This window comes from Cervus elaphus, chromosome 27 (genome assembly GCF_910594005.1).
Source record: "Cervus elaphus chromosome 27, mCerEla1.1, whole genome shotgun sequence".
Taxonomy (NCBI): Eukaryota; Metazoa; Chordata; class Mammalia; order Artiodactyla; family Cervidae; genus Cervus; species Cervus elaphus.
This window is the reverse complement of record NC_057841.1, coordinates 14,946,623-15,018,711: the sequence shown is the minus strand read 5'-3', so window position 1 is coordinate 15,018,711 and position 72,089 is coordinate 14,946,623. Positions and strand designations below refer to the sequence as shown.

The 72,089-nt window shown below is 36.9% G+C and overlaps 1 pseudogene; it reads left to right on the top strand.

Moving 5' to 3' along the window:
* The first annotated feature begins 34,704 nt into the window (after positions 1-34,704).
* Positions 34,705-58,494, top strand: LOC122684623 (annotated as a pseudogene).
* Positions 58,495-72,089: the final 13,595 nt, after the last annotated feature.

The window sequence follows — 72,089 nt, the reverse complement described above, 5'->3', positions numbered from 1 at the left end:
ATACATGATTTTTGCAAAAACGTGCATGCTCAATTGTGTTCAACTTTTTGTGAGCCATGGATGGTAGCCCACCAGGTTCCTCTGTCTATGGCAGTCTCCAGGGAAGAATACTGGAGGAGGTTGCCATTTACCCCTCCAGGGGCTCTTCCCAACCCAGGATTGAACCCACATCTCCTATGCTCCTGCATTGGCATGCAGATTCTTTACAATTGAGCCACAGGGAAGCCCTTTGGCGAAGAAGTCATAAGCATAAATGAATTCTACTACATTAAGTTCAGAAATTTCTGTTCATCACAAGACTCCAAAAGGAAAGTAAAAGAGCAAATCAGAGAAAATAATGTATTTCTGTAACAGATATAACAGACCAGGGACTTTTATCCAGAATACATAAATAATACTTCTAAGTCAATAGGAAAACTACAAGTAACCTCACTCTTAGAATAGGCATCCTCTTGAACACCACTTCACTAAAGGAAATATGAGATATTCATTAAATATATTTTAAAAAATGCTCAATTTAATTAAAATTCAGGGGAAGTATAAATGTAAGTGTAAACTGTGCTTAGATACCACCAGGATGGCTACAAACGAAAAGTCTGAGAATACCAAAGTGTTGTAAAGAAAGTAGAGGACCTGGAACTCTTACTTACTTGTTGGAATGGAAACTGTTTCCATCAATTTGGAAATAACTGGAAGTACCTACGAACACAGATCCCATATCTAACCCATACACGGAAGTTCCTGCATGTGTTCTCAGGAGAATTGTGCACATCTGTATGCCAATACGATGTTGATAACAGCACTATTTAGAACAATGACAACAAAATAATTGAAGTCAACCTAAATGGTTATTAATAGCATAGTGCACAAATAAACTGTGATATAGTCACAGGTTAGAATACTATAGAGCAAGGAAAATAAAAACTGTTGCTACACTCCACGCTAGTGATAAGCCTTCCAAACACAATGGTAAGAGAAAGAAGCCAGATATAAACAAATGCATGCTACTAGAATTCAGAGATCCAAATGGAAAATACAGTCTCAGCAAGGTACCAATTACTCCCAGGCTCTCAGACCTTTTCTACCAAATAAATGGGAGAAACTCAACATCAGTGGGCACCCAAGAAAAGTCAGAAACTTAGAAGAGAGAAACTTAGGTGGAAACTTAGAAGAATTAAAATTTATAACCAGAAATATATGAGCAAAGTTACTTCATAGAACTTTTAAAATGCATTTTATATACTTCATAAATGAATAAATGATATTTAGGAAAAAATAATGCCATCTGTTGTGTCATTGTCTACTAATCATTTTGAAAATTGCATTAATCACATGAAAGATCTTTCTTCTCCACTTAAAATTTATATTCCTATGTGTTTAAGAATGTTTAGTTATCGCTTAGCTCCTTATGTCCTTTGGTTCTTCTTCACTTTCTGTCATAAGGGTGGTGTAATCTGCATATCTGAGGTTATTGATATTTCTCACGGCATTCTTGATTCCAGCTTGTGCTTCCTCCAGCCCAGCGTTTCTCATGATGTACTCTGCATAGAATTTAAATAAGCAGGGTGACAATATACAGCCTTGACATACTCCTTTTCCTATTTGGAACCAGTCTGTTGTTCCATGTCCAGTTCTAACTGTTGCTTCCTGACCTGCATACAGGTTTCTCAAGAGGCAGGTCAGGCGGTCTGGTATTGTCATCTTTTTCAGAATTTTCCTCAGTTTATTGTGAAGGACCTCTCGATGAAAGTGAAAGAGGAGAGTTAAAAAGTTGGCTTAAAGCTCAACATTCAGAAAACTAAGATCATGGCATCTGGTTCCATCACTTCATGGGAAATAGATGGGGAAACAGTGGAAACAGTGGCTGACTTTATTTTTCTGGGCTCCAAAATCACTGCAGATGGTGATTGCAGCCATGAAATTAAAAGACACTTACTCCTTGGAAGGAAAGTTATGACCAACCTAGACAGCATATTAAAAAGCAGAAACATCACTTTATTAACAAAGGTCCCATCTAGTCAAGGCTATGGTTTTTCCAGTGGTCACATATGGATGTGAGAAGTGGACTGTGAGGAAAGCTGAGTGCTGAAGAATTGATGCTTTTGAAATGTGGTGTTGGAGAAGACTCTTGAGAGTCCCTTGGACTGCAAGGAGATCCAACCAGTCCATCCTAAAGGAGATCGGTCCTGGGTGTTCATTAGAAGGACTGATGTTGAAGCTGAAACTCCAATACTTTGGCAACCTGATGCGAACAGCTGACTCATTTGAAAAGACCCTGATGCTGGGAAAGATTGAAGGCAGGAGGAGAAGGGGACGACAGAGGATGAGATGGTTGGATGGCATCACCGACTCAATGGACATGGGTTTGGGTGGACTCTGGGAGTTGGTGATGAACAGGGAGGCCTGGCGTGCTGCGGTCCATGGGGTCGCAAAGAGTCAGACACCACTGAGTGACTATGCAATATCGCTCCCTTTTTGCATGATACACTTGTCAAATTTAAATGGTGGTTGAAATTTAAATGTTACATTTAAGAATATTCACAATTATTCAAGTTTATTATGCCATTTAAAACTAAGCTAGAGTATACTCTCTTCTAAGAAGCATTTTCAGTAAATTACAGGTCAAAGTAATTTATTTTTTTACTCAACTAATAACTATTACTGTCTCTGATACTTAATCAACAATTAATCTCCTAATTGCTAAACAAAGCCATCACGTTACCTGTAGTTCTTTTATTTTATTGTTAAGTCGTTCATGTGCTTTCACTGGTTTATATGCGAATGCAATATGCTTTTAGAAATATTATGTTTACATTTATAAATAAGTCTTAAAGTATACACTGAATTTAACAAATATAACATTGAAACTACATAATGATTTTTCCCTCTGTAAATATACCATAAAGTTCAGTCAAATGAAATGTAAAATTTTGCAATTTTTCCAAAAAAATTTCTGTGAACATTAGGTGTTATTTATTACTATTCAGTATTTAATGGTTTGCAAGTGTTTCTAAATGTTGTTGCCAAAGAGCTAATGATTTTCTCTTCTACAAAAGCTTATATATTATGATAAAAGTGGAGTTCATTCTGTAAAGTCATAGACAATTTAATATTTTAGTAATGAAGAATGGATATGAATATATCCATACAGCAATATTATGTAGTTCATCAATATTTATAATGTGTCTTAAAATGTGAAGCATGTGTTGAGTAATTTCATAGTGTAAGTAGTAGGATTATCATGGAAATGTCCTTTCCACATCCACCAAATCTCTAGTTGTCTAGTCCAAATTTAGTCAATTTAGCTATTAAACACAAATACATCCTAAACTGCTAAAAAAAAAAAAAAAAAAAAAAAGCACTCTTATTTTAAAAATTCTTAAGCCTTTACTAAAATGAATTTTGAGGAAAAAGAAGCCATAAGAAATAGACAAATGATATTAAAGCCTTGTGATGGCTCATTTTCCCAGAAGTTTTAGAAGCAAAGGCTATAATTTCCACCATTACAGTAAGCCATTTATTCTAAAAACAGGAAGGGGAATATCTATCATTTGGATATTTTAAAGCAGTCTCCTATAATACTTTCCTGATAAATGAACTGTTGCACTGCTGGACTATCATGGAGTAACTGAAAATACAGATGCCTCTAATGAAAGCCATCTCTGCTAGGGAGTGCCTCTGCCATATCGTGAAAAGATTTTCTGTTTTTGGACCCAGTTCCCCTTAATTATAATATCAGAGATTGTTTAGGGATTCTTTTATCCCTGAAGTTATTGGTAAAATTTATCAGAACACTTGCCCATATATTTATATTTTTTGAGTGTTTATCTTCCATAGTGAATTAGCTCCAAGCATTCAAGATGATGCTTTTTGTCCGATTCTTAACTGTTCTTAATACAATGTCATGAAAGTGATGAGCAGCTCTGAAAAATCTATCCTCAGACAGCGTGTTACTCAGCAACTCTAACCTCATCTCTTGACTGATGTGATAATTTAGTAAATGAAATAAAACATCTAATTTTAGAAAAGGAGCACTACAGGGCTAATGTACCCTTTTCAACAAGATGGATGTAGCATTTTAGGAGATTACAAGTGACCCCATGAAACGCTGCTTCACTTCTGGGTTTTCTGTGACGAATTACTAGGTGCTTTCTGATGTGCTTGGGCATGATTTTTCCAATCGAAAAGATCAGAAAAGACAACAGTGGGAGGGATAAATTGGGAGACTGGGATGGACGTACACACACTCTACTATATATAAAATAGATCACTAGTGAAGTCTTCCTGTATAGCACAGGGAACTCTGCCCCGTACTCGGTAATGCACTCAGTCGCTCAGGGGTGTCTGACTCTTTGCCGCCCCGTGGACTGTATTCTACCAGGTTTCTCTGCCCATGGAATTTCCCAGGCAAGAATGCTAGGGTAGGTGTCATTTCCTTCTCCAGGGGATCTTCCCTACCCAGGGACCAAACCCTCATCTTTTGCATCTCTTGCCTTTGCAGGCAGATTCTTTACCCCTAGCGCCACCTAGGAAGCCCACCCTGTAATGACCTATATGGAAAAAAACCATAAATAAAGAATGAATATATGTATATGTATAACCGATTTACTTTGGTGTACAGTAGAAGCTACTACAACAAACAGCATGTCTAACTGGCACAAATATAGCCATAGATCATTTACAGGCCTTTTGCTTATATGATACAATGACAAACAATATACTTTTGTGTTACTATGTTTAAACGGAATGCCTCGCCCTAAAAGAAGTCCTTGGTCTACCTTCTATCTGAAATTATGCTTTCAGAAATTCAAGGATTTAGACAACTGCTCTGTTTAATTAAAATTTTTCTTTTCAAGATAAATAGTACATTGCATTTAGCAATTTACATAAAAATTTAAAGGTGGCTTTACTTGCATATGTGAAGTAGAGGTGTCATTTTTTTTGAGAGTGGCTGAAAATATTTTAGATAAGTATATATTATATGTATATATATTTTTGCCAAAGATAAGTAAGACCAGACAAATATTTTTCATACATTAAAGAAGTCCAGCCCAACATTATTCTTTTCTGTTTTTTTGAATCATGGAAACTCCTTCTGGCAGCCTGGAAATAAAAGTGATAAATCATTATTTTGTTGTGGTTGTTTATCAGTCATTAAGTTATGTCCAACCTTTTACGACTCCATGGACACCAGGCTCCTCTGTCCTCCACTATCCCCTGGAGTTTTCTCAGATTCATGTGCTTTGGGTCAGTGATGCTATCTAACCATCTCATCCTCTGTTGCCCGCTTCTCCTTTTGCCTTCAATCTTTCCAAGCATCAGGTCTATAACACCTACTAAATATGAGACTAGATAAGTGGATGAAATCTGAAGCTTATAAATAAAGCACAGATTCAAGCTCTAGAAATATTTTAAAAATAGGTAGCTTTTGTTTCCTACATCATCTGATAATGTAAAACATAAATTAATATGAGATCACTAAATACACACTGATCTCAGAATGATAAATCAGAGGGAAATTGCCATTAAAGTATATGTCAGCAGGGAATTCATCAATGAAAGCCTGTTCTTACTTTAATCCACATTTTTCTGTCAATGACAACCAATCTTACTAAACTGGGGCACCAGGAAGGGTATTAGGAGACTGGACAGATGGGGCAGGAAGAAAAAGAGATGGAGAGTATAGAATACTGAAGATAAGTTTTTTTTTCCTTCAGTATTTAACTAAAAATGGCATGTAACCAATCCCCAATTTTTCTTTCACTGAAGGAAGTTAATATTGAAATATAGAAGATGACAGTTCAATTGTTAGAGAGTCCGATGAGAGTCCACATATTTATTTGCTAAATACATCTATATTAACAACATCATACTAATTCTAAAAGTAGTTCCTTATTTAACTACACTTAGTCACTAATTTTATTGTAGCTTAGTCACTAAGTTTATTAATAGCTCCAAGACTATCTGAATTTATTTCAATGGAACCCTATTTTCTTAAATATAGTTAACTAGTTACGTTTCAGTGCTAAAGAAATCGAGTTTCTTAGCTCTAAACTTTTTCAGGCCTAAGTTTTTGATTGAATTTAGTAGATAGCTAAGTGCTGTTGATTCAACTAGTGTGAAATCATAGGAAAAAGACAGGAAGAAAGGTCTTGGTTAATGATGTGCTAAAACTTAACGTTCATTTTCAGTTAAAGAAAAAGACACATAATCAAAATTCAAGTTTTTGTATAAAGTGCATATATGCTGAGTCTGGAGAAGGAAATGGCAACCCACTCCAGTACTCTTGCCTGGAAAATCCCATGGATGGAGGAGCCTGGTAGGCTGCAGTCCATGGGGTCACCAAGAGTCTGATACGACTGAACAACTTCACTTTCACTTCTCACTTTCATGCCTTGAAGAAATGGCAACCCACTCCAGTGTTCTTGCCTGGAGAATCCCAGGTACAGAGGAGCCTGGTGGGCTGCCGTCTATGGGGTCGCACAGAGTCTGACACGACTGAAGTGACTTAGCAGCGGCAGCAGCATGCTAAGTCGCTTCAGACATGTTCAACTCTTTGCACCCTCAAGGACTGTAGCCCACTAGGCTCCTCTGTCCATGGGATTTCCCAGGCAAGAATACTGGAGTGGGTTGCGATTTCCTTCTAAATAAAGACAAAATACTAAATATCTCTGTTTTATTTAATATGCTGTTTTGCAAGGTGATCATTATAAGCATGGGAATTGCCTATTTATGGTAATTATAATCAGTACTGAATTTTTTTATTATTGATAAAAATTAGAGCTAATAAATTTCAATAAATTTGGATTATTATTATTACTGATTTTTAAAATAATTATGTGAGTCTTCAAATAAATAAGTCTGTCAAAGTGTGAGACTGAAAAATATTTAAGTTTTTAAAAATGCACCCATTTAACATTCAAAATGAAAAGGCTAAAAACAGTAAAATTTAGCAGCTAGTTTCTCCAACCTTTCATTTGCTTTCAGGATCACAAAGTTGGTGGGAAAACATATTTGCACTCTGTGTTTCTAACACACATCCACCCTCAGGCAATTGTTATCGTGATCATTTTCAAGATGGGTGAAAGACAGATCGAGGTTTAAGTCAGGATATAAAAGTCAGTGAATGTTTTTGTTCAAAAAACAAATAAAAGTAGTATAATATTTTGATGACTATTGTTAAAAGATAATTTTAAAATGACTATCACAAAGTTATAAAAGTGAACACCTGCTGATGATTTTAACTGAAGTGTACCAGCACGATGCTATAACCAGTTCAAAGGAGAATCCAAAGAAAAGTCTTTTTATAGATTAAGAACATTGGAAAGAATGTGCTAATGGAAGCAAAATTACCTTCTTCAGTTTGAGGTTGAGGGAGGAGGAAGTCACTTAAACCTCTACTTGGGAGGACAGAATTTGTCTGTCTATAGACTATTTACCTTGCATTTCTAAAAGTTTCTATAATTTCTAAAATTGCAGAATAACTCCCATTTAGTCCAAATCAGACAGACTTCAGGAGTGTTCTCTAGACAATGCATAGTTTTCCACCAAAGCACAATTTTTTTTCCTACACTCCTATGAACAAATTTTGGATATTTTAATATATATTTTAAGGAAAATTGTGATGTTTCAGAAATAGAAACAATTATGCTGCTTCTGCTACTTAATGTCTTTATAATTAAATAAAATTTTTACTGAAGCATAGTTGATGTAAAATATTATGTAAGTTACAGCTGTACAATATAGTGATTTCAAATTTTTAAAAGTTACTTTCCATTTATACTTATAAAATATTGGCTATATTCTCTGTGTTGTACAATATATCATTATAACTTATTTTATGCATAATAGTCTAAACCTCTTACTCTCCTACCCTTATATTTCCCCTCCTTCTTTGCCTCTCCCCACTGGTAACCACTAACTTGTTTTCTGTATCTGTGAATCTGCTCCTTTTTTGTTATGCTCACTACTTTGTTGTATTTTTTAGACTCCACGTGTAAGTGATATCATACAGCATTTGTCTTTCTTGGTCTGAGTTATCTCACTTAGCATTATACCCTCCAAGACCCTCCATGTTCCTGCAAATGGCACTATTATCTTCTTTTTTATGGTTGAGTAGTATTCCATTGTATATATGTACCACTTTTTCTTTATCCATTCATCTGTGGACCTAGACAACACTTGTGGTTGTCAGGGGGGTAGGTGGGGTGGGGGAGGGATGGATTGTGAGTTGGTAGAGGAACCAGAGGTCAAATTGCCAACATCTGTTGGATCATAGATAAAGAAAGAGAGTTCCAGAAAAATATCTACTTCTGCTTTACTGACTATGCCAAAGCCTTTTACTATGTGGTTCACAACAAACTGTGGAAAATTCTTAAAGAGATGGAAACACCAGACCACCTTACCTGCTTCCTGAGAAATCTACATGCAGGTGAAGAAACAACAGTTGGAACCAGACATGGAACAACAGACTGGTTCCAAATTGGGAAAAGAGTACATCAAGGCTGTATATTGTCACCCTGCTTATTTAACTTATATGCAGAGTACATCATGAGAAATGCCAGGCTGGTTGAAGCACAAGCTGGAATCAAGATTTCTGGGAGAAATATCAATAACCTTGGATATGCAGATGACACCACCCTTATGGCAGAAAGCGAAGAAGAACTAAAGAGCCTCTTGATGAAAGTGAAAGAGGAGGGTGAAAAAGTTGGCTTAAAACTCAACATTCAGAAAACTAAGATCTCGTGGCATCCAGTCCCATCACTTCATGGCAAATAGATGGGGAAACAATGCAAACAGTGACAGACTTTATCTTCTTGGGCTCCAAAATCACTGTAGATGGTGACTGCAGCCATGAAATTAAAAGACGCTTGCTCCTTGGAAGATAAGCTATGACAAACCTAGACAGCCTATTAAAAAGCAGAGACATTCATTTGTCCACAAAAGTCCGTCTAGTCAAAGCTATGGTTTTTCCAGTAGTTATGTATGGATGTGAGAGTTAGACTATAAAGAAAGCTGAGTGCCAAAGAATTGATGCTTATGAACTGTGTTATTGGAGAAGACTCTTGAGAGTCCCCTGGACAGCAAGGAGATCCAACCAGTCCATCCTAAAGGAGATCAGTCCTGGGTGTTCATTGGAAGGACTGATGCTGAAGCTGAAGCTCTAATACTTTGGCCACCTGATAGGAAGAACTGACTCACTGGAAAAGACCCTGATGCTGGGAAAGGTTGAAGGTAGGAGGAGAAAGGGACATCAGAAGATGAGATGGTTGGATGACATCAATGGACTTGAGTTTGAGCTAGTTCTGGGAGTCGGTGATGGACAGGGAAGCTTGGAGTGCTTCAGTCCATGGGGTCACAAGGAGTCAGACTGAACTGAGTGACTGAATTGAACTGAACTGGTTACGAATAGAATGGATGGATAACAAGGTACTCCAGTATAGCACAAGGAACTAAATTCAATGTCCTGAGATAAATCATAATGGAAAAGTCTTCTCCAACAACACAGTTCAGAAATGAAATTTAAAAAACTGAGTCACTTTGTTGTACATCAGAAATTAACAATATATGTTAACTATATTTCGATATAAAAAAGAAAAAAAAATTGAATCTACTGAGCAAAACTAGAGTTGGAGACAGATTTCTTTTAAAAAATATGAGAAATTGATTTTATGTATTAAAAATATAATTGTCCATGTATACATAAAAGAAAATACATTCAATTATTTGAATTCTTTAAATATGTATATTTTGTGTGATTTGTAAGCACAGTGTTGGAGACAGCAGTTTAGTAAGAAATGTAGTTAAAATGGTTTATTTGCAGCTGGAAAAATATGTAGAGTGAATAAACAGCCCAGTTCTACAGCATAGCACAGGGAACTATATTCAGTATCATCTGATAAATCATAATGGAAAATAGTATTAAAAAGTATATATAAACAAGTATAACTGAATCTTTTTTCTGTACACCAGAAATGAACACAACATTGTAAATCAACTACACTTCAGTAAAACATTTTTTTTTTTTTGCTAAAAAAAAGAAAAAAAAAGATTTGTTTGTTTAGTTTGGTGGATTTATCAGTGTATTTTTAGACTGCTGTGTTGTGTTTTATGTGGTTAAATGGAGGGTTTTGCCAGCAATGTCCTTGATTAGATAAAAGGGAAGAAACAGATGAAAGATTTAATAAATATATGTTGCATTATTGGTTATATCCAGTCCCAGGACTTTTGTATAAAGAACGCCATAATCTAAAAACTCTGCAGATAGACAGAAGTATTCTAGTACCTTCACATATTAATTTTGACTTCCCGCCTTCATAATTTATTTCTGATGATTCATTTTTACTTTTTAGAATAAAACTTTTAATGTGTACCTTCCTATTTTCAGTTTGTTGTTGTTCCCTTCAGAAATAAGACAGTATGATGAAAAGAGTTCGGGATGATCTAAGATAAGAACATTAATAATGATGTATCACAGAATATGGGCTAAAAGATTAATTTAAAGGGAATTTTCTTAGTATGTATCACAAAACACAAATGTGTGTTTTATTCATCTTATTCTAGTCATTCTAGCTTCATAAAGCAGCATAGCAAAACAGGATATCCCATCTTCTGCTGAGAATTAGATGGTACAGTGACCACTAAATAATAGAATTTCTATGCAAAGTAGCTTAATTCACACATAAAAGATCTTCCTTTTAAATTAAAACAAAGATACAAATTCACATAAAATAAGGCAAATATTTTAAATCCTACAAAGCAATTCATCTAGTTAGATTATTAGAAACTTTCAGTAGGGATTGTCATTAAGTTTCTTATTTTAATGGTTTTCTGTTCAAAGTATACAAACTATGCATACACTAATAGACACACTTGCACATTTTCACGGTCACTGCCAACATCAGTAGCTTATACCATGAATTTTATGGGCCTTTCTGCTTATGGTTCACTTGTTGTGATTCAAACTGATTTTCAACATTTACTATGACTGAAGGAGAAAGAACATACAGAGATAAATTTTCCCAAAATTTTTCAATTAAACAAACTTCCTTTAGAGGGAGCACACTTATTAATTATCACAGGACAGAGATCTTTAAAAATAATGACTTTGCAAAGTAACTTGGTTTTCAGAAGTTCCTGTCAGATTGCTTTTCTGGAACTTTGCCCTCCTGTTATTTCTTTTTTGGGACAATACTTTGATCCATCAGAAAACCTAAGCCCACTCATAAAAAATATTTGTCATAATTTTACAGTCTGATTTCAAGGAAATGAAAGCAAGCAACATAGAAGCAGCTGGACTTTTAAAAATGTAGTGTATAGTAGTGTGTGCTCAGTCCTGTCTGACTCTTTTGTGACCCCAAGGACCATAGCCCGCCAGGCTCCTCTGTCCATAGGATTTCCCAGGCAAGAATCCTGGAGTGGGTTGCCATGACCTCTATCAGGGAATCTTCCCAACCAAGGGATGGAACTCGAATCTCTCAACATCTACCTCCATCGGTGGACAGATTCTCTATCACTAGCACCACTTGGGAAGCCCTATCCTATGTATGAAGTGTTAGTTGCTCAGTCGTGTCCGACTCTTTGCGATGCCATGGACGGTAGCCCACTAGGCTCCTTTGTCCATGGGATTCTCTAGGCAAGAATACAGGAGTGGGTTGCCATTTCCTTCTCCATTTCTCCAGGGGATCTTCCCAACCCAGAGATCGAACCCTGGTCTCTTGCACTGCAGGCAGATTCTTTACCAATGGAACTACAAGGGAAGCCCCTATTCTACGTATATTCAATCCCACATTTAAATGTCCCAATTTAAGACCATTCTAAAATATTAGCTATATGTAATAATATATTTATCACCTCTAATTAGCTTTTTCACAGTAATTTCATAATTCATCAATTATGCCTAGGACATCTCATCATCGGTTCAACAGAACAGCTCTATTGTCAGATGTGGAACAAATCTGCACTTAGGTAGTAGCGGCTTTATTGCAATTGCCATAGTGAACACACTTTGACCATAAGACTGTAAGAACCTGCAGAACTCTTTGGATGAGTGTGTAGTGTGACCAGACAACTGAGCAGGAAATGCTTCTCTCTGCAGTCAGCTGATTTTGACAGGACCAGTAGGCTTATCTCACTGCAGGGGCTTGTGGGGAGGATAGAATCCTAATCAAAGTTTGATCAGTCATATTAGCAGGCATCAGTTTAGGTTGGAGGAAGACCAAAAAAGTTCAAGTCATTCATGAAACAAAGACTGGGAATTTGTAGGGTCTGTCTACTGACTTGTCGTAGGAAACAAGGAGGCCATCGGAAAATCTTAATTATGTCCTGCGGGTAGGGGTGGTTCTTTGCAGTGTTTCCAGGAAATTAGAACGATGGGTGATTTTTCTCACCCCTTCCTGTTTTTTTTATAAGATCGTAGGGTACAGATAAAGTTCACCATTGTGCTTATTAAGTATATTATATTACAGTTGGTCCTTCATATCTGTGGGCTCCCCATCTATATTTTCCAGAAAGTGTCAAAAAGCAGAACTTGAATTTGTTGCACACCAGCAACTATTCACATAGAATTTAGATTGTAAGTAGGTATTACAAGTAATTTAGAGATGATTTAAAGTAAAGCAGAGGATTGTGTTGTTTCTATGCAATTACTAGGCCATTTTATATAAGAGACTTGAACATCTGTGGATTTTGGTATCCACGGGGTTCTCAACCAATCCCCAAAGGATGCTGAGGGGCGACTATACAAATATTTGCCTTTGTTTATTTAAAGATTTAAAGAAGTCCCTGGTGGCTCAGATGGTCAAAGCATTTGCCTACAATGAGGGAGACCCGGGTTTGATCTCTGGGTCAGGAAGATTCCCTGGAGAAGGAAATGGAAACCCACTCCAGTACTGTCGTCTGGAAAATTCCATGGATGGAGGCGCCTGGTAGGCTAGGTAGGCTACAGTTCGTGGTTCGTGGGGTCGCAAAGAGTTGGACACAACTGAGCGACTTCATTTTCACTTTTCATTTAAAGATTATTTTCTTATGAAAGAACAGTGGAATATATTTTCTCACAAATTAAACACTGCAGGGTTTTTAGATTTCTCCCTCTCCCACGCCCACCAGTCTTTCTCTCACTCTCATTTTTTATTTACTTTTCTCTTATGTTTGATATCCTTGTTGCCAATGCTACATTTTCTATTCTTGGTTTTCCAATGAGACCCAGCAGAGAAAGTCTTAATTTTTGTGAAGTGTTACTCTTATATCTCAAAACTTTATGTCCACAACTTTCTCTAATGCTAGACATAATAAAGTGGCCCAGAGGTCAAGAAACATCTGCCAGTGCAGGAGACTCGGGTTTGATCCCTGGGTCACAGAGACCCCCTGAGGAGGGAAATGGCAACCCATTCCAGTATTCTTGCCTGAGAAATCCCATGGACAGAGGAGCCTGGTGGGCTACAGCCCATTGAGCCGCAAAAGAATCAGACATGACTTAGTGACTAAACAGCAACCACAAAAATAATTTTTTTATCTAACCCGTGGAAAGTCTAGTAATATCTACTTTGTACTGGGACTTGTATTTTCCAGCGTGAGACCTGAAAGCCAAGTAAAGAGGCAGTCATTCTGAAATAGAGAATCCTAAAATGATATTTTATTCCAGTATTTGGTAAATGTTCCTGCACTTGCTAGGTATGTAATAGACACTATTTTTGGGGGAGTGACAGTATTGATAGCAACACTGTGAGGATAATGTGATAAACACAGGACATATTATAGTTTAATTGAGTCAGGTTTTGGTTGCTGAAGGATGATGTAGAAAAAATGTGGAGTTATACTTAATGCAATTTTATGGATATTGGATTCATTTCTTGCCAAGAAAATGCCCTCCTTTCCTTCTAAATTCCTTAAATGATAGTCACATTTGGAGGAAACTACAAATACCTCAGGGAAATGTAACACCCTGAGTTAACAATAAGCAAATATAACATTATAGACACACGTACAAACACATAGAGACATCTTGAGTTGCAATATACATTTGACTACAACAACATTAAATAGGAAAAAATGGTTTGATTTTTGGATTCAGAATTTGTTCCATCATTTACTAGCTGTGTGTGTGTGTGTGTACTAACTTGTATGCAACTCTTCGCCCTCCATGGACTTGAGCCTGCCAGTCTCCTCTGTCCATGGAATTTTCCAGACAAGAATAGTGGAGTAGGTTGCCATTTGCTCCTCCAGGGGATCTTCCTGACCCACTGACCAAACCTGCATCTCCAGCATCTCCTGCATTGGCAGGTGGATTCTTTACCACTGAGTCACCTAGAAAGCTTGAGTAGCTCTGTAAGTCTGGATAATTTACATAACATTTACTACACATTTTCCTTATTTTAAAATGAATATATCACACTTTTCACAAGGTTATTTGAGTTTATAAAAGGGTGACAATATATGTTAATATATGCCTTTCCATATTTTTCTCATTTTCAACTTTACAGGCTGGCATTTGTTCACTAATAATCATCAGAATAGATGGGAAGCATGTTAGATAGATGCTTCCAGGCTTCTGATAACTAAGTCGAGATTTACATTTTCTTTATTGGGAGAAATGGAAACCATAATAATTTCTCTGAGTAGTCCAACCTTACACCACTCTTTTAGTATGGTTTGAAATTCCCTAATAGAGAGTCTTTGGAAAAATTAACTTCAATAATTTTAGATTACAAGATAAGAGAATGAATCCTAGAAAATCTTGCATGAACTAAACATCCTCTGAAATTGGATATTGTTTACATTTTTTCTGTAGGCAAGTGAAAGTTGCTTAGTCGTGCCCGACTCTTTGCATCCCCATGGACTATACAGTCCATGGAAATCTCCAGACCAGAATACTGGAGTGGGTTGCCATGCCGTTCTCCAGGGGATCTTCCCAACCCAGGGATTGAACCCAGGTCTCCTGCATTGCAGGTGGATTCTTTACCAGCTGAGCCACAAGGGAAGTCTGTAGGCAAGAGTCACTGAGAAATAGGCTGAGGATTAGAGATATGATGACTTGAGGTTTTTGAGTCATTAGGATATCATTTGTCTGCTCCCAAACAATTTTCTCTAAATAATATTATTTGTAAATTCCCTTTGCCCCATGCTTTCTACTTTTGCTTCCTTACATGTGCATTTTGCAACTGTGACTAAACACATTTATCCTACTTGCAAATTAATTCATTCCTAATGAATATGCTGCCATCAGCTCCTTCATCTTATCAATATATTGAGAAAGCCTACTATTAGTAATAAATAAAGATTGAACCCTGCCAGAACCTTGATCATGGACTTTCTAGCCTCCAGAACAGTGAGAAAATAAATTTCTGTTGTCAAAATCACCCAGGCTATGGTATTTGTATTTTTAATGGCAGACCAAACTGATTAAGAGAATTCCTAACAAGTTAGCTCAAAACTTAGTGGTTTAAAAAAAAAAAAAGTCACATTATTTGCTTTGGAATTTGGAGGTCAAGAGTTTGGGCAGGAGTACCAATGACAAGTCCTCTGTACTCTCATTGCTCTGAAGGCATGACTGGCCTAGCCTCTAATCAGGCTCACTCCTGAGGCTGGTGATGGATGTGGTTACAGGCTGAGACTTCAACTATGCTTCCTACTAGATAAGGGTGACTACAGGGGGTCTCTGAAGCTCTGCATTTAAGGATAATTGCAATTTATATCCTGGCTATCTTTTCCCAGACCCTGATGCTGTGAAAGATTGAGGGCAGGAGAAGAAAGCAACAGAGGATGAAATGGTCGGATGGCATCACGACTCAATGGACTTGAATTTGAGCAAACTCTGGGAGATAGTGAAGAACAGGGAAGCCTGACATGCTATAGTCCATGGGGTTTACAGAGTCAGACATGAGTTAGCTACTGAACAACAACACCTTTTCCCAGAGTCAGTTTTCAAGAGAACTGGGTAGAATCTTCAAAGCTTTCCTGGTCTGCCTCAGAAGTCACCCAGCATTCCCCGGCTCCATTCCATTGTTAAAAACAGTCAAAAGCCAATCAGGACTCAAAGGGAAGAAATATAGACACCACCACATCTCAGAGAGAGAGGTAGTAAGAGTTTATAACTTATGGTCCTAACACACACACACACACACACACGCACACGCGCAAATAAGTAAATAAAAAAATTAAAAAGAATGTCTAATGTAAATAAAGTTAATTCTGGAGGGTGCAGTTGGAGAAAACAGCAGCTATCTAAAAGACTAAGCGAATAAAAATTGAACACAATTTGGATAAAAATGATTGGTTAAAATGTTGTCTAATAAGCTTTATACTCCACCCACTTCATGTCCTTGCCTGCCACCTTATATGATTAAACCACTTCTATGAACATAACCAATGAGGAGTTTGGAGCATGTCACCCCAGGATATGACATATTGACTATTTTGAATTAAAGTCGCTTGAGAACCAAGATGCAAGAAGGGCTCTGTGACCACACCGCCCCCTCCATTTTATTCCTGAAAACAGGAAAAAATATCCTATATGAAAGATGTCCTCCATATACTAGAAGGAAGCAAAGTAATGTCCCTATTATCAAGGACAAGCAGGTAGAGACAGAGAATTCTTACCTATACAGAGCTTATCAGAGGAATCCTTATCATTTAGCTTTGCCACATAGTTTAGTTACTTTTCCTTAATAGTCTATCTCAGGTCGACATTCTATAAAAACATGTAGTTTCTCCCATTTCTTTGAGTCTTTTTTCCTTATGAGAGTTCCCATGTCACAGAAGATTTAGTGTAAATTTGCATGATTTTCTCCCGCTGATCTGTTTTATGTCAGCTTAATTTTTAGATCCAGTCAAAAAGCCCTAAAAAGGTAGAGGTAAAAATGTGCTTCCCCTATACTATCAAATTAAATTTCTCCAATTGATATATTTTGCTACATGTTTCTTATATATAAATATTAATATCTGGAGAAAAATGTTACAGGACACAGGCAAGAGTTTTAAACATTCAGAAAAATAGTTATTTAGAAAACATTTTGAATGCAGCTAAATTAATTTTATACACCCTTCTAATGATGCACTCTAATTTTTCTGTTATAAACCTTCCAAAATATATTATTTTCAATATGTAATTACATTAAGATATGAAATAAATGGAGTTTATCTCTTAAATAAGTCTCTTAAAATCTGGCATTACCCGCCTGAGAACTTTTTGAGCAAAATCTGATAAATACGAAGTCAAAGTCAGATTTTAATTGCTGCATGTAATTATATTTTCATGTGTACACAATTTTATTGTATACCTAAGAGATTTTAGTAATGAACACAAAGGTATCCAGGTGACAATACAAGAATCAATAAATGAATTTCCTTCACTTTTATTAAAACAACAATTTAAAGGATGTGCTAATGGTGGATAATCAACTGAGTCCTTAAATTAATTAACCTCAAATATAATTCTCATTCTAAAGTTATACTGCCTGTCACTTGGCAGTTATTAAGGCATAGCAACTGATGTAATAGTTTAAAAAAAATGAAAAGAGGTATTCTCATTTTCTTTAATTCTTGATATTGTTTGGCTTCTCAACCACTACACTGATGAGTTTTAGTATATCAGAGAAAGAACAATTATGGCTATAATAATAAATTTATTGCTCAGTTTTTAACTGTCAATTTTGACTCTTTCTTATTTCATGCTGTGATTAAGGTCTGATCAGTGAAGGTCTGTCAGAGAAGAAAAGGCTCTAATTCTAAGAGTTTATTTCTACATGTTAAGAAGAAGAAGAAAAAAAAAGCAAATGTAGTGTATTAACACATATTTATGGAATCTAGAAAAATGGTACTGATGAACCTATTTGCAGGTGCAGGTGTAGCTTTAGAGAATGGACTTGAGGACATCGTGGGGGAAGGAGAGTGGGATGAAGTGGGTAGCACTGATGTATATACACTACCACGTGTGAATCAGTCAGCTGGAGGGAACCTGCAGGACAGCGGGGGTCGCCCAGCTCAGGGCTCTCTGGTGACCTAGAGGGGTGGGATGGGGCGGGGATATATGTAACACAACATTGCAAATCAGTAAATAAAGTTAAGTCAATCTATGTAAAAAAAGAAGCAATCCCAGTCAACACAGATGAGCGGCTTTTACTGCACCGACCCACCATAGCAGACCCTGGCTCTGTGTTTCTTACCAACGATATTCCTTTGTTATTTAGGGATGTCTCTAACTGTGTCTCCAGCAGTAAATCACCATCTAGTCTTAGCCAGTCATGATAACTGCTCATTTCCCCAGTTTTTGAGGGAGGTAGGCGGTAACACAAGCCAGTACAGTCCAGGGATGTGTAAGGAGCAATTTGTCAGGAACTTCCAAGGAAAAACTGGTTGTGTCCAGGTAAAAGAAAAGTCGCTCAATCTCATATCTCAACTTCCTTCTTTGGAAAGTGGTTGTGTGTGAAAACTTTCATAATGAGACAATGTGCTTAAGGCAAAAAAAAGTCAGTGCCTATATTAAGGCAGACCAGAAAAATGGGGGAAAATGCCAGCAAGGACCAAGCCATAGAGTTATTAGGTGAGAAAAAGAAATCTTTGTGTCACTGTTCTGCGGTTTCCACTAACAGCAGCCTAAGACTTTCCTAATGGAGCCCTCAAGGGAAAGGTCCAAAGATGCAAAATTCAAAGTTGTAAAGAAAGCAAGAGGCACCTTCTGTATTCCACACTCTGGCTTATTCACTGAGAAGCAGTAGAAAAAAAAACTATTCTCTAACAAAAGCAAATATTGAGAGGATTAGGTTCCCAGTTTTTCCCATGCGAGTATTAGTTATTCTCTTCTAGACAAGGTGGGTAAGAATGTTGGCAAAGTCTGTATTAAGGCTAGTTTCCCCTTACTTGAGGCAATGCTTGAATTGCTCAGGGCAGAGGCTATTAAGCTAAGGGCAAGAAGCATGTCAGAGCTCAGAACCCAGTGAGCTGGGTTGTGTTTTTTTTTTTAAAGTCAGTCTTGCAGACTGTAAACTTTTAAATTAATCAGAAGCAAATATTGGGGAATCTCAATAAATAAATGATTGTGGCAATGTTGATCAAAAATCTTAAAGTCTGAATAGTAAACAAATATGAATTCCCACCTCCCCTAAACAACTCTTCAGCTACCCACTCCAGTATTCTAGCTTGGAGAATTCCATGGACTGTGTAGTCCATGGGGTTGCAAAGAGTCAGACATGACTGAGTGACTTTCACTTCACTAAACAACTCTTAGCTTCCAAATCTGCACCATTAAGCAATGGAAACTGAAAATGTGACATCCTATTCAATTCCAGTTCCCACATGAACATGGAGGATGATAAACTAATAACCTCTTCTCCCAGAAAGTGGTTCCCTTACATAGAAAATGAACGTCAGACTCTCAGAAATGAAGGTCTAGATCATTTCATGAGGCAAGCAATCCAGACCAGCTGAAGCAGAGGGTGGGGGAAAAAAAAAACCAAAACACAATGAACATTAATTAGCTTGAGCACTAGTTGTTGGAGCAAGAGCTATAGCTTAGTTTGCTGTAAGCTCTTTTTTAAAAAAACATTTTAAAATTTTATATTGGAGTATAGCTGATTAGCAATTTTGTTACAGTTTCAAGCACACAGGAGAGCAACTCAGCCATACTTAGACATGTATCCATTCTCCCTCAAACTCCCATCCCATCAAGGCTGCCACATAACACTGAGCAGATACAGTAAGTCCTTATTGATGATCCATTTTAAATATAGCGGTGTGTACATGGAAGCCTTTTTACAGTGTTTTTAGAATTTTTTTTTTCTAAACAGCTACATCTTTTGAATGTTTTAAGCTTTAGGAGTCTCTATCACAGATTTTTCTTCCTCCCTCACCTCCACCCCCCACCCAAATCCTTAAATATGTGAAAGCTATTACTCAGAGACACACAAAAAAACAGTCATGTGGTCTGGGTTTGGCCAGAGGCTAAAGTTTAGTTTGCTAAAACTTGATTTAGATTGCAATCAGCAACAGCCTTGAAGATCTGGATCTTTCTCAGAGGCAAAAAGTTCAAGGAATGCTATTTCAGGGTGAAATTCTAATATCTTAAGAGTATATAAGTGGATCTGTTTTTATGCAAATGGTAAGCTGAACCAGATTTGGTTTATCCATGAATCCTTTCCTCCTGGTTAGAATGGGCTTTTAAAGGATAACACCTATCTAGGGTTGTGGGGCCGGATGCTAGTTTTCCTGTAGATGTTGCTAGAGATGAAGATGCCGCTGTTAGCTGTACTTTTAAGCTCATGCATCACTCATTATCAACCACTCTCATCCAGACACAGTGCAGTACCCTCTTCTCAGTCCCCACGGAGAACCTTCTTGCAGTGTCTCTGTAGAGTCTGGCAAGCATGGGTAGTTAGCTCATCTTGCTGCCGTGGCCAGTTCTGGACCAAATCCTCCAATAAGTTTCTCTCTTTCCCTGTCTTACTTCCCTGTCAGCTCGCTCTGGCTTCACTGGGATTAAATCCTCCCCAGGAAATTATCATCACATAAACGGTTGCCTTAGATTTTGTTTGTGAGAGTATCCAGATGAAAACCATAGTCGAAAGTTCCCCGAACTGAGTCACAGTCATATTGCAGAGAGGCACGTATAGACTTAGTGGAGAAATCAATCCCACGGTACAGTGGCAGTCTGCAGCGGAGAGGAAGGAGAAGAGATCCGATGCCAATATTCTCAGTTCCTTCATTTTCCCTTCCAGATGATTCTTAGATTGCAAGAAAGGAGAAAAACATATACCGTTGGAGAGGAAGGCCAGTGACAAAGGAGGATGACGGTCACTTAAAATTTCCAATTTAGGAAGAAAACTGCCCAGCACATTCCCCTGGCTGAGGATGTAGAAAGCAAAGCATGATATGTTTAGAGAAACAGAGAAGTGATGAGAGTGACCACCTTTCCTCACTTTCTCCACTGCTCTGTGTGTGTGTGTGTGTGTGTGTGTGTGTGCGTGTGTGTACTCAGTTGCTCAGTCCTGTTTGACTCTCTGCGACCCCAAGGACTGTAGCCCACCAGGCTCCTCTGTCCATGGGACTTCCCAGGCAAGAATACTGGAGTGGGTTGCCATTTCCTTCTCCAGTGTATCTTCCTGACCCAGGGATCAAACCTGCATCTCCTCTGTCTCTTGCATTGGCAGGCAGATTCTTCACCACTAGCCAACTGATTATAAACAAACCAGCTCTTTCTGTATGTTTGTTACAGGAGTCTGGGCCTGATACTGAGCAGGACTCTGTGGGGTTCCTGGGCACAAAAGCCTTTCTGTGTTCCCCATTACATTGATTACAGGAAACAGGCTTCATTCAGCCTCCTTGACCTTCCCTGAGTTCCAATGGGCGGATTCAAACAGTTGCTAATTAGGGAAGGGAGGGGATGCACAAAGGAGGAATAGTCCAGAAACAATAGGGCAGCCTTGGGCAGGGTCCTGTTTCCGGTTCAAGGGACACACGTAACAATATCTTTGAGCTGTTTAGTACATATTGAAAACCCCGCCAGGTGGGAGAAGTTAACTATATGCTGCCCATAAGCACACAGACCCCAGAAGGGCTGGAATCAGAAGACAGAGGATGCTGACTCCCAATTACCTCACCACCAATCTATCAGAAAAATGTCCATGAGTTGATCATGCCTTTATTGAACCATTATTACTAAACTCCTCACTATCCTCTCTAGGTTGGGACACACCGTTTTGAGGGCATTAGCCCACTGTGGCCCCCTTTGCCTGCCAAATCAATAAAGCTGTCTTTTTCTACTTCATCTGAAACTACTGTCTCCAAGATATAATTCAATGATGGGGTACAGAACCAAATTCGGGTTCAAGAGAATAGCATTCATGGTCAACCTTTAGGCAGGCAGAGCAGGACTTCGAGGGATTCCGGAGAAGTAGTCAGGCAGCCTTGAGACAGCCAACAGCAGAAAGGAGTCTATGTTTACAAGAAGTGACCACCACTTCTCAACACAATAATCATTTTTAATGATTATTTCAATTCCATATTTCAATTCCAACTATGTGATATATATGTATATGGACAGCAAATATATTTTTGAAGGATATAGGGCTTAAAACGTTCCCCAGTATTGGAAAAATGTCAATATTTCATATTCAGTAACAAATATTATTAATAAAAATTTGTCACAGTAACTAAAATGTTTCTACTACTTTCAATTAAGGAATCATTTCAATTAAAGTTTCAGAACACACTTTATTTCTAATTCTCTTAGAATGTAGGCAAAACATTTTTTTTTCATCTTTTTTAGACTTTCAACATTATGTTGGATTCAAGCAAAACGTATTGAGTTATCAGAGAAGCAGGTGACAGGACAGAAGCCTCCCCCGTCGGTGAGAGACTAGTATACATTCCTGACTTACTCTGAACATTAAATAGCTTTAAAACAAATTAAGAATGAATAAAGGATGGTCTAAGAGGCAGAATAATTTTTGTAAAGTGCAGCCAAGAATGTCTCTTTCTATAATAGCTATCGAATTTACAAACACAATTAAGGAGCGCTACTAGCTCATGCATCAGTTGGACTTGAAGTCTTTACTGAAAACTCCCATTAGTGTCAAAGCAAGAAATAAGAGCAAGTTTTACTAACATTGTTAGATTTTTCTACTGTAAGGAGTATGGTAGCAAAATTTTGTTGAATGTATCAATGTGGTATTTTTAACCAATTATTATAGATACAGCATGTTTGCAATATTCATTCACTCTGATGTTCGCTTTTGCCTAAGAATACACCTCACCAAAGGGGAAAATGCATATGCTACACAACATAGGAAAAAAGATCCAAATATAATTAGCATTCATTTTTATTTAGTTACTTATTTCCATTCTATTTTCAAATCCAAAAAAAAAATTAAAGAAATTTCATTTATTTTTGTTAAAGTATTGATAAAACCTAAAGAGGGATTTTGCATTCCAATATTTGAATATATATGAGGGCAAGGGAGAGGACCAGAAGATGGATAAAAATGTCATAATGACTAAATATTCAAAGCTAACTGGGGGAAATGAAAAACCTGAAATATATGAAAGAATAAATGACATAATACATAATACATGATGAGAGGAATGCCTTTTATTTTCCATAAGTGCGTATTGTAATTCAAAGTGAGAGCTAAATGATGTCAAATACCTTCCCTGAAAATCTCACTTAATTTTTTTTTAAATCAACTTAAATTAACAATTTTATTTTTTGTTAAAAGGATTCATGTTTTCTTGTAAAAAAGACAAAAATCTCTCAGGTGGTGCAGTGATAAAGAATCTGCCTGATAATGCAGGGGACACAGGTTCATCCCTGATACAGGTGAGGAAGATACTCTGGCAAAGGAAATGACAACCCATTCCAGTTTTCTTGCCTGGAAAATCTCATGGACAGAGGAGCCTGGTGGGGTGCAGTCCCTGGGGTCGCAAAGAGTCATATATGCCTGAGCGACTGAGCACACACATACACACACATACACACACATACAAGTGCCTTGAGGATGCTTCAGTGCTTCCCTCGGTGTATTCATGCTATTGATTCAGTTAGCATAACTGGAAATTTCGGAGATTAAAAAAAAATTACTTTTCTGATTTGACTGCTTTTCTAATTTTGCAAAATTTATTTAGAAAAGTTTATTCCTTTGAGTTAGTTTCATATTATTAATTCTTCATTTTTGTGTTTACCAACTTTCTGATGCATGAATTTTGTACCACTTTATGACTGGATTAAGAACAACAATGAATTCAAAGAATCAAATAAAATGAGCCTCAATATCGTACAGTAAGGAGATAAAAAGGCATGGTATTTTAAGATACATCTAGCCCATTTCAATAAAGAATTTGAAGAAAATATTCCTTCCGACCTCTACATCAGAGATAAGCTTGTCTTATGTCTCTAGCAAATTGCCTCATTTATTCAGCTGACAGGTTTATAAGTTACGGTAATGATGAATACACAGCCTTTGTATGCATTTACATAACTCTTATCTCTCCTTTCAATTTTCCAAAATATGTATGTGCCCAGATACACAACAAAATATGTGCTCAAGCCCTATGTTTGGACTTGTTGGATCAAGAAGCTCTCACCTACCACACCCAGCCTAGTTTCTCTGCTGTCTTTTCAGGACCCAAAAGTACCTCGCTCTCCCCTTTTTTAAGAGCCTTCGTGAAACAAATGGTAGCTGCAATGCTACATCAACCTTATCTTTCCCCCACCATCTCAGTTTGGAATTGATTTCCTTCATGTGATGTGCACCTCTGTTCTTGAACATGACCTTGTATAGTAGAATGAACCATATGTAATTGTCAATACTCTATCATTTTATAATATTAAATTGAGCCACATAAAATCGCCATGTGGCTCAATTTAATATTAACAGTATCTGGTCATAATGGAAACTTGTGGTAAATGAGTAACTTTAAAATTTGAGAATAGAAATTAGGAAGTATTTCTTTTTTAAGCTGTGCAGTAGTCATTGATGTACATTAAAAATTGAAGATGAAGCAGTAACACTTCTATGATTTTAGCACTTAAGTTGTTCAACCTATATATTATATATGCTAAAAATTAATATTTTGTTTCTAACATTTTAATAGCATCAGAATCCTTTCTTTATGCAAAGCTTTATGAGGAAAGTCAGTGTATACAAAAATAAGAGTGGAATTTTTCTTGTGGAAGAAGGTTGTAGGAAATGTATTCTCTCAGCTTTCCCATTACAGCTCAGCTTAGGGCCACTTGGGCAACTGTATATTTACTCTAGAATACAAGATGCAAAACTCTTTTCACTGAAGAATTAAGAACAAATTTTAGCATCTGTGGGATACTGGCGAGTTGAAAACCAGAAATGAGAATTATCTTTCAAGATCTCCATTTGTGTGATGTACTGGAATGTCAAGTCAGTGCACACGGAGTCTGCCAAGTTTGTATGATGACATCACTTGGGGTAGAAGTCTCACACCCTAAAATGTAATTGGGTATTTCCCTCTCGGAACATACTGGTGTACATGACCTGCATACATACTCCCGCCTCAGTCAGTTCTGGCAGCTATGGCAAAAATACGAGAGGCTGGGCAGATTAACAGCCAACAGTTATTTCTCACAGTTCTGGCGGCTGGGGGGTCCCAGATCAGGGCACCAGCTGATCCAGTGTACGGTTAAAGCTTAGCTCACAGATGGCCATCTTCTTGCTCTGGTTTCAAGTGATGGAAAGCGGAGAGAGGAAGCATGCTCTCTTGTGTCTTTTCTCATAAGGGCACTAATACCATTCATATGGGCTCCACCTTCATCATGCCATCACCTCCCAAAGGCCCCACCTCCAAATATCACCACAGATTTTAGGATTTCAACCTAAGGATTATGAGGAGATACACACATTCAGGGCACCAACAGCCCCTTATGAGTCTTTATAATCATTTTTAAATCATTCGGTAAAGTCAATCTATGTTTTTCATCCCTGCAGATTAGCATATTAATTATATTATATATTATATATATATAAATTATAGTATATTAGTATATAGAACAAAATAACATCACAAAATAGCAATATTAAAGTTATTATTCTTAAATTGTGTACATCAGGTGCCAATATTAACACTGGGGATATTGGAGCCCAAAGTCTAATGGAAACAAAGGAGATAGATAACATCTATTGAGTTTCTAGTCCAAGAAAATGCATTAGATTCTACATAATTAGCACAATTAACTATTCAACCTTTCTATAAAACTTTTTATGATCTAAATAATATAAAAATAATTTCATTATCAAAATCATAAGCAAACTTTGACAAAAGTGAAACAATAAATAGAAGAATACAGATGTAAACTGTACTGAATGGAGCCAAACCCATTTCTATACAACTTCAGGACTGAGAAGGTTTACTGTTGAATTATAACTTTTCTATCTATTAACCTTGAGATGTTGCACAGGTCACAGCCATATTTGTACTATCAGTGGTCAAAGATTTATTCCTTCCATTAGGTATACACTCAGCAGTGAACTTAGGCTAATGCTTTTTCAATAGAGAAATGACAAATATAAAGCATTTTGTATTAGTTTAAGAAAATATTCTTCAATCACTAAAAAAAAATATATATATATTCCCTTTTCCCCTTTACCTATATAATCATCTACTCATTTAAGTAATGATGACCTGTGGTTGCTTATTTCCTGGCAGAAGAAAAAAAAATAATAACCACTTCATTACCTGCTGGGAAAACCCTATCCAGAGGTCACTAACACAATTAGAAACCATAAACATACAAAAAGAAATAAAGTGAAGAAAATCTAACTATTACACTTTTATAGATTCTAAGGTTTTAGAATGAGCATCGGGAAGATAGTAGTGTTTTTCCCCAAGTTGAATAAAATACAGTATTTTTTAACAACATGTTAGTAACACTGTTTTATCCTGATATTTTTCTTATAATTTATCACTCCCAGGAAAATGTTAAAAAAATCCTCATTCTGTTTCAAATGATATTACAGCTGAAGATAAATTATTTATAATGTTTTTCTCTTGCAAAAAAAGGAAGCTCATTTTTAAATTGATTAATACAACAAAATCAACAATACTTTTCTTAAAATATTTGCTTTCGATTTCTAGAGATGTCATTTTTCATGAAAACTAACTCATTTATGGAAATATCTGTGTTTGTGTGTAGGTGTGAGTGGGTGTTACGTGTAATATATGCAAACCTAATCTATAACCCTTAAATTGATTTTAAAATGAATTTAATTCCTAATTTGATAATTTTCATCTTCAAACCATCTGCCTCTATCTGTACACAGAGAACCAAATTGCAAAAATTTTAAGAGATTATAGAAATCAATCATCAGGTACTAAAGACACCAAGAAACAATACCACCTCATACAATTTCAAAATAACAGTAGTATTCGATATTTAAAATACATATAAAAATGAAAGAAACTAATAAAAATTGTTCTGTTTCTGCTATTCAATGTATTTTACATGTGTATCTAGTTTATTTTGAAATTTTAACTTGAAACCCTCAGTTTTTTAAAAAATGGGTATGAAGTAGAATTGTTCCTCGCTCAGTTGTGTCTGACTCTATGCAACCCCATGCACTGTAGCTCACCAGGCTCCTCTGTCCATGGAATTCTCCAGCCAAGATGACTGGAGTGGGTTGCCATTTCCTTCTGCAGGGGATCTTCCCGATCCGGGGATCAAGCCTGCATCAGACTAGGCAGATTCTTTACTGTCTGAGCCACCAGAGAAGCCCATAAAGTAGGTATATTTGGGTATTTTTGTTGAAAATTTCCTCTTGGATTATTTTTTCAGATGTGCCACCTTTATATTTTGAATTTACATGGAATTTAAAATAATTTCTGTCTATATCACCGAGATGTAAGTTTTCCAAGTGGAGATAGCTACCCATATACTTTGAACTCATATTAATATGCATGGCAAAAGTTTGTGCATAGCAAAGTATAAAAAGAATGACAAAATATGGAAAAACACTCAGAATATTATAAATCAATTTAAATACATTAGAAACAATATTGCTCATAATATGTGTCAGTAATTGACCCTCCCTCCCCTTTATAAAATGATTGCTATCTTTTAGACTCAAACTAAATCAAACACTATCCTGGGTGTATTTTTAGGAAAAGAAAACATTGTTTCTGAGTATGAATGTAAAAGATAAATAAATGCTGACATTAAGCCCTGTCATAATTAGAATAGGATGAATCATTGATTTAAATGTGAAAGATGAAATTTAAAACTTCTGTAGAAAACAGAAGACAAAAATCCTATAACAATGGGAGATAAGTATTCTTAAGAAAGACTTAAAGAAAATTAATTGTAAATAAAAATAGTGTAGAATTTTTTTGATGTTATTAAAAGTTAAATGTTTTAGTCTACAAAAGTGTTAATAAAAATGAATTTGCAAGGAATAATCTGTAGAGAATATTTTAATACATATATGTGATAAAGGTCTGACATATAGAATTCACACAATTCTTATTCAATTAAAAACAGCTAAATACTTTACAAAAGAAGATATATGACTGACCAATAAATCTTCCCGTCCCCCAAAATGTTTCTCAAGGTCATTAACTATCAGAAAACAGCAGAGGTAACAGTATATACCTATCAGAATGGTTAAAATTAAATGACTGAAAATACCAGGTTTTGGAAAGAAATGAGCAACAGAAATTCTCTTACATTGCTGCCTACAGTGTAAAACTTATCATTGCTTTGCCATGATTAATATTTAACATTTGTTATAAGTCTACTGGTGAGCAAAGATCCTTTTTATCATATATAGTCACCTTCATCTGTGCTCCTAATTTCTCAGAATCTTTTAAATTCACCAAACTAAAAAGTCCAGGGATGATATAGGTCAATATATTTGCAGAAATGAGACATTTCATGCCCCATTCATGTGTAAAGACATAGAAAATAAGCTGGAAATATTGCTTGAGGACAGATTGATAGTGAAAGGAATATTAAAAGAGGGGAAGAAATGGAGGCAACATTTACTGTGTGCTTACTATATGCTAGAAATCATGAAGCACTTTCCATTTTATATCCCCTGCTATATTCCACAGATAATTTAAAGTTGTTTAAAAGAGAACAAGCAATAAAATAAATGTGTGAACAAAATAATAAAATGGCAGAGTAACAACATATGGAATTAAAATAGAAAGTCGATAAGAGAGTGTTATATCAAGATGCTGGAAATTATTCTTACCAAGTGATGCTTCAAATTAAAACAAAATGTCGCCACAGTGAATTACAATATTGCCATTATTCCAAAGGAGAAAAATAATCATTTCTTTGAGGAATCATAGATTTTCTTGCATCTCAGACATAAAGTATTTCCCTCTATGTCAGATTAAACAGTATCTTAAATATTAAATGGAATAAAGAATCATAAGGTCATATACTGAATAATCACTTAGTACTAGTTGAGGGCAAATCTCAGTTATATAGGGTGAAGTCAAATTGATTAATTCATACATATAATAGTGTTCCAGGGGACTTGATGTAGCAGAAGAGAAACAGATTTAGGGCTGCAGGTGACAAAAATATGAGGCACTAGCATTTAAACATGCATTCAGTCATTAATTACTTTAATATCTATTACCTATCAAGCACTGTAAAATGAACTAAAGAGAAAGGAATAAACACAGCATAATGTGACACAGTGCTAAAGAACATGCCTGCCGAATCAGAAGACATGGGTTCAATTCCTGGGTCTGGAAGATCTGCTGGAGAAGGAAATGGCAACCCACTCCAGTATTCTTGCCTAGAGAATTCCATGGACGAAGGAGCCAAGGTAGAGTCCATGGGGTTAGAAAAGAGTAGGACATGGCTTAACAATTAAACAGCAATAGAGTCAGATCCTCCCTTTCCTGAGCGTCTGAACTGGTTGTGGGTAATAGGTAATAACAGTGAGTGGATTTGAGTTAATGAAACAAGGTCCACTGTTCTAGAAAAGCAAAATGAATTAGGAATGAGTAGGCATCATGTCAATCGATGGACTTGAGTTTGAGCAAGCTCCAGGAGTTGGTGATAAACAGGGAGGCCTGGCATGCTGCAGTCCATGAGGTCACAAAGAGCCTGACACAACTGAGCAACTGAACTGAACTGAGGCATCGTGTCAAGGTCCCAGTCCAAGAGCTTCGATTTAGCTAATACACTATTGTTGTAAGTTTCTAAGTTGTGTCTAATTCTAAGATCCATGTCATTTTCAAATTCTCTAATTTTCATGTTACATTATCTCAGGAGGTTTCTCTGAGATTCTATTGTCAGAGGAACATGGATACATCTGTACCATTAAAGTTCTCTCCACCTCCAACACTGGTATCATCAGAGAACTGTCAGCATCTGTATAATGAATTTTTGTGAATGGTTACACTTTCTGACATTGAAATATCACATGTATCTCCCTAATCTGTCTACTCCAAACATATACATGTTCAAGACCAAATTTAATGTAAGTGTATTTCTGTATGTGCATATGTGTGCTCCATTGCAAAGCTACATCTGACTCTTTTGGGACCCCATGGACAGTAGCCAGGACCCTCTTAGCACTGAATTCTCCAGTCAAGAATACTGAAGTGGGTTGCCATTTCCTCCTCCAGGGGATCATCCCAACCCAGGGATGGAATCTGTGTCTCCTGCATTGCAGGCAAATTCTTTACCACTGAGCCACCTGGGAAGTCCATGTCTGTATGAATCCAGCTATAGCCACGCCTGCACCTTAGTGGCATGGCTGGTGTGGAGTTCATCACACCAGTATAGAAACTGCGGGCTTCAGCCTTGACGTCAGTACAGTTTTGCTGGTCTGTAGCATCAAAGGAGAAGAAGGTGACAAAGGATGAGATAGTTAAATAACATCACCCACTCAATGGCCATGAGTTTGAGCAACTCAGGGAGGTTGTGAAGGAGAGGGGAGCCTGGCTTGCTACAGTCTATGGGGTCGCAAAGAGTCGGACATGACTTAGGTACTGAAAACCCACACACACACAGCATCATACAACTACACCCACCTGATGTGTGACAGCACCCAGGGCCTAGCTATCGCAGAGTTCAGACCTAGATATTAACAAGTGTCTGAAGCCAAGTTCATCCTGGGGCTTGAATTTTATATATATATATATAAGTTTCTTAAGAATACTTATAAAATTTCATGAATAGTTCTAGGAAGGAATATTCTACCTGAAGCCTGTAAGCCTCATGCCAGTTATAGTAGGTTTAGGGAGAATTCATACTGTTGGGGCAGGTTGGATAATTCTAAGACACACAAGTTGCATCAGTGCCAAATCATACATCTCTTATTACTTCTACATATACATTGTGGGGATATTATTATTTGTAGAAGTAGTTCTGTTAAAAGAAAAAGGGAAGAAATGAAATTAACCTGAAGTTTAGTAAAAGGAGGGGTTGACTAGTAATATACTGATGAATAAGTTTAAAAACACATATAAATATTCCCATCTACACAGTATTGACCATTTTGTTCCTGAATGCATCTACTTATCCCAGAGCCAGTGGCCATTTAGCTACTCCTTCTTCAAAAATAATTCTAGGAAACTATAGAAACAGAGGAAATAAATATGTAGATAGCTAATTGACTAGGTGTTAAGTATATAGATGGTATAAATAGGTGATAGAGATGCTTATAGATAAGTAGATAGATAAAAATAGAAGAATTTATTGAAAAATAATTCTTATAAACTTCAGATTGTTTTTAGGGGTGTATATTTAATTAAGAGTATATATTTTTTAAAATAAATTTTGAGATATAAATATATTTTTTAAATATATCTTAAAAACATTTAAGATAAAGTTAAGTCTGTACATATACAACTACCCTAATCAAATGAGTATCTTTTGTTTGTTATCATTTTTTTTATCTCTAGTAAATAGAAGTGATGCTGAGAGGTACAGCTTTGAAAAGGAGGGAATTGATGAGCTCAGAACTCAAAAGCCACTTTCTATTTTTCTTTCTTTGACATTTATTAGGTAACAAGACCCAGAAATGCATGAGCACTTTAAATGTGATATATCAAATAATAGAAAATTAATCTCTCTTTTTTTATCCTGGCATCCTCTGTTCTCTTTTGCCTTCTCTAGACTTTATTTAGAGGGAAAATAAGGTTCATTTATTCCCACTGATAATAAAGTAACCCAGATTGGAAAAGTTATCTTTCTTATATTCATTGGAAATGAGATCTTAGGTTGACTGCATTTACATTTATTGTCTGGTAGAGGATCTGATTTAAGAGATTAGGAAGTGCTTTATGAATCATGCATTATGAATATATGCTAGAAACAATCCTGCCAGGAGGTAATTTAATTCACCTTGGTGGTGACATATGATGAGGAGGCTCATACAATTTGACCACATACCACATATTAGGTGAATCAGAGATAAATAAAATAACCATAAGATAACCAGAGATGAAACTTTTCCCTTATCAAGGAAACCTATGTCACATTTTAATTTTTTTCAAAAACATGGTTTGTTCTAAGGTAGATAGCATGTGCCTTTTTTGATTAATACCGTAATTGGTCAAGAAATATTAATCAAATGTCAAGCAAATCAGGATCACTAAAAATTATGTTTGTTCCTTTTGAGGAGAGCTGAAATAAATGCTCATGTGGGTTTTGGTAAGACGTCCTTTTGTTTAATTTAGCAGACTGTTTTCTGGAGAGTTCAGTGAGCATCACACAAGAGCAATAAAACCACGTATATAGAAGGCATTATGCCTAGATGCAGTTCAGCAACTATGGTATCCCTGAAGGATCGATTTTAAGGTCTTGTTATATTTAAACACCTGTATAAAATGATCTTGGTTGCAGTAACTGCGGGCTCATTTACATTTTAATGTGGACAGTACCATTTTGGATGCCACTGGGTCCTGTTTACAGAAGTTCAAGGACACTTCTCAGGAGTCTTTAGACATATTTTAAGATAGGTGGGTAGTGAAAGTAGCTCCACATAAAATGAAAGCATTGTGGTTTACATCTTAAAATGTAAATGTTAAGAAATGTGTAGATTTTACCGTAATATCTAAATATCTGTGTATGCGGCAACAGAGTGTGAGCGTGAATACAGATTGAAGTGCTGTTAACTCAATAGATAAAAACAGAAAGTGTGCTCATTTATGTTCAGCACTTTCTTGTTTTATTTAGTGAGAAATATTTTATGATTTTTTAAAAGGTGAAAAAATAAACAAGGAAACAAAAAAGATAGATATGCCATAGAATAGTGTCTGTCTTGAACACAAACTATCAAGAATGAGTATAGGACTTCCCTGGTACTCAAGAATTCACCTTACAATGCAGAAGACATGGGTTCAATCCCTGGTCCGCGGGAGCCCACATGCCACAATGTAACTAAGCGTGTGCACAACTACTGAGCCAGTGCTCTAACACCCACGAGCTACAACTACTGACGCCCACACGCCTAGAGACTGTGCTCTGCAACAAGAGAAGCCATCGCAATAAGAAGCGTGTGTACCACATTGCAATGAAGAGTGGCCCCTGGTCGCCACAACAAGAGAAAGCCTATGTGCAGCAACAAAGACCCACTACAGTCAAAAAATAATATAAAATAAATCATCTTAAAAAAAAGAATGAGTTTGGTATGTTGATGAATCCTCTCTATTGGGTGCTTTATGGAATTTAGTGGAAGGCAGTGTGTAGTTATTATTTTCCTCTTTTGAAATTGTCTCTGGTATGCTATACCTGCAAAAGTCAAACATAAAATATTTATTGTTCAATATATATAAATAAAGTGGGCATTATATTCAATGATTTACAAGGAATAAATTATACCTACTAGTTTATAAGCTGTGTCTCTGATAATAGCTACACATATTAGGAAAAATATTAAGCATAGAGATAGATTTGATGTTATTCCTCAACTGAAATCCGATGCCACCTGAAGCAAAATTTCCTTTGTCCTTTTGCTTCCAGGTCTATTTTTATTCTACCAAAATAAGATTCTTGAATGAAAACATTTATTTTTTTTAACTCATATTTTATAAGCAGACAACATTTTGCTTGATCACCATTACATTAGATATCCACATGCTCTTACTGAAATAAGCTGTTCTGTTTTCATGTGTAAACAGCACAGTTTGAAAAAAAAAAATCATGTGTTTTCAAATATAAACAGTGAAGTTAGAAAAAAATTATCTAGTACAACTAGAATATACCTAGATTCTTAAGATTATAAGCAATATTTAAGATTTAGAAAAATATGAGTATGTATATATATTATATTAACTGCATATATGTATTATATATGTAGACATATACATAATATGTATATGTATATACTTATTCTGAATTTTAACATATATTATACATATATATATTTATCCTGAAACACAGGATGTTGTGATCAGAGCCAGACATCCTCGAATGTAAAGTCAAGTGTGCCTTAAGAAGCATCACTACGAACAAAGCTAGTGGAGGTGATAGAATTCCAGTTTAGCTATTTCAGATTCTAAAAGATGATGCTGTGAAAGTGCTGGACTCAATATGCCAGCAAATCTGGAAAATGCACCAGTGGCCACAGGATTGGAAAAGTTCAATTTTCATTCCAATCCCAAAGAAAGGCAATGCCAAAGAATGCTCAAACTACCTCACAATTGCACTCATCTCATATGCTAGCAAAGTAATGTTCAAAATTCTCCAAGCCAGACTTTAACAGTACATGAACCATGAACTTCCAGATGTTCAAGCTGGATTTAGAAAAGTCAAAGGAACCAGATCAAATTGCCAACATCTGTCAGATTATAGAAAGAGCAAGAGAGTTCCAGAAAAACATCTATTTCTGTTTATTGACTAGGCCAAAGCCTTTGACTGTGTGGACCACAACAAATTGTGGAAAATTCTTCAAGAGATGGGAATACCAGACAACCTGACCTGCCTCCTGACAAATCTGTATGCGGGACAGGAAGCAACAATTAGAACCGGACATGGAACAACAGACTGCTTCCAATCGGGAAAGGAGTATTTCAGGGCTATATGTTGTCACCCTGTTTATTTAACTTCTATGCAGAGTACATCATGAAAAATGCTGGGCCGGATGAAACAGAAGCTGGAATCAAGATTGCCGGGAGAAATATCAATAACTTCAGATATGCAGATGACACCACCCTTATGGCAGAAAGTGAAGAAGAACTAAAGAACCTTTTTGTCGGGAGCTGGTGAGAGAAACCCCGCCCATGGCAAGGTCTGGGTTCAAGGAGCTGGCACGTAAAGGCATTCGGACCTCCACGACCGCTCCACATGCAAAGGCGTCAGGACCTCTGGGGGTTTCTCGAGACCGCCCCACCATCCACTCCCAGGCCTTCGTCCTTTCATCTTCTGATGCTTGGCGTTCTTCTATGTTTCCTAAAAACTAGTCTGACTCTTACCTAAAATCCCTCCTTGAAACCTTTGCATGGCAGCAACACAGTCCCTGGGGGCACATGGGTCCCAATAAACAGGCCTATCTATCCTATAAGCAAAGTAGATAGAGTCCATTATGAGATTGAGAAGATTCCTTAGGGTGAGATCAGGAGGGAATTCATGAGACCTCTGACCCTTAGGATTACATACCAGAGCTAAGTCCCCCCGCACCCCACCCCCCGGGCTGAGCTTCCCAAGATAAGGTTTGTAGATGGCTTTTCACAGTTGACTAGCTGCTGCCACTGAATTGTTTAAAAGTTATGTGTAGGTATTGACTGTTCTGGAAAGTTATTTATGATGTAACCCATGATTATGCACCCGGCACAATCTTATCATTACCCCCTCCTTAAACCTCTTTAAAGGATTATAGGTTTTAGGGTATATAAGCACTGATGTAAAAGAATAAAGTAGTGTTGATTCTGCACTCAACCAAGACTCAACCCGCTTTCTTTTCTTCACCGACGCCCCTCATCTGAAGGGAACCTCTGGACTCCGCTGGGGCTGGACCCTGGTACCTTTTGATGAAAGTAAAAGAGGAGAGTGAAAAAGTTGCCTTAAAACTCAACATTCAGAAAACTAAGTTCATGGCATCTGGTCCCATCACTTCATGGCAAATAGATGGGAAAACAATGGAAACAGTGACAGACTTTATTGTTTTGAGCTCCAAAATCACTGTAGATGGTGACTGCAGTCATGAAATTAAAAGACGCTTGCTCCTTGGAAGAGAAGTTATGACCAACCTAGGCAGCATATTAAAAAGCAGAGACATTGCCTTGCCCACAAAGTCCGTCTAGTCAAGGCTATGGTTTTTCCATTAGTCATGTATGGATGTGAGAGTTGGACTATAAAAAAAGCTGAGTGCCAAAGAATTGATGCTTTTGAACTGTGGTGTTGGAGAAGACTCTTGAGAGTCCCTTGGACTGCAAGGAGATCCAACCAGTCCTTCCTGAAGGAAATCAGTCCTGAATATTCATTGGAAGGACTGATGCTGAAGCTGAAACTCCAGTACTTTGGCCACCTGATGTGAAGAATTGACTCATTTGAAAAGACCCTGATGCTGGGAAAGATTGAAGGCAGGTAGAGAAGGGGCCTACAGAAGATGAGATGGTTGGATGGCATCACTGACTCAATGGACATGAGTTTGGGTAAACTCTGGGAGTTGGTGATGGACAAGGAGGCCTGGTGTGCTGCAGCCCATGGCGTCGCAAAGAGTCAGACATTACTGAGCAACTGAACTGAACTGAAATTACTTACATGAGAGATCTCCAGATATTTATGTTGTATATCATTTATGTTAAATCACATAGCCTTATGGTTTTCTTTGGGGAATTATCTATTTACACAAATGTGTGGAAAATAGCACACATAGAGTGAAGGCACACTGAACTAGAAATATAGATTGAAGTTTAAGGTAGCCATCAAAATTGGTCATTAGATTAAACTGTAACTTCTGAATCATTTACTAAGTTAGCAGATTCAAATAATTATTATATAATTTGAATTTCACTACAGGCATGAAATGCCTATAATTTATCTTTGTGGCTGCCGGGCAAGCAGCAAGTACCTCAGGGATATTTTCCCCAATAGTATTTGCTCCTTTCATGTGTCTGTGTCATATTTTGGAATTCTCAAAATATTTCAAATGGTTCCATTATTCTGTATTCTCTATGGTGATGTGTGGGGCTTCCCAAGTGGTTCAGTGGTAAAGAATGCACCTGTCAATGCAGGAGATACATGGGTTCGATCCCTGGGTTGGGAAGATCCCTTGGAGAAGGAAATGGCAACCGACTCCAGTATTCTTGCCTGGGAAATCCCATGGACAGAGGAGCCTGGTGGGTTACAGCCCATGAGTCAGACATTACGCAACAACTCAGCACCCTCACAATGGTGATCTGTGAGCAGTGGTCTTCAATGTTATTAACTCTTATTAATATAATATTGTGATTGTTTTGGGGCTTCACTAACTGCCCCTCTATAAGATGGATAGCTAAATCAATAAAGAACGAAATCAATGTTCTGACTGCTCCACCGACCAGCTTTCCCCCTATTTCTCACCCTCTCCTTGGACTTCTGTATTTCCTGAAATATAGCAATATGGAAATTAGGCCAGTTAATGTCTCTAATAATGATAGAAAATATGTGGGAAAAAATAATTGAAACAAAGTTTTAAAAATACAAAAGAAAAATAGAGCTAGAAATAACTAAGGTCAGTGAAGAAGACATGTCAGAGGCTGAGATCATCTGAAATCTAGGGCTCTTGTGATAAATATTCAAGTTGTGAATGCAAAGGAAAAGTCTATGAAGAAATTAAAAGTGCTGCTTCAATGAACACAGGAATGATAAGAAAACTTTGATAGTCTGGATGGAAAACCAAACTGGCTACATTTCCTTAAGCCAAAGCCTAACCCAGAGTAAGGCCCTAACTCTCTTCAGTTCTGTGGAGACTGGGAGAGGGGAGGAAGCTGGGAAGAAAATCTGAAGCCAGCAGAGGGTGGTTTATGAGACTTAACAGAAGAAAGACCTTTCCCATAACAGGAAAGTGGAAGGCGAGGCAGCAAAAGCTGATGTAGAAGCTACAGCAAGTTATCCAGAAGACCCAGCTCAGATCATTAATGAAGGTAGCTGCATTAAACTAGAGATTTTCAGTGTAGATGAAACAGCCTTCTACTAAAAGAAGAGGCCATCTAGGACTTTCATAGCTAGAGAGGAAAAGTCAGTGCCTGGCTTTAAATCTTCAAAGGACAGGCTGACTGTCTTTTAAGGGCCATTGGAGCTGGTGACTTTACATTGTAGCCAATGCTCATGTGTCATTCTGAAAATCCCAGGGCCCTTTAGAATTATGCTATATTTACTCTGCGTGTGCTCTATATTTGGAACAACAAAGCCTGGATGAAAGCACATGTTTACAATATGGTCTATTGCATATTTTAAACTCAGAGTTGAGACCTCCTGATCAGAAAAAAAAAAAAAATTCTTTAAAAATGTTACTGCTCGTTGACGATGCACCTGGTCACCCCAGAGGTCTCACAAAGATACACAACAAGAAAAAAAAGAAAGAAACACAAGATGAATGCTGTTTTCATGCCTACTAACACCATGACCATTCTGCAGCCCATGGATCAGGGAGTCATTTTGACTCTTGAAACTTATTATCAAAGATATATATTTTGTAAGGCTATAGCTGCTATAGATTGTGATCCCTCTGATGTATCTGGGCAGAGTCAATTGAAAACCTTCTGGAAAGGAATCAAAATTCTAGATGCCATTAAGAACATTGGTAATTTGCAGAAAAGGTCAAAATATCAACATAGACAGGAGTTTGGGAGAAATTGATTTAAACTTCACTGATGACTGTGAAGGGTTCAAGACTTTAGTGGAGGAAGGAACTGCCCATGTGGCAGAAATAGCAAGAGAGCTAGAATTAGAAGTGGAGCTTGAGGTTGTGACTGGATTGCTAATTTCATGATACAACTTTAATGGATGAGGAGTTGTTTCTTATGAAAGAAGAAAGTGGTGATGAGATATGATGGAATGTACTCCTGATGAAGATGCTGTGAAGACTGCTGAAATGAAAACAAAAGATTTAGACTACTACATCAAGCTAGTTATAAAGCAGTGGCAGGGATTGAGAGAATTGACTCCAAAGAAAGACATTCTACTGAGGGTAAAATGCTATCAAACAGCATTGCGTGTTGCAGAGAAATCATTAGTGAAAGGAAGTCAGTTGATGCCCAAACTTCACTTTTTCCTAGTTTAAGAAATTGCCACAGCCGCCTAACCTCCAGCAATCACCACCCTGATCAGTCAAAAGCCATAAACATTGAGGCAAGACTCTTCGCCAGCAAAAAGGCTATGATAGGCTGAAGGCTCAGATGATGGTTTGCAATTACTTAGCAATAAAGTATTTTTAACCAAGTTGTGTACATTGGTTTTTTTTTAGACATAATTCTATTGCATGCTTAATAGACTGCAATATAGCGTAAACATAAATTTTACAAGCACTGGGAAAGTTAGAAATTCATGTGAAACACTGTATTGTGAAATTTACTTTATTGTAGAAGTCTAAAACTAGGTCTGCAATATCTCTGAGGTATGCATGTATTTGAGGACCAAAAAATACTGAATCCTTTCCTAATATCCCTATTTCTCTCCTCATTATAGTGTTCCTTTTTTGTTGTTGTTGGTTTTGTTTTGTAACACTTTCTGTGTTTGATTACAGGATTCATGAGGGCTAGAGTCCCATCAGCTCTTCCACTGCTCCATCTTCAAACACATTTGTGGTATCTAATATGAAAAGCCACGTCTATATGTGGAATGTATGAGCAACGACAACAGTAACAAGACTGTTACTGCCATTCACTGACAATGGGTGTGGACAAGGATGAAAATATTCCTGCTTATACCTCCACCCAGTCTATCTGATTCCTAGTATTTTTATTATCAATCTCGTAAAAGCTCATTTTATATTTATATTACATTTATCAGCATTTCAATAAAAGTTTAGACTTAGAATATATAGCAAAAATCTTAAGATAGTATATGTCTACGTTATCAAATAGGTTAAAACTTAGTATTGAATACATCTGTGGTCACACTTAGATGTGTGTTGCATTTATTTATTACAGAAATAAACATACTTTATTTTTTAAGACTGTGTGATTACTGTACATTAACTATCAAATAACTTTGAGGTAATTATTGAATATAATGTTCAGACTTTTTAAAATCAGTTTTTAATTATTTTACCTCCCTTTGTATGTATTTTAAATCTCCTTTGCCTTTATTTTCTAACATAATATATATGTATATATGTGATTTTATGATAATACATTTAAATACTTTACATAGGCTAATCTAAAATATATGCTAGAGGTAGAAAAGAATTGAGGTTTCATATATATTTGTCCATGAAGGATATTATGCAAATTTGTCCAAGAAGGAAATTATGCAAATAATACACATTTTCAAAGGCATACTAATTGATTTCTGTGTTATTTGCTAATATTTCTAGAATGAACTGTCTATGTAACTACACATAAGCTGGTGTGTCCCTTCTATTTTATATATATATTAACATTTTCATAATTATAATATGTGAAAAAGCAAGTTTCACATTAATACAAAATAGATATTTTTATAAAAATAAAATATACATTAAATAACTTGCAATTTATTAAATAGAATGTAAATGAAGAACATAGTTTTGATATTAAATTATATCAGTGGGAAACATGAAATATTCTAACGACATTTGCCTCAAAAGCTAGAATGTACTGTAAAGCTGAATTGTTTACAAAACAGAAGCCATTGAAACAAAAGAAAATGCATACTTCAAAAAATTAATAAAGGAAATATTAAATGTACTTAGGCTACAAATACTGAAGAAACTTTGGTGAAAATTTAAATTCTTTAATTAAAAACACATTGCAATAAATGTATAACTATTTTGGCTATTTGAAATTGTTTCATGCTAGATATGTCTTTTATATTCCAATTTATTATTCAGATCTGGGATATATTTGCAAAAGCAATGTCTCAAAATTAACTCCTTTTTACTACATCTGAAAATATTATAGTCTTGGAATATAATCAAAGTAATCCTGAATTATTGATGGGCTTTTTATTTCTTTAATAAATGAATTACTAGAAATTCACAAGAAGATTTCCTATTATTTACCAATTCTCATGTATGCATATGATTTAATAATTTATGCAAACTACTTAGCTGCTTTTGTGGTAAAATTTTATCAGTCACATTACAAACAATGAGGTGTGGTACTGGCCCTTCATTTATTCTTTCCAGACAGTTTATGACATTTTATATCTGTCACCTGAGATAATTCATATGCTAATCCCACAGTCATTTTAACAAAACTCTTTGATGACTGGCAGAAGATGTTTCTAATAGACAGTCAGCAGAAATACTCTAAATGATCATGAATGGAATGACATACTGAAGCCGTCAAATATATTGATCAGCTTTATGCAGATACTTTCTGCCCATTTTTATAAATCTTACAGTCTTAAAATGCAACATCAAATTGTTTGCTTAGGTCTTAAAATAAAAGTAATAATTACTATAAAACCCAAGAGGAATTTCAGTGCTATTTAAAATAAAAGAATCAGACCATTTATTCCACTCAGGTTCTGTGTTTTTCAGATGGTAAAATAATCTTTGAGAGGGAAATTGTCTTTGTGCTTCATTTTAAACAATATTCACAATTTGCCCTTTATGATTGGAAATGAATTCATGGCTGATAATTTATTCAGAAAATTGATATGTTGAGGCTATTGTTTGCTTCTAGATATGAGGTCTATTTGGAAGATACTGTGTGCTAACTGTATTTGCAAATAAATAGCATTGCAAATGAAAGGTGGTAAAATGATAATTTTGACTTATTAAAATTAAACATAAATAAAAATAACTTATGAAGAAATATGATACATTCTATATGTTTTATATCAACCATCCCAATCATGTCAGTTTCATATTTAATTACTCCAGTATCTTCTTGGTCCAGGTAGTTTTCACTGAAATTCTCCAGTTGTCTCCTAGCTAGTCATTCTTTTTCTACATTTAATGCTCAACAGTCTATTCTGAAAATTATATCACAGATGTTTCTTACACTAAATTAGATAATAAAAATAATTGATTGAAAACCTTGCAAATGCTACACTTTCAATATTGAGCAAAAATCCTCACAATTGCTGACAAAATTCTCAAATATGGACACCTATTAATTCTTCTTTTCTTCCCATAGCACACCACACTGGGCTCCATGCAATTCTCACTTTTCCTTTTTCTTTTGTGGGTTCTTGAGTTGTTTTTTTGTTTTTGTTTTGCTTAAGGTTTTTTTTTTCCCCCTTTCATTGGTGCTTATTATATGCCAAGATACTATAATTTATTTTCATAAATCTCTAGTAAAAGGTCAATAAAATTAGGGATTTTGTATCTGGTTTGCTTATTAATTGGGGCTTCCTAGGTGGCTCAGTGGTAAAGAATCTACCTGCCAATGGAGGGATGCAAGAGATCCATCCTTGAGTCAGGAAGATTCCCTGAAGGAGGAAATGCTTATTGATATATTTCAAACACCTAGATCAGTGAGTGTCACAGAGTAGCTCATCAATTCTTATTTGTTAAAATATTAAATGAAAAATGAAGGGAAAAGGTAAGGAAGACCAGTGAGGGGGGGGGGGGGGGGAAGAAGAGAAGAAAAAAAAAAAGAAGCAAGATAGAACATATCAATATTTTGAATTTTTTGGATGTACAAATTTTTATTATCACAAAAGAAAGACTTCCCAAATAAAGAGAAAAGCATGAATAAATATGAGTGGGAAATCAATACCAGGGTTTTTGTGAAACTGCTGATGAGAATGGTGTAGGGATGATATCCATAACATAAGCACTGTAGATTCAATTTTGGAGTCTTTTTAATTTATGGTGTCTATGGGTATCTCTCATATCCATCAAATTGTATCATACTGTCACTCTTCTCTTACATTTCAACACTCACTCACCCACTTCCTGTAGAACTAGTGGAACTGAGCAGAAGCCCCCCTGCTCAGCCCACCCCACCCTGCCCAGGTACAAAACACCTCTCTGTCCTCCGCCTCTCATTTGTAGGAAAACTGGTCTCCCAGGCCTCCCAAAGTCGCAAAAGAGCAGGTTTGAACAGTTAATGGTTAGGAAGATAGAGTCACCGATCAGGATTCAATGAAAGAACAAGATTAATACTATTGCTCATAAAAATCTGTATCCTTGTGGGCACTAGAATAATTGTGGCTTGCTCTGCCCATTTGTGCAAGCAGGCAACTAAAATTGTCAGCAAAGAGATGCTGCAAACAGACCCAAGTCCACATCTCCCACTCTGAAAATATGGCGCCCTAATGTCAGCACATTAGCCCCTCATCTCACAGACATGCAAGGATGGTTGAGAAGCTGGGATTTCTAAGCGGCTCTTTTGCCCTTGCCTGTTTGTCTATTTATGTTCCCTTTAAACCTTGACTATGAAAATGAGATCACAAGGGAACATTTAACCTAACTCCTGCCTTCTGCTCTACTGAACGTACACAATGCCTTGCCTAACCTGTTGATTTCTTTACTGGATTAAAAGGAGTAAGAATGAAGAATTAAGGAATTAAAAAATGATGACTAACTATACCCCCAGCTTCTCTCCTCAGCAAATTTGCAGGCAGATCACTCCGTCAAGACATCATTCAGTTGCAGGCTGATTATTCAGGCAAGACAGTATTGAAAAGACAATCAGAAGTCAGTGGGTCTGCATGCAATGGAATAATGACAAAGAATCACACCTCCTTAATGATTAACTGAAAACTGTTATCCCTTTGCCCCTTAGAAATTGTTACAGCTGAGTGGAATCTTCTGAGTTATTCTCCAAGCATGAGTTCACCTTCTCCCCAGATGAAGGAGTGCTTTTCTGAATAAAGCACCTTTCCTTCCTACCGACACTTGCTTTTTGAGCATCAAGGAGCCAAACCTGAGTTCGGTCACACTAGGACTTTAGGTCTCCTGACACCCAGTATTGAGCTATTTATCATTCCAAACTGTCAAATAGATACAGTTCTAAAACACAGGGGTCCACACAATTGTGCAGTGCACATACACACGTTTGTGTATTTATGTTCCACTTGACTAATTGCTCTGTTGTACCTTAAGATGCTTTTCAGTGAACTGTTGTCTTCTCAGTGATGTTTCTTAAAAATATCCTTTTATACCACTTAGTACTTGATAATATATAATGTTGTCTAGAGCCAAATTATATATTCTATGTTATTCTCAAATTGTTTCCCATTTCTACACCATTATTATCTGAGCTAATTCTCCTAATGTATAAATGTCTTGAATACAGGGACCAATTCTAAAAGCATTTGAAATAATGCTGAGTGAACAGCAAGTGGTAAAAAATGCTATTGATGGCGACATCAGAGAAATAACAATGAAGAACAAGTATAAGGGAGTATGTATTTTTCTTGTATTCTTCCTCACCTTGGCATTATAAATACCGTACTTTCGCATGTAAAGTTGAGGTTTATCATTTCTGATACTTTTCCTGGATGTTGATAAAACCTACATTTTTTTTCATGAATCTTATAACCATATTTATCCCATCTTTCTAAAATATATTTTATGTCACCACTACTTCTAAGTGAAATTTACACTAATTAAATGAAATAACTAAGAATTGAAATGCCAATCCCAAGGAGGGGGGTTTAGGTAGAAAATAATTACCGTGTTTGCCCAGAACACAGTGGATGTTTTTTATGACACTACAGTATCTTGGCTTTGGGAAATATACTTGACCTCTTAGCCTATTGTATTGGACAGGAATTATATCCAATCCATCAATTCTGATGTCAAAATGGTGAATTCCTGGCAGCAACAGACTCCTCTTTCAGGGGAAAATCAGCTTTTGTCCACTGTCAGTTTCTCTATAATTCTAAATATTTAGATGACATTTACAAAAACAAAACAAACAGGTCCTTAATGAGCATGACAAACTTTTAGCTAAATCCACTGGAAGCTTGACTATCCTGGAAGAGGAAAATAGGTCTGTTTGTTTTGAATGTCAACATACGAATGAATTAATTCTAAACTATTTTAGCATTGAAAACGAATGTGCTTTCATCACTGTTTTCAGTGCTGTAATTTCCTTAGGGGGGATTTGAAAGGACAAAAGTGTCACTCTTTCTAAGCTGTCAAGAACCAGCAAACTGTTTTTTAGCAACTGTCCTGTAGTTGTATTAAGTTCATGCATTTTTTTTTTTTCTTGGCCAAAGGAAACTGTGGTAACGCAATGTGTCTGTGCTGTGATGGTCTCATCTCTAATGTGTCACATCCAACTTGCCTAATGATCTATTTATTTTTATTCAACATATTAAAAGTCCTACTGAACACCCTTACTTCCTGTGAATCTTTCCATTCTCTTTCATCTCAAACAGACTAATTTCCACTTTCTAATTTAGGGCTTATTTGTGCCTGCCTCTCCCTCCTCATCGTTACTGGACGCACAGCTCACCGCTGGAACTCATCCTTCGGATTTCAGCCAGAAAGTCATTGCTTACCTGTCACCCAAACTAGGCTTCATCCTGTCATTACATTGTCTTATGGCACCGGGTATTTCTCATTCATATCACTTTTCATGGATATAATGAGGCATTACTCTTTTATGCCGTGTTTAATGCTTGTTTTCCTCCCTAGACTAAGTTCCAAGAAGGCAAGAGCCCTCACACCCTTCTCCTCCCTTCTGTCCTCTATCATGACAACAGACTCACAGCAGGGACACAGAAGCTCTTGATTGCATGAATAAATGAATGACACTATATTGTTCTCTATATATCTTCTCTGAATTGGGTGTGGGAGAAAAACCTAATTTATTTTATTTTAAACAGAGAAGATAAGCTATTCTGGCATAATTAAGAATTTGAATCATACAGTGAATACTTAGCCATTTATAATTCAATCCAATTATGTGTTTCATGGGCTTCCCAGGTGACACAGTGGTAAAGAATCCACCTACCAATGCAGGAAATGCAGATTCAACCTCTGGGTTAGGAAGATCCCCTGGAAAAGGAAATGGCAACCCGCTCTAGTATTCTTGCCTGGAAAGTCCCACAGACAGAGGAGCCTGGTGGGCTACAGCCCATGGGGTTGCAAAGAGTCAGAAGTGACTTAGTGACTAAACAACGATAGTATGCCATGGTATATATATACCTCATCTTCCATTCATCTATATAAGTCAACTATTCTCACAGAAAAGGAGACCAAAGGCGAACATCATATCCAGGCAAATTTATTTGCAAGCAATTGTTAAATTAATTCAATTGTTAAATTAATCCACTATAACATTCAATTTTGTTCATAAACACATATTTTCTTTAGCTTTTTGTCACTTTTTTGATTTAGGCATGTTTATTCTAACTTACTGCAGTAATTCTGGGGGAAAGGCAAGTAATTCTTTTCAGTGAGTGCTATGCACAGACTTTTAAAATCACTAGGAACATTTCTAAATTATGTGCCTATACTCTTAATTCAAGTTCTTTTTTGAGTTTTTCAAATAATTGGGCTTATGCTAATGATCTGAGATTTAAAATAGGTATGGGAGGTGTTATAATAGCAATGCACTGCCAGAAAAAAAAATGTAATTTTAGCCCTCATGAATAATTGCAACAGTGCCATCAACACCACTGCGGAATATGCGACAGATGTTTGAGTTGGCCGCTCTACAGTGTTCCTACAAAAACCCTCTTGCCATTGTTGGGAGGGGTTTGGGGAGGTAGGTCCTATATTATGTGGTCTTAAGCATTGACAGTGTGTTGGCCACTAAGCTACCCTTATTAAAATCCTAAGTGCGAAGTACAATTATTCATCAACAGTATCCCAGGCAGACGTTTTCGCTCTCACTGCTCAGTGATTTGTGATTTCCACAGGACAGTATTGTATCATCCATGTGACCTTTTTTTCTTTGCCTTAACATTTTTCAGTGATTATATTGGCCAAAGTCAATGCTTTCCACAATGTATCTAAAGGATTTGTATTTGAAAACTAAAAATATTTTGCTTTTGATCTCTGAGGGTATGGTACAGAATTTGAGAGGACTTTACAATTCAAAGCTGTTTCATCTTTGAAAGGAGTTAGAGATCTCAGCTCTTTGAAAAGAGTGTAGAGAACGTGGCTCTCAGTGATTCTCTTTAAAAAGTTGGCCCTGGTTGTTGTTGCTTGTTTTGTTTTTGAGAGACAGAGGAAGGGGAACATTTTGACACACTAAAATTCATAAATCTCAACTGGGAAATTCTGAGAAAATCAAACTCACCTCTTAGTTACACCAGGATTAAGGTAGCTGCTGCTATTGCTGCTAAGTCGTTTCATTCGTGTCCGACTCTGTGCGACCCCATAGACGGCAGCCCACCAGGCTCCCCTGTCCCTGGGATTCTGCAGGCAAGAACACTGGAGTGGGTTGCCATTTCCTTCTCCAATGCATGAAAGTGAAAAGTGAAAGTGAAGTCACTCAGTCGTGTCTGACTCTTAGCGACCCCATGGACTGCAGCCTACCAGGCTCCTCCATCCATGGGATTTTCCAGGCAAGAGTACTGGAGTGGGCTGCCATTGCCTTCTCCAAGTATTAAGGTAGAAAATACTGCAACTGACAATATTTGGGACCCATTCTCAGCCGATCTACCATTTCCACTATATCCAGAGGTAACCACTGTACTGTTCGAGATTTTTGTTAATATTGTTTTCCACTAAAAATTACTTCTACATGTGCTAGATTGTCATACAATGTAACATACCAATATACTTTTTTGCACATGCAGAGGTAGAATAAAATAATAACTGTGCAAGCTAAAACTGTGCAAAGTATTAGACAAACACATTTTAAAAAATGCAGTTTCCATATATGTATATTTTCTGGATATAAATTTTTTATCAGATACTTTTTCAAATATTTTCTCCCAGTCTTTGCCTTGGCTTTCATTTTCATAACAGTATTTTAAATTTTAATAGTCTTGATGAAGTCCAATTCATCATTTTATAAAATTATAGTTTTGGTGTTATAGCTAAGATTTTTGCCACATTAGTTTGGGGGAAATTATTAGTCATTATCACTTCAAATATTTCTAACCCATGTTACTGATTTTTCCCTTATTCTTAAGTTGTATCTGCCCATATGTTAGGCAGGGTTTCCCTGGAAGGTCAGATGGTAAAGAATCCATCGGCAAAGCAGGAGACCCAGGTGTAATATCTGGTTGGGGAAGATCCTTTGGAGAAGGGAATGGCTACCCACTCAGTCTTCTTGCCTGGAGAATCCCATGGACAGAGGAGCCTGGTAGGCTGCAGGCCTTGAGGTCACAGAAAGTCAGACACAACTGAGCGACTAAACATATACACACAAATATTAGACAGTACAATGGTCCATTTTCCTTGTGTTTTCTTTTATAAAAAATCTCTTTCCCCTTTGCATTTTGTTTAGGTAATTTATACTTTTTTTATTCTCTCATTTTCAAGTTTATTGATTCTTCCCTCAAATGTTTCAATCCAACTGATAAGCCAGTGAACAGATTTTTTTTTTTTAGTTGTCAGAATTTTATTTTGAATATTTCTTAATACTGTATTTTCTTCTCTCTGATGAAACTCTCATCTTTGCATGCATATTGAACTATTTTTCACTAGATACTTTTAAGATAATAGTGATGGTTATTTTCACCATCTTTGTCTGATAGTTGCAACATCTTATTTCTGTCTGGTTTCGTGAGCTGCTTTATCTCTTGAAAATGGGGATTTAGTTTTTCTCTCTGTTGTATTTTCATACATTTCTATTGAATGCAAGTCATTCCAGTGGAATGACAGAAGCGATGATAAGTTGTTCTAAACCTTGGTTAAGGCCTCAGGTATTCTTCCCGTCATGTCATTAGAGTCAGTGGTTGGGCCAATATAGTCTGGAATAGCACCGGTTTTTTATGGTTGTTATAACAGTTTGCTCTTGTTGATACTGCTGTGGTTGATTTCCAAATGTCACAGGTTTCCCATGCCTCTAGTGGTGGTGAAGTGCTGGGGAGGTTTTCTGTGCTCGATTCCCAGCTTTCAGCCATTCCTGAATGTCTGTGCCGCAGATGACTAGCCTTATGCACTTGCCCTTCCTCGCAGTAGATTGTACAATACTTGGCATTGGAATCCCGTGAGTTTTAGTCCTGTCTCCTATTTTCTCAGTCTTAAAAAGGCTCTGTGCCCCTGTGCCTTGGACAAGCATCTTCCTCAGCATCCCTACATCTCCATCCCCTGGAGTTCTAACTCAGCCTTAGATCCACAGTTGACCTTGGAAGGGGATTTCCTGCACCACCAGCAACTGGGAAAGAACCCTTCAATATAGACCAGGCCATATAGAGAATATTCATATAGGCTGTAAGGCCTGAGATGATTGTCACCTCTCCATCAGCTGTAGACATTTCTCTCTAACTTGCCTTCATCCTCAGCCTTTACCTTGCAGGTAAGTGGTCTTGATTTCCCTGCCCAGAAGCTTCTGACTTGCTTTGCAGAATACCATCATGGGGGGCGTGATCGCTGACCACACTACCATCCTCACAGGTGCTAACCACCTCAGGAGGATCCTTTCCCCTCTCTCTGTAGCTTTTATTCCATAGGAATGAAACGTGTGTATCATTGGCAGGGTTTGTGTCTAACTTCCCTGCAGGGGCTTCCATGATGGTTCAGTGGGTAAAGAATCCTCCTGCGATGCAGGAGACACAGGAGATGCAAGTTTAATCCCTGGGTCAGGAAGATCCCCAGGAGAAGGAAATGGCAGCCCACTCCAGTGTTCTTGCCTGGATAATCCCATGGACAGAGAAGCCTGGTGGGCTACAGTCCATGGGGTCACAAAAAGTCAGACAGGACAGAATGACTAAGCACTCACACACACTCCTGCTGCAAGGCATAGCCTCTTTAGAGCCTAGTATGAGAGTGAGTTCTTGCCATTCCCAGCAATGCTGTTCTTTGGTTTCACCCAAGAACAAGTCAGGAGAAACAGGCAGTGAGTCGCTTGTGTCTTGTCTGCAACCTGTGATGACCTCCTTTGAGTTCTGCAGGCAGAAGCATTTGCGGCTCCTAACCCGGGGGATTAAGGTACTCCCAGTATAAACAGAAAGGACTCAGGAAGTAGGATATATTTCGTGCCTGTCTCAGAACAGCTGCCAATCACGTCGGCACATCTGAGCCACTCAGCTTCGCTCTCTCTGGCTTTTGCCCTGAACTCAATTTCTCCTGAGATTTCAAGCAATGCAGGGCTGTACAGCTGAGGAAAGGCAGTTGCTAAGTGCCCCCAGCAACTTCAGATTTATTAGCTCCCACTTGACTTCTAGTCAAGTTAAATTTTACCTGTTTATACTGTGGTCAAAACAGGTCTAGATTCCCTGATGCTCTGTCATGGGTGAGAAAACATATATGTCCTCTGACTGCTTGGAAGAATTTAAACCTCTTTGGATTTCAGACGCTTCCTTAGCTACTAACTTCAGCTTTCCAATGGGCATAAGAAGTGCTATGAAATTATAGCTTATTTTTTCTCATTATTAAATGAGAGGCAACATGTTAAAGAAGCACACAATTCGAAGTTTAGATGAAAGTTCATCCACAAAATTGTCATGTGTTTGTTTTGCTGCAGTTTGAAATGTTTTTAAATTTCTCTTATGATTCATTATTTTTTGGATCCTGAGGTCATTTAGTAGCATAGTGTTTTATTGACAGATATTTGTGGATTTTCTTCATATTTTAATTTTATCAATTTCTAATTTAGTGTGATTATGGTCTAATTTAATATACCTAGTGTGTGTTGTTGTTTAGTAGCTAAGTCGTGTGCAAATCTTTTGCAACCCAATGGACTGTAGTCCGCCAGGCTCCTCTATCCATGGGATTTCCCCGGAAAGAATACTGGAGCAGGTTGCCATTTCCTTCTCCAGGGAATTTTCCCGAACCAGGGATGGAACTCTTGTCTTCTGCATTGCAGGCAGATTCTTTACCATTGAGCCACTGGGGAATGTATGAGTGGACCCATGCAATTTAAACCTGTTGTTGAAATGTCAGCTGGAGTTATTTGCTCTGGCCTTTTTATAGAAATGTTAATTATGTCAAGTTGGTTGGTAGTTTTCAGATCTTCTATAACTTGATGGATTTGCTTTATATTTGTTCTTCATAATTTGACAGTAACATTTAGAATCTCCAACTGTTGGCGGATTTATCTACTTCTCCCCTTAGTCATGTCAATTATTACTTTATGTATTTGGAAACATTCTCTTTTAGGTCCACACATATATAGGTCCATAAACAATTTTATATCTTTTTGATGAATAACTAAATTAAAATATTAGAACATGTTTTTCTCAATTTTTGCTAATGCTTCTTGTCTACTCTTTTTGATTAAAATGCAATTTTTCTTACGTTTTCAGTGTGCATTCCTTTTTCAAATACTTTATTTTAAAACTATCTAGTTCTTCGTACCTAAATATTTTTCCTTGTAAAAGATATATAGTTAGTCTTGCAGACATAGAGAATGGACTTGTGAACACTGCAGGGAAAGGAGAGGTGGGACATGTATACACTGCCTTGCATAAAATAGCTAGCTAGTGGGAAACTATAGCACGGGGAGCTCACCTCAGTGCCCTGTGATGACCTGGAGGGGTGGGATGTGGGCAGGGTGGGTTGCAGGCTCAAGAGGGATGGGATATATGGATACTTACAGCTGATCCATGTAGTACAGCAGAAACTAACACAAAATTGTAAAGCAATCATAGTCTAATTAAAAAATACATTTAAAAAAGAAAAAACAAGAAAACAAAACAAAAAGCTTATAGTCTTACTGTTTTTATTTTAACTAATTCTGAAATTTGTGGGGTTTAGTTGGATGATTTTGTGCTTTTGCATAAATACACACATATAATACATACATATACATATATATATATATAAAAATATATGTTTTACCTAAATACTTATCCTTTTAAAATTCTTTTCTGAAATTTGTGATTCCATTTGACATCATTAATTTTGCTTGAAACATTTATTTTAAGATTCCTTACAGTATGTGTTCTGCTAGAGATAATGAGCCTTAGCTTTAGTCTGTCTTAGATTGTATTTCTTTTATGCTAATGTTCTGCCCATTAGTGTTACCTTATCTATTCTTCATTAATATTTGGAATTGTTTTGAATATTTTTATCTCTTTATTTCCAATATAGTTCTACTTTAAATGTGTTTCTTGAAAAATGCAATATATTGCGTGTGGAGTTTTAGCCCTTCCTAACAGTGTGTTTTCCAGTGTTAAAATCAAATATAGTCACATGCAGTATAAACAGCTGACACCCTTGATTTGTTTTTCCTGCCTTAAGTTATTATTTATTCTACTCTGTTAATTCTTTTCTTTTTTTGCTTTATTGTTGATAATTTAGTTAAATTACTCTTTTTTAGTTTTGTACCACTGTTAGTTTTATAATTCTACACCAGTTTTTCACTTTGTCAATGATCACTTTCATTTTGAGATACTCATGTGTCCATCACAGAAAAGTTTCCCATTACTTCTCTCATGACTTTGCACACAACTTGTATTATATAATCTCCATTCCCATTTAGATGAATCTTTTAAAATATTCATGACTTTACTATCATTCCAAATTTCTCTTCATTTACGTGTTACTGTTTTTCTTTCCACAAATTTTCTGAGAGTTATAAAACATTTTAGTTACAGATATCTTTAGAAATTTCTTTGAAAAAAGTCACTTTTGCACTTATTGAACATTTTTGATACATTCCAACAGACTACAATATTCATATAGATAAATATATATGTATATATAGTCTTCATTGGTTTTTAACATAAAGATGCATGTATGTATATATATATATATATATGCTCACAATTCTCATTAATATTTCTTCATCTCATCATTAGTTATTTTGTTATATAATTTCTATATTTTTGGTTAAGTAGAATTTTAGGAACCATCAACTGTTTTATTTTTCATTTTTAAACCACTTTTTTTCCCCCTAAGCCAAACTATTTTTTTTTGAACTAAAATTGTTTCCAAGAAAATTCATGGGTTTTAGAATATCTAAATTATCTCATGACTAAGAATAACGCTGTGGCTTTGATTTTTTTACAAAGAAATTTTAATACCACATGCTTCTCAGGACACATTTTATTTTTCTAAAGTTTTGAAGATGATAATTCTCATGTTATATTGCAGCATCAGGTGTTACTATCAAAAAACCTGGGACTACCATTATTTTGTCTTCTTTGTATATATCTTTCTCCTTTTTTTTTTTTGGATTATAATCAGATGCATATAATGTAAAATCAAGGGCTTCCCAGGTAGCAACTAGCTGTAAAGAACTTGCCTATGCAGGAGACATAAGAGATGTGGGTTCAATCCCTGGGTTGGGAAGATCCCCTGGAGGAGGGCATGGCAACCAATATTCCTGCCTGGAGAATCCCATGGACAGAGGAGCCTGGTGGGCTACAGTCCATGGGGTTGCAAAGATTCGGATATGACTGAAGCGACTTAGCATGCATATAAACAATGTCAAACAGGAACAAATCACTCCAACAAATAAAGGTGTACATCTCTACACAGACACAGGAGAAAACGGAATTGAGAACTGATTTGAGAATTGTTCTGTGATCATCAGGTACCCAAATTTCTCCTGTTTTTATTGTACCAACATTGGTACATGGCTTTAAAATTCAACTTCAGAATGGCTAATAAAACTTCAGCTAATGGTAGAACTCAATATAGGAAAAAAGGAATAAGAAAGACAGAAAGGGACTGACCATATCCCAACTGTATTTTTTTAATTAATTAATTTTTATTGATGGATAATTGCTTTACAGAATTTTGCTGTTTTCTGTCAAACCTCAACATGAATCAGACATAGGTATACATATATCCCCTCCTTTTGAACCTCCCTCCCATCTCCCTCCCCATCCCACCCTTCTAGTTTGATACAGAGCCCCTGTTTGAGTTACCCAACCGAATTTTGATGTTTATCTTTCTCTTATGTTAAAACAAAGCAAAACTAAACAAGAATAATAACACTAGAACAGGTATGCCAAGCACCCTAGTCTGCTCCACTGTTGAAAAATGTCTGCTAGATTTCTAACACTAAGACTACTATTTTAGCAAGAAGGGAAGAGAATGTGAGAAGAGCAAATGAGAGTAACCACCTGCTAAATCAATTATTCTATACATTCTTCCCACAAGCCCACCCAACAACTTTGACTCTTGTTAATTGATCACCTCTAGCTGCCAGCAAGGATATCTCTTACTTCTTATCCACATAGAATAAAACTGAGGTCTATTATTAAGGAAGATGAGACAGTAGTAAGCTATATGTTTCTTCTATATTTGCACACTCTACAAGAATGACTCTATTACATCTTTTTAATCTTTGGATTTTAATACCTACATAAGAATAAATTCATTCAAAAATTGAGTAGACACTGAAGCAATTTTTTTTTGTTATTTTTTAATGAAAATAACAGAGCTAAATACCTAGTCTGTTATACTTTTTAAACTCTTACTAACTGGCTTTTAAGCTCTGCCAGCTCCTTTCTTTTTTATCTCTGCAGTTGTTGCCTTCAGGCCATGCGAAACACTTGCCATCTTTGCCAGTAAATTCACTACTTCTGTATGGCAAGGCACCAGAATTATTCCCCACTATGTCTGCAACTTCACAAGCACTACACATAATTGAGACAATATACAATATAGAAGCACTTGGATTTTAACCCTGAAAACGTTCCAAATCACAGACTCCCTGACAACTTATTTTGTAAGCCCTAGAGAGAGCTTCTCCCTTGGCAAAATGGCATTTCTTCTGTCTCTGTTAGTAGATTGGAAAGCTCCAGCCTCAATTTATTTCTTACTTGATACAGCTTTTTGAAAGCATGAGAAGGAGCCAACACAAATTAACATTCTGAATTTTTCATAAATTTCCCATCATATACCACCCTCAGGAATCATAGCTCTTCCTTCCAAAATCTGAAGGTAACTACTGAGGTACCACTACACAATGTGCACCCCAGCTTTCCAGCCTGCAAAATTCCTTTCCTTGTCATACGTATTCTCATTCTCCAGTTAGCCAGTTCTATAATCTGTCCTCTTACTGACATTTCCACCACAACTGGTTCTCAATTTAACTTAAGATTCATACATAGAATAGAAGTCCTCCCCAAAAAGGTTCAGAGAAGGCAACGGCAACCCACTCCAGTACTCTTGCCTGGAAAATCCCATGGACAGAGGAGCCTGGTAGGCTGCAGTCCATGGGATCCCTAGGAGTCGGACACGACTGAGTGACTTCACTTTCACTTTTCACTTTCATGCATTGGAGAAGGAAATGGCAACCCACTCCAGTGTTCTTGCCTGGAGAATCCCAGGAACGGGGGAGCCTGGTGGGCTGCCGTCTATGGGGTCACACAGAGTCAGACACGACTGAAGTGACTTAGCAGCAGCAGCAGCAAAAAAGGGTTTAAACAAGGGAGAGAACTAATTATTTATCATGCAAACAAAGACCAGCCTAGTTAGGCTGCCTAGAACAAATGTTAGCTTTGTTTTCTGTCTTCTTTAGGACATCCTCAATGTTACCTCTTTGAGCAGAGTAGATGCTGGGTTTCTGGCTTCAAGTTTGTGTGTCCAAAAAGAAGAAGAATGGGTTCAAAGCAAAAGGGCATGTGTGCTAGCTGACCTAGAGATCTCAAAGTGTCTTACCAAACAGCAATGCCAATTATATTTCACGGGTTACCACAGTGATAAGAGAGGCTGCAAAAAGCAATTATTGCACTAAGTAAGTCACTAACTGGAATACACTTCTGTTCTTTTTATTAGCAAATTGAAAGATGTTCCGTCAAAGGAGAAGAGATCTAGGCTTCTCTAACTTTTGCTTTAACAAGAATGCACGTGAAATTGTTTCATGAGTATGTAAAATTATATTATGTATAATCAAATCTTCCTGATATAGTAAACCCTTTTGATCATCATTTTAAAATCTTTATATAACATTTAATTTCTTTTACTTCTCATTGAATTTTATTTCAAATATTTGTATTTTTCAAGACTATATTCTTTGGTAATAGCAGAACATCTATGCCACATCTCCATCTGTCTTTACCAGTTTATCTGCAATAATGTTTAATAATTCTTTTTTCTGGGTGATATTTAGCAAATACGTCCATCATATTTCTGATTTCATTTTATTAGTTATTTTCCCTTAGTGTAGATTTCTTTCATCTCTCAGTGTATTCTTAATTCTAGCTCATTCTAGTACTTTTCAATTAGCTTTTTTTTTTTTTGACATCTAGTTTCTCAAAATAGCCCAGACATCACACAATTTTCCCAAAATTTGTTTTTTCTCTTTTTTTTTCATTTTTGGTTAGAGACAGTGCTCCCTCTGATCTCACTGGGACATTTAATATAAGTGAAATCATACAAAATGCTTATTTTGGGTAGGTTGGGCATGAAATTCCCTAACAGTTCAGTGGCTAGGAATCCCTGCTTCCACTGCCAGGGCCTGGTTCAATCCCTGGTCAGGGAACTAAGATCCTGCAAGCCATGCGACTGGGTAAAAAAAAAAAAAAAAAATCAAAAATTTTTATATCTGGCTTCTTCCATTTAGCATAATTGCTTTAAGATTTACCCACACTGTTAAATGTATCAGCACTTTTTTCTGTCTTCTTGCTAAATAATGCTGCATTGTTTGGATATTACCACAATATTTTTTGCCCATTTACCAACAGATAAACATGAAAGTTTTTTTCAGTTTTTATCCAGTATAAATAATGCTGCTATGAATATTCATATATTTGTGTTTTCACTTCTTTTAGATATATACCAAGTAATAGAGTTGCTAAACCACATGGTAAATCTTTTTGATTCATTGGCTTCCCTGGCGGCTCAGATGGTAAAGTGTCCGCCTGCAATGCGGGAGACCCAGGTTCAATTTCTGGGTTGGGAAGATCCCCTGGAGAAGGAAATGGCAACCCACTCCAGTACTCTTTGTGGAAAATCCCGTGGATGAAGGAACCTGATAGGCTACAGTCCATGGGGTCACAAAGAGTCGGACACGACTGAGCAACTTCACGTTTGATTCATTGGAGGGACTGATGCTGAAGCTGCAGCTCCAATACTTTGGCCGCCTGATGGGAAGAACTGACTCACTGGAAAAGACCCTGATGCTGGGAAAGATTGAGAGCAGGTGAAGGACGGACGGAGGATGAGATGCTTGGATGGCATCACCGACTCGGTGGACGTGAGTTTGAGCAAGCTCCCGGAGTTGGTGATGGACAGGGAAGCCTGGCGTGCTGCAGTCAATGGGGTCGCAAAGAGTCAGACATGACCGAGTGACTGAACTGAAATGATGGTAAATCTATGTTTAACTTTTTGAGAAATTGCCAAACGTCATTGCTGTAATGGCTGCTCCATTTTTCATTTCCACCGGCAGTATGCGAGTGGTCTAACTTTTGTACATCCTAGCAAGTACTTATTATTTGTTGTTTACATTATTGTCATCCTAGAGAGTGTTTATTTTAATCTCCTTATGAAAGAGTATAATAAATAAGAGTAGTTGTAGAATGTTGAGTTCTGTGCATCAATGAGCTTAGTTGCTCAGTTAAAGTGCTTTTAAGTTGTAGAAAACTTTCAATTACGTGCTCCCAGTTTGCTCTGGGGAATAGAAATTACTTTAATAAAAGTTGTAATAAAAGTTAAAACAATATGAATGTCTGAGCTGTAACGATCACAATAGTGACAAAAAGTGTACACAGATTCGTTTTGTCCTAAGTGAAGTGCCAGCTTGTCCCAGAATGTGTAAGAATACAGTTAAGGTTAAAATGTGAGGAAAGTAATTTATTGTTTTTTCTTCATGGTATTTATACATAAGAAAAAATTATGAAAGTTATAAAAAATCTCAGCAAATTTTACTCTTATTTTTAAATTTGTATGTTATTAAAGCTTTTGTTAAATTGTGAAAGTTTAATGTAATTTGCCTAAAAGACAAATTTTATGTCTCAACAAAATAGATTTTTTGTGCTTTAGATCGACTAATCATATGCTTTATGCCAGAAAAAAAGGCAACAAAATGTCTTCATTTATGAAATATCTAAGTTTTCCTAAAAAAACAGTGCCTTTTATATTTATTTTAAACATGCTTATTATCACTTAGGTAAAAAAATATAAATATATATGGTTTCAAGGCTTCTGATCCTATCTTAATCAAGCATTTAAACCTCCTCTAAATTTTTTTTAATTTTCCCTCATAAAAAAAATCTTAAATCTATAAAAAATAGCATAAAATGCTCAGAGTATGTTTTAAATCTGAAGCTATTTTAAACTTAACCAGAGGGCCCCTGAAAAATTGCAAAGATTTATTTTATCATCTTTTGAAAGGAGAGTTGCTGCAAGTAACTAGATTTGTTTGATGTACTCCATATTTCTTAAAAAGCTAACACTATTTTGAGAACTGGATAGTCAGAGTTGTTGAATGGGAGAGGACATTTCCCATTCAACTTGTTTGCATAGATAGAGCAAGTAAAATGCTTTTAACATGTGTGCTTAATGTAATTTTTTCAGAAAGTGCAGACTTTATGAAAGGTTCTGCATATTTATCTTCTTCTGCCCATATGTTTTTACTCCTTGGGTAAAATTCCATCAAACTTTTCTGAGGTAGTTATATGACATAGCCCTTCCCAGGTGGCTCAGGCTGTGAAGAATTCACCTGCAATGCTGGAGACCTAGGTTCGATCCCTGGGTTGGGAAGATCCCCTGGAGAAAGGGCATGGCTACCCACTCCAGTGTTCTTGCCTGGAGAATACCATGGAAAGAGGAACCTGGTGGGCTACAGTCCATGGGGTCCCAAAGAGACACGACTGAGCTACTATACTTAATAGGTGGTTTTACTCTATTCTATCCTGATATTTTTGATTACCATAATAGATTCAACACAGTCATTAAGTCTTTGTCATCTCGAAATTATGAGGCAAACAGAAGTAACGCCATGGCCGGCAGCTTAGATTAGGAGCAGGCCTTCCTACTTCTGGGTGGTAAGATTATCAGGCCACCTGGATACAACCAATCAGCTTTCGCTTAAACACTGACTGCTGTTTGCCAATTAGGAAATTAGGAACGGGGCGGAAACCCCTGGGAAAGTCCCGTGCGCGTGAAAGTTTTGACCAATGAAATTGCTTTGCAAACTTGTAACCAATCCGCTTAAACCAACTACCAACGGCGTGTGCTCACCCTATGAATTTGTGTAACAGCTTGGGCTCGGGGCTCTCTGACCCACACCACTGTGTTGGATGCAGCAGGAGCCCTGACTCGAGTCAGCAATAAACTTCCCTTTTTGTGAGTTGCATTGTCTTGGAAGCCTTCTCTCTTCCCGCTCGGGGATTTGGACATCGGGCATAACAGAAATCATTCTGTCTCCATTTTATTCTGATGTTTCTCAGAAGTCTTTGCACTATTTATGTCTTCAACAAACTAAAGGCAGTCTGGGAGTCTCAGGAAAAGGACCGTACAGTCTTTTGAACAAGTTGACAAGTGGTTCAAAATCTTAGTGCAAGGTTTTGATGCCTTTGTTGATATTACTGAGACAATTTCAGATCATCAGTTATAGATCATTCCAGCGTAATAGGGTTAGTGTTGCTTTTACACTTCATTTTCAATAGAAAAGGGAGAAATTCCTTTTTTGTGTCTTCTTAATCTAGCTCTAACCTTTGAGTTGAGTCTGTTTTTGTAAACTGAAATAAAATATTTTTAAAATGGTATTTGATTCTTCCTGACCTCCCTACCACAATTTTTAAACTCATATAAGTTTATTTAATTTTCATAGTAATACAATTATCTACCCAGGGTCAATAAGAAAGCTGTTCTATTTGGCAGGATATAATTAAACAAACTGATTGCATGCTCAATGTCATAGCTATGGTGCTGCATCTGTGGACAACTCATTTAACTAGTTGTGTCAGGCTATTAAGAAACAAAGATTGCTGATGCTTATAAAGCTTTGTGGTAAAGCATGCGTGAAACTTAATCACTGTCTCTCAGTCAGTAAGAAGTCATCTCTAATCAGGACAGGGACCTTCACAAATTACGCGAGTTTCAATGAAGGAATTTACCCACATTTATATATACTGCAGATCAAGTTTACTAAGAACAGTTTCATCCACTTGATTTCTTAGCAACAGGATAGCAAATAATAGAGGATTTGAAAAGTCCAATCTGAAATTCCTTATGAAAACTTCTGGGTCTAACTTCTTTTAAGTCTTTATTGAGTTTGTTATAATATTGCTTCTGTTTCACATTTTAGTTTTTTGACTGTGAGGTATGTGGGATCTTAGTTTCCTGACCAGGAATTGAACTCACCAACTTACATTGGAAAGCGAAGTCTTAACCACTGGACCACCAGGGAAGTCCTTATAACAATTCTAAGGACTTAGTGGTTAATCATGACTTCCCTGATGGCTCATTGGTGGCTCAAAAAAATTGCCTGCAACGCAGAAGACCTAGGTTTGATCCTTGGGTTGAGAATCCCCTGGAAGAGGGCACGGCAACTCACTCCAGTATTCTTGCCTGGAGAATTCCACAGACAGAGGAGCCTGGGGAGCTACAGTACATGGGTTCGCAAAGAGTCAGACATGACGTAAGTGACTAGGCATCAGCAGCAAGCAGTTACTCAAGACTGTGCAGCCATTGAGGAATAAGCCAAAGAGACACATTGGGTTTCACAAATCTCACTGACGATGAAGGTGATGAGACCAAACTACTGGGACCTGACATTTTGTGATTAATAATCATTTTTAGGCACTATTTATGATTACCAAGGGAGAAACTAAAAGGAAAATTTTCAAAGATGTGGAAATTTAGAAAAAAAGGATGCAATGTTTTTTCAGTGGAGTGTGGGGCATTTTATAGAATTGCACTGCCTAATACAGTGGCTCAGGCAGTAAAGAATCTGCCTGCAATGCAGGAGACACAGGAAATGCAGATTCGATCCCTGGGTTGGGAAGATCCTCTGGAGAGGAATCAGCAAGCCACTCCAGTATTCTTGCCTGGAGAATCTCATGGACAGAGGAGTCTGGCAGGCTGTAGTATAAGAGGTTGCTAAAGGGTTGGACACGACTGAGTGACTAAACAACAATATAGCAGACAAAAAATTACATAGAATAAAAATTCAGTTATTCAGCCACACAATCTACATCATGAGAGCTTAATAGACATATCAGGCTAATGGTTATTGTATTGGAGAGTCCAGTTATATGTGTCTCATTGTTGCAGAAGCTTCTATTGGAAGCAGTGGCTCAGAGAATCCTTTAGTGATTCTCTGATTTTATAGGGATTTGTGACTTTGATTGTCTTTTTAGTATGTTTCTGTTTCTATCAACTCAGATATGTTCTAACTCAGGATAATAATTGAGTTGCCTTAATAACAGTGTTGCAAGCAGTTCTTTTCCAGAGCAATTCAAGTTAAATGTATCTGATGCATCCCCTAGAAAAAAAAGACATCACACATTTTATTGCCCCATATTAATCAATTTTGCATTTACTAGCAAGTTCATTTAAGTGTATCTGAATACCAATGTATATGTAGTCTCCAAAATTTCCTTTGAATCTTTTTTAACTCACTCAGTTCAGTTCAGTTCAGTTGCTCAGTTTAACTCACTAGCTCCCTCTAAAAAATGACAAGTGAAATCTTTAACACATGTTCAGTTTAGAAGTTTATGAGACTCATGAATTTATGTGTTTGAAAAATATACTTTGGCATTCTATCTCTCATTTTTTGAAGCAATTCATTTTTTCCTTATATACAATATCTTTAAAGCAAAACAATGAAGAGTGCCATTAACTATTTCAATTTGGACAATGTCATTCATAAAACATTTCTAAACAAACTGCACAGATATAGTTCAATAGTGATTGCTTAGTCAATAAATGTAATCTTTGTTAGAAATAGCTTTCCTTGTTGTTCTACTAGGCATTTAGCTTGCTATCCTTGGGAAGAAGTTGAAGTTTTTGCAACATACGTACTTGTTTCTGTACAGCAAGCCCCAGAGAGACTGTTGCTACCAATTTTATGATCTTGGATTTGGTTAACCAGCCCTTTTATCTTGTCACCATTATATTCCTTTTTCCTGACAGTAATATACTTTGGACCGCAGTAGTTTTAAGCCTGGCATAATTTTAATATTACTACCTTCAACTACATTGTAATTCCCAAAACCTAAGAAAAGTTTGCTGTGCATGAAGCCCATTGAAACGGACACAGTTAGCTGCCTGGCCTTGGTGGTTAACCAGTGGTAATTTAGTCTGGATGTGGAGTGCAGAGCACCTGAAGTACTCAAAGACTGATCCCTTGTCTGTCCTCTCACCCTGACCCCAGTCCAACAAAAGCACAGTGTCTGGGGTGGCACCAGGTTCAACTTCTCAAGTGTTTTTTAAGTTTTTTTCTCAAGAACAGACTGTTGAAAGTAAGTGAAAAAACCTGGAGCCTGCTATACAGAGTGAAGTAACTCAGACAGAGAAAAACCAATATTGTATATTAATGCATATATATATGTATATGGAATCTTGAAAAATGATACAAGGAACCTAATTGCAGGGTAGGAATCAAAACACAGATGTAGAGAAGGGACTTGTGGACACAGAGGGGGAAAGAGAGAGGAGTGTTGAAATATATCCATTTCCACGTGTAAAACAGATAGCCAGTGTAAACCCAGGGAGCTCAGCTCAGGGCTCTGTGATGACCTAGGGGGGTGGGAATGGAGGGCGGGGTAGGAGGGACGCTGAACAAGGAGGGGATACATGTATGCGTATAACTGATTCACTTTTTTGTGCAGTAGAAAATAGCACAACTTTGTAAGGCAATTATGCTCCAATTAAAAATTTTTAAAAAATGAACATCAAAAAAGAACAGATGATTTTTGACATAGGAGTTCTATTTTCTTGTGAGGCAGTAACAAATCTTCAGATACAGGGATACACCAGGACACAATGACAATAGTTATAATGTGCAGCCAGTTTTGGGAGCTCTGCCGCATCCTCAGCTGTGATCCCTTCATCCCCTCTTCACTTTGTGCTTCTGACCCGTCTCTTTCTCCTCTGGTCCTAGGATGTCGATTAAATGCATGTTAGATCTTTTGATACTGTCCCTTAGATGTACTGTTTCATTTTCCTTTACTTGTTTCAATCTTTTCTCTTTACTTTCCCTTTAGGTGGTTTTCATTGATTCATTTTCAAGGTAACTGATTCTTTCCTCAGCTGTCGAGTCTAATGATAAATCTGTTAAAGGAATTCTTTATCTTTGTTATTTTTAAATTTCTAGCATTTGCAGCTGATTCTTCCATTCAACCTCTTCCACAAGAGCCTCTAAAAATACTAATTTTAATTTCTTTAAATTCCCTGATGATTGTTCCAACAACTGTATCTCAATTGGCTCTGATGATTGTCTCTTCACCTAAAGTGCTATCTCTTCAAACTATGTATTTTGCCTTTTCATAAGCTTCATGCTTCTTTATTGAAAGCAAAAATGTTGCCCTGGATAGCAGATACTAAAGCAAATACTTGTGTGCTTGGAGATAGACACAGCCAATCTGTTAACCAATCTTGACCCTGTCATGGCTAGAGGAAATGCAAGAATAGCTCTTGGGGCATCAGTAACAGGTGTCCGCTGTCCAGCATGCACTTCTGAGCTGTTTCATCTTTCATTGTGCTTCCCACTTATAATTTGGAAAACTCCTACATGCTCTCAGTAGTGAGGAATGGTGGGAATAAGTTTCAGAATTAATTGCTTAATAACAGGTATCTAAAGATGGTAAAGCTGTCATGAGTCACTGAGGGATGTGGCAGCTATTTAAACACAATTTATAGTCCCCTTACCGTGTAGAGATCACCAGTCCAGGTTGGATGCATGAGACAAGTGCTCGGGGCTGGTGCACTGGGATGACCCAGAGGGATGGGGTGGGGAGGAAGGCGGAGGGGGGATCGGGATGGGGACCACATGTAAATCCATGGCTGATTCATGTCAATGTATGGCAAAATCCACTACAATATTATGAAGTAATTAGCCTCCAACTAATAAAAATAAATTTAAAGAAAACACAATTTAACCAAAAAAATTGTAGAGTTAATGTGTTCTATAGGAGGGTGTCTGATGACCTTATACAGATGCCATTTGGAATTACAGAGATGGGATTGTCCTGAGTGTTGATGTAGGTGGCAGTTGTGGTGTGAACTTAATTCATACTTAATCCTCCACTGTTGTGTTTCTGTCTCTCTATCCAGTCTATTGATGACTCAACAAATGGTCCCTGTTTCTGGTTTCTGATTTTATACTTGAAACAATACACACAGCTTTTGTGACAGACAGCATTTGCATGCAAGGTGAGAATTTAGAGATCGTTGTCCTCTTCAGAAACTGTGAGCATCCTTTGGAGTGGGGAGGTTGTGTTACCTGACTTGGGAGCTGGGCTGGGTTTGGGGTTTGTAGTTGCTATGGTTACCCTCACTGAACCAAGAGCTTCACATTACTCTATGACTCTGTCCCTCATTTATTTTCTTGGTTTTGAATCTTCCCTTTGTGCTGCTCCCCAGAGAGACTCTGTCTCTTGCAGCTCTCCTTGCTGTATTCAGTTTTTTAGTAAACTCTCAAGTGGCTTTACCTGGCACTTGTGAGTTTAGTGGTGGTGTGTGGTGGAGAACCTCGTTTTCTGATGTTCTATTATAACATAATTTTTGCGGATAATGTGAACCTGAGTCTTGGGAAAGTGGCCTTGCTAAGTTTTCCTATCTTTCCTCCAGATATAATGCTGGACCTAGAACATATTCCAGGCTTCCCTGGTGGCTCAGATGGTAGAGAATCTGCCTGCAATGCAGGAGACCCATGTTCGATCCCTGGATCAGGAAGATTTATTGGAAGAGGACTTGGCAACCCACTCCAGCATTCTTACCTGGAGAATTCCATGGACAAAGGTGCCTTTCAGGCTATAGTCCATGGGATCTCAAAGAGTTGGACACGACTCACACACACACACACACACACACATGCGCGCGCGCACAGCACATATTCCTACATTCTGTCAGCAATGTAGCCTTTTTATTTCCTCCCAGACCCCATTCCCTCAGTCATATTGAGCTTTAATCAATGCCCTCATTGATCATGCATTTTTATATCATTTTTGAATAAGAATTGTATGTACAGTTGACCCTTGAACAACATGAATTTGAAGTGCATGGGACCACTTACAATTAGAATTTTTTCAAATAGTAAGTATGACAGTACTACATGACCTGGTTGATTGAAGCTGAGGATATGGAACCTAAGATATGAGGAACTCAGCATATGGATGAACTGCATATACAGAGGGCTGACTATGAAGTTATACATGAAGTTCCAATTGTGCAGTGGTAAGTCCCCCAGCTCCCATGTTTTTTAAGAACCAACTATATACATTTTGTGTGCAATGTGATGATTTACATTACATATACAAGGTGAAATAATTACAGTCAGGCTAGTTAAAGATAATGCATTTTGGTCCACAAGCATTTATTTAGCGTAAATAAATACATAGGGGCACACATACAAACATACTAGAGAGACAAATTTAAATTTCATAAGGGTGTTTTTGTAGGTGTGATCCATAATATATTTGGGGACAAACCTATATTAAAAATTATTTGTTATCTATATGAAATTCAAATTTACCTGAGTGTCACGGACCCTACCTGATGACCCACAGAGGGGAAATAGGGCCTACAGCTTTAGTAGTGACTGACATACCTCTCTTGCAGCTGTTGTGGCTTTCTATCCATATGATCAGGCTACAGGCTTTGCCCATGGAGATTAAAATTATTGTTCAGAAGACTACACTGGAAATAGGGGTCTGGGTAACTTTACAGAGGTTGCTGTTTTCCTTCCCTGGTAAGCACCAAGGGAAATGGTTTTCAGCATTATCCCCAGTCTTTCTTCAAGCAATAGGTGGATTTCTTAGATATAAAGAGTGAAAGAGGATGTTTACTTTTGTTAGAAACCACCAGATTGTCCTCCAAAGCGGCCATACTGTTTTGCATTCCCATCAGCAATGAATGAGAGCTCATCTTGCTTCACATCCTTGCCAGCATTTGCTGTTGTCAGTGTTCCAGATATTTTGCCATTGTAATAGATGCGTGGGCTTCCCAGGTGGCTCAGCGGTAAAGAATCCACCCATCAATGCAGGGGACATGGGCTCGATCCCTTGGTCAGGAAGATTCCCTGAAGGAGGAAATGGCAACCCACTCCAGTATCCTTGCTTGGAAAATCCCGTGGTCAAAGGAGTTTGGTGGGCTACAATCCATGGGGTCTCAAAGAGTCGGACATGACTGAGCACACACACACACTGTAGATGTGTAGTAGTATCTCACTCTTGTTTTAATTTGCATTTCCCTGATGACTTGTGATATGGAAACTTTTTTCAATGTTATTTGCCATCTGTATACTTTCTTTGGTGAGGTGACTTTTATGGTCTTTGGATCACTTAAAATTATTTTTAACAATTTCAAAAATAATTTAAATAGTTTTTTTTTTCCTTTCTGTTGAGTTTAAAGAATTCTTTTTATATTTTCAATAACAGTTTTTTTAATCCGATGTGACTTTTGAAATTTTTCTCCTAGCTTGTGACTTCTCTTTATTCTCTTTTACAGTGTAGATGTTCTTAATTTAAATGAAGCCCAGCTTATTATTTCTTTTATGATCATGCCTTTGATGCTCTCTCTAAGATATCACTGCCATATCCAGTCATCTAACTTTTCTTCTGTGTTTCCTAGGGGGAGCTAGTGGTAAAAAAAATCTGCCTACCAGTGTAAGAAATAGAAGAGATATAGATTGGATCCCTGGGTCTGGAAGATCCCCTGGAGAAGGAAATGGCAATCCACTCCAGTATTCTTCCCTGGAAAATTCCATGGACAAAAGAGCCTGGCAGGTCACAGTCCATGGGGCCCCAGAGTCTGACACAACTGAGCACAACTTTTAGTAGTTTCAAGTTTTACATTTAGGTCTGTGGTCTCTTTTGAGCTAATTTTTATGAAAGGTGTGATTCATTGTTGGCATGGTGGTGGTTTTGTCACCAAGTCGTGCCTTACTCTTGTGACCCCGTGGACTGTAGCCCGTCAGGCTCCTTTGTCCATGGGATCCTCCAGTTAAGAATACTGGAGTGGGTTGCCATTTCCTTCTCCAGGGGATCTTCCCAACCCAGGAATTGAATCCGGGTCTCCTACCTTTTGGGCAGATTCTTTACTCACTGAGCTACAAGGAAAGATCTTTTGGCATAAAGACACCCAATTATTCCAGGACCATTTGTTGAAGAGACTATCTTTGCTCTATTGTATGGCCTTTGCTCTTTTGTCAAAGATCAACTGACTATGTGGGAGTTTATTTCTGGGATCTTTATTCTTTTCCACTGATCTGTTTGTTTGTTCTTTTGCCAATACCACACTCTCTTGGATTACTATATCTTTATAATTAACCTTGAAGTTCAATAGCCAGTCCTCCAACTGTATTGTTTAATATTGTGTTGGCCATTTTAGGTCTTTTGCCTCTCCATATAAACTTTAAATCAATTTTTCAATCTCCACAAAATAACTGACTGGGATTATGATTGGGTTGCATTGTATCTGTAGGTCAAGTAGAGAAGAACTGACATCTTGACAATACTGAGTCTTCCTATCCATGGCTCATCTTTCCATTTATTTTGTTCTTCTCTAATTTTGTTCTTCAGAGTTTTCTTCATATACATCTTGTACATATTTTGTTTGTGAGCATGCATATTCATTCTCTCAGCTATGTCTGACTCTTTGCAACCCCATGGACTGAAGCCCACCAGACCTCTCTGTCCACAGAATTTTCCAGGCAAGAATACTGGAGTGGGTTACCATTTCCTTCTCCAGGGGATCTTCCCAACCCAGGGATCAAACCCTTGTCTCCTGTGTCTCCTGCATTGGCAGATGGGTTCTTCTGAGCTACCTGGGAAGTCTATTTTGTTTGAGTTATATCTAAAAATTTCATTTTTATATGCTAATAAAAGTGATATTGTGGTCTTCATTTTAGATTCTACCTGTTCATCACTGGCTCTTATGCTTTTAAGCCTTTGGCATATTATCCTGATTCTATTTCATCACATTCTATTGTTCATTCCTAACTGCTCATTTTGCAACTCTGACCTCTATATTTTCTAGATTCATTGGAATCACATCAGTCCATAGTTTACACCCAATGGCTTAAAGGTCTTCATTGTTTCCACATAAATTTAAGATTAAATGACTTATCAATACATTTCACAAGACAATAAATACTTTTTCATAGTCCTTTTAAAATTTAAAGGCATATCTACTTTTTGTGTAGAATTGAAGGGCATTGATAATGCTCCCTGTTATCTGTAGGGATTTGCCTTTTTTTATTTAAGAACAGCTATTTCATCTTCTCTAATGATGTGTCAACATTCAGCTCATTCTATCAGTATTTTGTGATGTGAATTTTTTAAGATTAAAATAAGACTTCATCTTTCTGAATGTCCGGTATAGTAACATTATTTCTCTTTGGGTGATAAGTCCCTTCATCAATAAAACTTTTGAAACATCTCTCAATCAATTTTCATTTTTTTATATGAAGTTGGAGTTTATGGACTTGTAGGAAAATGATAAAGGGCAAGCATCCTTTCTAAATCAGCAAAACTTTATATATTAACAAACATCTTTTTCTGATCATATTTTGTTTCATCTTACTTCTTTAAAACATTTTCAAACTTTGCCAACTTTTAATTTGAAGACTCAAAATATGCTGAACAAAAGTCTTGCCCTTTATAGTGAGAACCCTAGGGAATATGCCTGTAAGTGGCTATTCTAATAGGAGATATTTCAAGTGTGTTTCACAACCAAGTAACTTTTCATGACCCTAGTGATCTTATCTTATAGGTTTAGTATCCACCAGAAATTAATCTAGTCTCCTCAGTATCTGCTTCTTACCACATTGTTTCACTGCCATTTGAAAAAGTTAACACAAGGAAAATGGTTCAATAAGATCTAAAACTATTCTTTTGTTGGCCCAACTGGATTGTTAGCTTGCAACTGAGCTTTGTTAACTTATTTAAATGGGCTACTTCTTTTTCCATTCTGAGTGTATAACAGTTGTTTGCAAATGGTCTCATAAACACAGGAGAAGATTAGCATATCAATAGAGTAAAAATAAAAATCACATTATCATGTTAATAGATAAAAAAATATTTAACAAAAATGCAGCACTCTTTCAACATAAAAACACTCAACAAATTAGTAATAGAAGAAAACTACTTTAACATGATGCCAAAAATTCACAAAAATTAAAATTAAAGGCAGCAAATCAATAAATAGTATTTAGAAAGAATTTATTTTGCATATTAAAACAGCTCACCAACTAAGAACCTTCAAATTCAGAAACTGATATGAAATTCAAGAGTATAAAGTTACCAGATGCTTATAAAGTAAAAATGAGGATGTGATATATCCTTTACATTAACTGGTTATCATGATGATAGTTTTTATATGGCAGAGGATTTACTAAAAGTGATTATCTTTTACCATTTTTAGAAAGGTGACCTAAGCTTTTTATGATGGTCAGAAGCATCTACAAGAAATAATCCAACAAATTTTTGCTTACATTCTTAAATAAGCTAGATCTAGTTTGGTTTAATGGTTTCAGTCAGTTCAGTTCAGTCACTCAGTCATGTCTGACTCTTTGTGACCCCATGGATTCCCTGTCCATCACCAACTCTTGGAGCTTGCTCAAACTCACGTCCATCGAGTCAGTGATGCCATCCAACTATCTTATCCTCTGTCGGCCCCTTCTCCTCCCACCTTCAATCTTTCACAGCATCAGGGTCTTTTCCAATGAGTCAGCTCTTCACATCAGGTGGTCAAAGTATTGGAACTTCAGCTTCAGTATCAGTCCTTCCAGTGAATATTCAGGACTGATTTCCTTTAGGATTGACTGGTTGGATCTCCTTGCAGTCCAAGGGACTCTCAAGAGTCTTCTCCAACACCACAGTTCAAAAGCATCAATTCTTCGGCAGTCAGCTTTCTTTATAGTCCAACTCTCATATCCATACATGACTAATGAAAAAAACCATAGCCTTGACTAGATGAACCTTTGTTGGCAAAGCAATGTCTCTGCTTTTTAATATGCTGTTTAGGTTGGTCATAGCTTTTCTTCCAAGGAGCAAGCATCTTTTTAATTTCATGGCTGCAGTCACAATCTACAGTGATTTTGGAGCCCAAATAAATAAAGTCTGTTACTATTTCCATTGTTTCCCCACCTATTTGTCATGAAGTGATGGGACCAAATGCTATAATCTTAGTTTTCTGAATGCTGAGTTTTAAGCCAACTTTTCAGTCTCTTTCACTTTCATCAAGAGACTCTTTAATTCTTCTTCCCTTTCTGTCATAAGGGTGGTGTCATCTGTGTATTTGAGGTTATTGATATTTCATGGTTGTTGATATTACACGGATTATGTGCTTTTATTTGCTTAGGGAATTCTCAAGGCCAGTCTCCATTTTGTATTGAATTTTGACAGTATAATGACAGTGTACAAAAAATTCACAGTTAACATCATACTCAATGATAAAAGACTGGAAGCTTGCAATCTAAGATCAGGAGAAAGCAAAGACACGTACTTCTTGACTATTCTTCAACACAGTACTGAAAGTCCTACCCAGAGTAAGTAGTTAGATAGATAGGTAGGTAGGTCGATAGATTGTGTTTAGTCATTCAGTCTTGTCTGACTCTTTGCAACCCTTTGGACTGTAGCCGGCCAGCCTCCTCTGTCCATGGAATTTTTCAGGCAAGAACACTGGAGTGGATAGCCATTCCCTTTTCCAGGGGGTCTTCCCAACCCACAGATCAAGCCCATGTCTTCTATGCCTCCTGCATTGCAGGCAGATTCTTTACCCGCTGAGTCATCAGGAAAGTCTAGGTAGATAGATTGCTGACATCCAAATTGGAAAGAAATGTTTTTCATGGGTGCTAATATCATACATAATGGTGAAAGATTATATGCACTCCTTCTAAGATCCAGAGCAAGAGACTACTATCTACTGTGTCCACTTTTATTCAACATTGCACTAGAGGCTTTAGTCTGGGCAACCAGAGAAGAAAAAGAAATAAAAGGCATTAACTTGAAGAGGAAGTAAAATTGTTTCTGTCCTCAGGTAATATAATCTATATGGAAAATTCTAACAGTATACATTGGAAAAAATAATTAGAATTAATAGGCAAGTTCAGCAAGGTTGCAGGGTATAAGGTCAATATACAAAAACCGGTTGTATTTCTAGATACTTTCAACGAACAATCTGTAAATGAAATTAAGAAAGCAGTCCAATTTCTAATATCATTATGAAAGTGTAGCCTGGGGTCTCGTATGGCTAATTCCTCTTTTGAGATATTTCTGAACTAACCATTTTACCCTAATCCTGCGTTCTACATTAGTCAACTAGGCTAACTGCTTTTGGTGTTGAACTTCTGTTTATGTTAAGTTTTCTTGCACATACTCTAAACTCTGCTGCCTGAAGCTTGCTAACTGTTCCTCTTACCCCAATGCTTATACTAATTTCTACACAACATTTTTTTCCCCCTTAAAATATTACCTAACATCTCAGTTTTGGTTCTTTTTCTCCATTTCTTCAATGTTTACTTCCCAATATTTTAATTTAATTATGTTTTCTTTGCAATCTCCTACTTGACAATATCTTTCATGAAGTTTTAAACCCTGTATAATGTTCAACATTGAATCTTTCCTGCCTAATTCATTGTCCGGCATAGAGCAAGCATGGGGGAATCCTAAAATCAACTACCATGATATTATATAACTGTATACAAAGCTGTGCAATTCTAATGTCTAACTCATTTACTGAGTCTTCTACTTTTCTAGAAAACTGTGAGTTCTCTCTATGTCACACTCTGTTTGTCCTCTGGATCCAGGCCTACTGAAGCAGGTTCAATATGTATTTGGCAAATACACCAATGAACGGATGAATGCTTTTGACAGAATTGATGTTGTATAGCTCATGGGTTAAAATTTCCATAGATGGAAGACAAATTCTGACTCCATAAGTTAGCAACTGTGTCATATTAATACTTTAGAGGGATTGTTTTCTTCATAACTTAGTCACCATAAAATGAGTATACAGTGTCAAGTGAATTATTATTATGATAAAATGAGGTAGTACATGAAGTGTTTAAGACAGGGGTTGGTGCCTAGTTAGTGCTCTATAATTGTGGAATTTCATTAGGGAAATAAAGTATTTTAAAAACATTAAAGGAAGAAGGAAACAGCAAATATTTAATAAAAGGAAAAAATGTTCTTAAACCATGCACAGAAACAGCATTTGATTACTTGTGAATGCTTTGCTAATAAGTTTGTATGATACTTGACTAATTAGTTTTTCCCTACGCAGGCTGTTTCCTATGAAAACAGAAAACAGTCTCAAAAAAAGCAAGTTCAGTTTAAGAACTATGTATCTCACTATTAAATAGCAAATCAAATTGAAAATTAAATTATTTCTTAACATTCAATGTATTATTCTCATCCTTAAACTATCAGATAAGACTGAAAGTAT